Source organism: Sciurus carolinensis, chromosome 12, assembly GCF_902686445.1.
Source record: "Sciurus carolinensis chromosome 12, mSciCar1.2, whole genome shotgun sequence".
In the NCBI taxonomy this organism is placed as follows: domain Eukaryota; kingdom Metazoa; phylum Chordata; class Mammalia; order Rodentia; family Sciuridae; genus Sciurus; species Sciurus carolinensis.
Genome location: NC_062224.1, coordinates 114,481,782 through 114,552,577, shown reverse-complemented (window position 1 = coordinate 114,552,577; position 70,796 = coordinate 114,481,782). Strand labels below are relative to the sequence as shown.

Genomic DNA, 70,796 nt, shown 5'->3' with positions numbered 1-70,796 from the left:
CTTCCTTTTGCCTGGGACTGGGAAGGCCAGGAAGGCTTGGCGCTCTGACGGCTAGATCTGCCATGCAGACACAGAGCACTGTGGCTCTTCTGGGCCATAATGCTTTCAAGTTCAAGAAGCGTTATTTCTGTGTCACTGTACTCTCCCGGCACCCTTCCTCCAGGACACCTCGCTTTCCAGGCACCTGTGGAGGTGGCCTGGGTGACATGCCCTCTGCTTGGGTGCCCTTCCTCCCTCCCAGCACCCTGCTCTGTCCAGAAGGCAGGCAGGAGGCTGTGCCGAGCCAGGGCTTTGCAAGAGGGAGTCGGAGCAGCAGGGCCAGCTTGGCGATGGCGTCCCCTCCCGTTTTGCAATCTCTCTGGGTCTTGAGGTATGACCTTCAGTGGAGGAAGCTGAGACTATTCTTAGTGTGTCCCCAGTTGTGTGTGCTTGATGAGACTGGAACCGTGGCCCCTGCCCTGGGGCACACTGTGTTCTTCCTGGAAGGCTGGGTGCAGGCTGTCTGTGGTTAGCCACCTGCCTGCCAAGGACCAGGGCCCATCTCTTTCCAAACATCACCTGTTCTGTGGGCTCAGTCTGTCTCCTGGTTCCCCTGTGCAGTTTATCAGGGCTCAGGAGTGAAAGTCACAGTCCTCAGAATAGTTCTGAAGTTTTCCTATAGTGTGGGAAGAGTCCCAGCTCCTACTTGGGCCTTTCAAGTAGTGAAGGTCATTATAGGTTATTGAACCTGGGAGAGCAGTGCCTGCTCCATGTCACTCGAGTGCTTTCCAGCTGGCCACCCGCCTTGGGCTGTGTACAGCTGGATGCTAGCCGAAGCCAAAGTCTTCAGCCAAGGACTAAGCGAATGTGGTGGGTCAGATGTTTATCCAACCTGCGGCTTCAGGTTCAGCCTTACTCTGAGCAGACACAGGAGGACTCAGCTCCCTGAGACAGCCCTCAGGAAAGAGGTGGCTCTTTCCTGTAGGCAAGTGCCTCCTGTGTCCCCCACACTCACAACCTACTCACACACAGGCCAGGCCCTTCCCCAGCTCCTCCCAGCGTTCTCTCCCCTTGCCCACTTTTCCTAGCAAACAATGGCTTTCATGAGGAAGGCAGCAGCTTCTCAGAGCCTGACTTTGAGGGACCATGTCTGTTGGGCCTCAGGGAACGGTCAGCTGACCCTCTGCAGGGAGCCTGGAGGCTGGAGGGGCAGCTTGGATCTGAATGGGGGACATTGGGGAATGAAGACACTCTGCTGAGGATCCACGTCCCGGAAGCAGCTTGCCGATGAAGCGCCATGGTGGGAAGAAGGGCTGGGCAAGAGAAGCCACTTTGTTTGAGACCAGGAAACGTGCAGTCACGGCAGGGCCTCTCCCATGTCTACCTCTAGAAACCTCCCTGTTGCTTTTTTTTATTTTCCCTAGCTTTCAGTCTGACCTGAAACAACCCCAAAGAAGCTTCTGGAAGTTTTCATCATCTAAGCAATGATAATGATAGCATGACATTTATTGATCACTTTATTTTATTATAGGCAGTAAAATCTTAAATTTCATTGAAATATCATCATGTAAATTTGAAGAGATTAAGAGCTTAAGTGCATACTTGCAGTTAGTTGCAGAGCAGAATAGATGTTTTGATCTTTTGAATTTCAGGTCAATTCTCCTTTCACTACATTTGGGTTGTTCTCTGTCTTTCTAGATACGGAAGAAATGGTGGCAGCCTTGACAATTCCTCTTGAAGATTTAAGAAGATACTGACTCTTCAAAGAATTGCAAGAGGAGATTTTATACACAAGAGAAGTTGTCATGAGAAAAAGGAGGATTTGGAGGGGGAAATCATCTTCATCACACGCAGTGTGAAAATACACGACATACCTATGCAAAAGACCTCGACTCTTATCTCATACTACATATAAAAGTTAGCTCGATATGGATCACTGGAGGCTTAAATATAAAAACTTAAAATGCAAAACTTTCAGGAGAACATCTTACTGACCTAGGACTGGACCTGCCCACTGAGGCTGCAGCCCAGCAGGGTAGTGAGGAGCTGGATCCGGTGGAGTGGGCAGTGCTGGTTAGGGTCAGGTTGACTTGTGAAGAACATTTCATAAAGTGCTTAACCACTCCCAGAGACAAGTACACAGCTTTGCTGATGACTTGATTTATGTTTTTGAAGGGACACTCTGGCAGTCATTCAGAGAATGAGTTTCAGTGGGTCAAAGTGTAAAGAGGAAGTGAGGTTAGGAGGCCGGGTGCCTCCTCTCCGTGTGGTGCAGGAGAGATGGACAGAGTGGGCGGGTGTCAGCTGAGACCTGCTGCCCTGCTGGATGCGGTGGTGACGGGGAAGGAAGCAGAGCTGGGCGGAGTGGCTGGATTTGGGTGTGGGTCATCCAGTGGGGTGGACTGAGCCCTGAGCCTTCAAGTTCCTGGCTTGCAAAGCCTTGTGGATACCCATCTCTTTGCCTTTTACACAAATGCTTGTGAGCGGATGAAGATACCATTCCTCTTGTGAGTAAGTGAAGTAAGTCAGCCTCCATGGAGGGCAGAGGTCGATTTGGCTCTATTGGCACAGGCAGCAAACAGAAGGGCTGGATGGGGCGGCTGAGTCTTCTCCAAGCAGTGGGTCCATTGTTCCTTTCTGTCCCCACATTGTGTCCCCGGAAGCCAGAAGAAACCCCAGGCCTCCACAGCTGGGGACAGTCACGCACTAACTCTTCCCCGCCACAGCTCTATTTTGAGTTAAAGTACTGACAACTCTGACACTCAGAGAGTCTAACAACTCTTTCAACATCTATTTCTGCTCAAAGAATCGCGGTCCCTATTTTCGGAAGCCAGATGACGCAGAGAATAGGTAATGTGATAGGGAACTTTTTGCCCCTCATAAATCACGGACTCGAATCACAATCAGGTTACCAGGGATCCAAACAAGTGCGGCCTACTGACTTGTGTGAAGACGCGCACACGGCCATGGTCCTCTTCGATGTTCTCAGAGTGTTTGCACAGAATGTTCTCTGAGAAGACAGCATCGGGTGTTGGGCAGACTTCTCTTCCATCACTGTTTGCTTGGGAGTTAAGTGTTCCAAACTTCTAGAAAGTGCCTTGTCTGAATATTTGGCTTCAAGGCTGTCAGGCTGAAGGCCAAGTCCTCTCCAGCCTGACGCTGTTAATTGGTGGGAAGAGTGAAACTGACCCCCTCCTCTCTCCTCCCTGGCATTCGGGGCCACCCAGCACTACCTGTGGGAGGCAGGCTCAGTCCCCCATGGCTGGCTGGCACTTTGGTAAAGGACTCACAATCTGGAAGTGCCACACAGTATGGTTCTCAGACTTCCCTCTGGATCACGCCTACAGCAAGAATCTTTGATCTTCTGCAGGCGTGGCACTCCTTTATTTTCTTTCAGATGACCCTTGTATGCCTTTCCACAAACACTCCATGAACAACTCTGCTGTTGATCGTAAGTGGATGGAAATGAAATTTTACCACTTGTCCTTGTGAAGGAGTTTTCTAATGCCCTGGAGAATTGCAAAACCAGTGACCTATAGGTACCAGATCTGTATTAATACTGTCAGTTGACATCTTTCCCAAGAAGATGGGAGGTCATCAATGCACATTCCTGTGTGAGTTTCGTTGCCAAACATAACCCAGAGCAACGAATAACCTCTGTTCAACAGGGAAGAACTGTCTTGATATTTATAATGGGAAACTGGTTTGGAATCAGACAATATAATTTAAATGTAAAGTACTACCATGTGTAAGTCTCCTCTGAGGATATCAGTGGCCAACCCCAGCCCTGCCACCTGGCTGGGAGCAGGAGGTGGGGCTTTGGGAGTGAGAGCAAGATGGCTCCATGGTGTGATCCTGTGGGTTGCCCAGTTATGAAGTGTGTCTGACTGTGATAAAAGAGGCTCTGGGACAGGAAACCCAGTTCCACGTTGCTTGTGTTTTGTCTACGTGTAAAGAAGGAGCCTTTCTTCTTTCTTGCTCTCGCTTGCTGCCTGATAAATCATATTTCTGTATTTGCACACACAGAGCCTTGCTGAGATGTTTCTTTGAATTAACTGTTAGGAATCATCAGCACCATTCAAAAGATAACACACATGTCTTCTACCCTATGATCTATGTCCTTTGGTTCAGACGTGGGTAAATGACAATTTTGGTAATATGAGGAAAAAATCTGCCAGGGGTGCTACCAGGAAAAGTTAGCTGCCTTAACAATGATACAGAGAGGAAATGGTTCCTTCTCCATCAAATACTTTCCTGTCTGGACCATGTCACATCTGCAACTCATGTGGAATCTTGCTACACCTGGAAACTGGCCTGCAGGCAAAATGACCCACCCCCAAATGGTGGAACAGATAGAGAGCCTGGTTCCTTACTGTCATGGTTGGGCTGTGAAGTCAGCTGGCTGCAGTCACCCTCTCTGAATTCTTTCTTTAAGCAAATCAGGACTTCCTTTTTATTCGAAGTTTTATAGAGGTATAACTGATCATTAAAATTCAGTGTATTTAAGGTATATAACCTGATATTGTGACATATGTATACATCATGAAATGATGAGATCAAGTTAATTAACATTTCCAACACCCACATGAATGTCATTTTCTTTTTTTTCACTTTTGGTAAGAACGCTTAAGATCTATTCTCTTGGCAAATTTCAAGTAGACAATGTGGTGGTAACTATTTTAAGTTTATTGAGGCAAATTTACATATAATTTATAATATATCCTTTTTGCCTGGGGTTCAGTTCCTTTTTGGCAAGTACATTAGAGTTGTCTACTTGTTATGCATTGTGAAAGCATCTTCCTGATTAATTTATTCATTTTATTCAGAAAATATTTATTGTGCATTAGCTGTACCAATTGGGTTCCATGCAGAATGTAAAATGAGGCAGAACTTGGTGCCCTGCCTCAAGGAGAGACTCATTTTATTTCCTAAGGAATATACAAATGAAGGGAGACTCTATGGTAGCCTTACTCTGAAAACCAAATGACAGAATCTTCAGCTTCACGCATTCCTTCACTAATCCTCTCCTTCAATAAACATTTGTTAGAAACCTATTACACATCTGTCTCTGCATGTACACAGATAGATAAAGCCCACCATTTGTCAAAGGGAAAAAAAGTAAATTAGAACTTGCAGTAGAATGAAATTCCTCCTGCTCAGGAGGTTCCTGTAGGCTTTTATCAGCACATTAATTAAGGCATGTGTAGATTTCCACAGTTTTTAATAGGCAGTCTGTGCATACTCTTTTGTTCTTCTGGTTTATGAGACCCTTGAGGAGGTTCATAACCAATGTCCAACTCCTCTAGAATATTCTCTGGAACAAACACTGAAATACGTGTCTATTGAATAAATTAAATATTTGTGAGCAGACAGCCTCTCATGCCACCTGGATCCTCTGACTAATACAATGTGACTAATCAAAAGTCAAAGGCACAAATATTTTTGAAAAAGATTTTAAAACACAAAGTTATTAACAGCTATTTTTATGCTGGCCTTTCTAACCAGCACTTAAAATAAATCAAGTGCTCCATCTCAAACTTGCGGCAGAGACAAATCCGGTGTTCTATCTCACTGATATTTGACCAAACAATGATATAATGATGTTCCACTGGCCTTCCTCTAGTGTGATCCGTCACCTGGGCGGAATCTAGCCTGGTCAGACACTGATATATATTTTTCCATAATTCAGTTTATTTTTAGAACTCTCTTTTGTTCAAGTTATTCAGAATCTCCCTCATTATGCCTCATTATGAGCCTGTCCCATTTTAACGCCTGGTTTTGAGGGGCCTCTTTGTGCTGGGACACAGAATCCGAGGTGGTCCTCACGGGAGTCTCAGGTGTCCAGTGCCCTCGCACAGCTGTTCCAGACGCTGGTGACGTGAAGGAGTGTGCCTTGTCCTCAGGGGTGCTGCTCCCGTGGGCATTTTCCAGGCATTCGAAGGGGAGCAAAGAGATGTGGTCGTTAAGTGGGGAGCTCATTTAAAACTCTGTTCCTAAGCACCTTCGCGGATCACTAGATTCACTTGCTTTAATTGTGCCTTATTGCCCGTGGGGAGCAGGGCCTCCCCTGGGTCCTGCCTGCCCCAAGGAGCCCTGTGGGGGAGTGAGGTAAACTGGCAGTGGGCAGTGGTGGCCCTGGCTGCGCTGCCAGCAGTTCTGAGGGGAAGCGTTCTCACCCTGTGCACCCTGGGCAGCTGTGCGGGGACGTGTCCTCGGGCCCAAGGCCTCTGCTGGCCTGCTAGGCTGTGGCATCACGAAGCCGTGGTGGAAGCACCATGAGGAGGGCTGTGGCTGCCGCTGACTTCTCCAGACTGCACGGAGGACCGCTGGCGCCGTGCACACCTGGCAACGTCCACTCGGGTCACAGGTGTTTCCAGCACTTGGTGACGGGCGTGGCTCAGGCACTGGAGGCAATGGGGACAGACCCGCCTCCAGGATCTTTCAAAACAGGAGCCTTGGGATCACCGAGTGGACGTGGCCAGTGCTGGTCAAGGAGTCCTTGGTCCCCTCCGTAAGTGGAGCAGTGGAGGGCCCTGGTTTCTTCCTAGACATATCAACATGCGGGGTGGCGACGGGCATCAGGGCTGTGGGCTCTCCTCCTGTTTCCGCTCCTGCAAATGTTATCTGGGGGCGAATGCCAAGCAGGGCAGATGGGAGGGTTCGGAGGACTGTGGCTCCTGCCTGCAAGCCGCCCGGCCACCCACCCGCACTGGGCTGAGCACAGGCACCTTCCCGGTGACTTCCGCCAGGTGTCCTCTATGCCCACCTCCACCGGGCTCAGGGTTCCTGTTAGTTTATCATCACGCAATCTCTTCTCACTCTTCTGGCCGTTTTATTGATATCAGTTTCTTGGTATTTTCCAGCACAGTGAGAGGTAAAATGAATTTGATAGGTTGTGCTTATCTGTCAGGTACTGTTATCTGCTTTCCTTTTTGGCACAGGTGGCCAGACCATGAGTCATCTTCCTACAGCCCTGAAGTGGGGCTGAAGTCAAGGAGAAGGCAGGCTTCTCTGTCCAGCATCCTGAATTCCAGGACCCACAGGATCCCTTCCTAAACGGGCTGGTGCAGGCCCAGGCTCTCCGGCCACCCCTTGTATTCCCCCTTTGCCAATAGAAGAGATTCTGAGACTAGAAAAGGGTCACCTAGGGACACAGAAAATGTGGAGAGAGACTCTGTCCTTCCTGTCTACTGGACGGGCTTCCCTCCTTGAATCCAAGGTCTGTGAAAAAGCCTGCCCAAGAATGGCAAGAATTGGGGAATTTGAACATGAAAGGACATTTTTGGCATTTCATTCCTCATCTGGTTTCTGCTTAGCTCTCCGACTATGGCCTGTCGTGTGCCACCCAAATGAGAAAAGCAGAACTGGGGAGGATGCCACATGGGACAGTCTGCCCAGGAAGGACACCCAGATGTGCCCAGAAGCATGGGGAAGTATCCCCTGCACACCCCACTCCCAGCATTCTCTGTGGCGGAGAAAAGAGATTGGGGAGCCTAAATATGCTAATAAGCTTCAGCCGTGGGCGACGAGGCAAGGTGTGTGTCCCCCAGAGGGTTGTGGCATGAGGTCAGATGATGGGCAGGCCAGGCCTTACCAGGAGCACTATGGCTTCAGAGATCCCAGAGCAAGGTCCACCAGCGAGACCCTGCGGCTAGTGCACATCAAGATGCCGCCCAGGCCAGGGCTAGTGTGGAGAACCCACGAGTGGGCAGCAGCTCACATCCTGTCAGGGAGGCGTGAGGCCTAGCCACCGGAGCCACAGGCAGCTCTCAGTAGCACCCAGGTTTGTGAAGGAAGGAGATGACCCTTGAACTGAATTTGAGGTAAAAAATGTATACATAAAAGGAAATAAAGCTTTGAAAGTGGAAATAGGAGTATTCAGAAGAGTTGAGAAGTGAAGGCCCAGGACTGTTAAGGGACCCACTAATTGGCAGGACAGACGAGACGGCACAGTTGAAGGCGTCACTGAAGAGCCAAGTTTCCTGTCTCTGCCCAGTAAACTGTCGCCTCGTCCATCGGTTACAAGTGAACAGATTGACATTGAGAGTCACACTCCAGAATGAACTTCCCGAGGGCAAGCGGCACACTTCCATTCATGCTTCCTCCATCTCCCTGATCACCAGTGAACACCTGGTCGCCAGTAAATACCTCTGGGTCCAAATTCATCCATTCAGTTGGTTTTCCCGAGAGGTTGGTAGATGACCTTTGCCTCTGCAGGTCCACGTGGAAAGGCAGACAGTGATTTCCCTGTCCAGTTAGTGGATGCCATGAGACATCATGGGGTATGTGCGTTCTGCCTTCAGACCCCGCCATAAAGCTCCACCTGACTCTGACCCCGGGGGCCCAGTCCATTTCCAGTGACCACTTAGGGTCTTTAAAAACTAAACTGCCTTGCAATCTGATTTCATTTGTTCCACAAACAGTCCTGAGTGCCTCTGTGCATCTGCATCACGCCGGGAACCAAGAGTGAGCAAGGCACACGCTGACATGGCTTAGTTGACGAGAACTCACAAAGGCCTCTCACCTCATGTGAACAGACAGCAAGTGAGGAAGAGAGGCGTCAGGAGGGCCACCTGGCCTGGTGACGGATCACAGCAGTCCACCGGCAAAGGGGCGCCTGGCCTGGATTGTGTGAGAGCGTTGCTGCTGACATCAGGAACCCCAGGTGCAAATGTCCTCCAGGGAGGGGATGCAGCATCTCTGGGGAGCTTCTCAGTTACCTCGGAGTAAATCAGAGGACCATTGATTCCAGCCTGATTCGACTACATGGGTGAATTACCTGCCCTTTTATGTCCCTCATCCCCATTCCTCAGGGGCAAACCAGGAAGTGGTTTTTACCCACTTGTCCCTGAAAACCATTATTAGGACTCTCCATAGAAACAGAACCAGGCAGATAGGTATTCATATAGGTAGGTAGGTAGACAGGCAGATCGGTGATAGAGATAGATAGATAGATGATAGATAGATTGATAGATAGATAGATAGATAGATAGATAGATAGATAGATAGATAGGAAGGAGATTTATTTGGGGAATTGATTCATGTGATTGTGAAGGTCATGAAGTCCTGTGATCCTCCATCTGCAGGGTGGGGAACCAGAAAGTCAGTCGCGCCTTTGGATGTGAGTCTGAAGGTCTGAGAACCTCTGGCAGGCCTCTGGTGTAAGTGCCCAAGTCTGAAGGCCTGAACCAGGGACTCCAATGCGAGGGTAGTGGCAACATCTGCCCAAAGACTCCCTGGCTTAGTGGAGAGAGACATGGCCCTTCTTCTGCAGGTTTGCTCTCTGGGCCCTGGGTGAGTAGCTGGTGCGCATTCACTCACCCTCATGGTGAGGGTGGTCCTCTTTATGCATCTACTGATTCAGATGCAACTTTCTTAAAGAAACCCCCTGCTGACACGTCCAGAAGAAATGTTTTACCCACTCTGTGGGGGCGTCCTCCAGCCCCGTCAAAGTTGCACATAAAATCAACCATCTCCAAACCTCTTGCAGGTGTTCCAGGAGGTGGTCAAGGTACTGAGCATCGTCAGCAAAACCACACCAGCAGACTCCAGCGGGACAAGAGCTCACAGGAGGGAGGAAGGGAAAGCAGGAGGAGCCTCCCTCCCTGACTGGGCACACTGCACCCGCTCATTGGTCACAGAAGCACCGGACTCTGACATTTGTTGCCAGTAGTTCTTCTGTGAGATTGAGAGATGTGTCCTAAACCACATTCTTATAGAAGTCAGTGGTAAGGTGGCTCCAGGTTCAAGTTCCTGAGAGATATGGAGGTCCAAGGAGCCAAGAAGGCACAACTCTACAGGAAGAACCAGCACATGGTTCTCAGTAAGTCTGCCTGCTTGAGGTCCAGGTTCCTGGAGGGAGGCAGTCATGCTGCAGGATTGTAGCTGCTCATGGGGGCTTTGCAGAAAGAAGGTGTCTGAGGGACCTGGAGCTCCCCGGCCCTTCGCCTCCCTCTCCCTTCACCATAGACGGCTCTACAGTACCTGGCCATGATTTTGAAGGACGCCTTCATCTTTGCCCAGGGCCACTTCCAGGCTGGAGGCCGGGTGTGGTGTGGACCAGTGCCTGCAGAGGACCTTGGAGTTGGCGTTCCTGTGATTCCAGTCAACCTGGCATTGGCTGGTGTCCTTCAGCTGTTAGAAGGTGCACAGGGAGCAAGCACTCTAAATTGGTAGGAGGGACTCGGTATTGAGTCAGGTTTGGTTATTACCAGCAGCCTGACATTTATCTGAACAATTCTTTTCCTTTTATGTTTTCTTTTTCCTTTCTTTCTTTTGTTTTTTTGTTTTTGTTTTTTTTTTTTTTTAGAGAAGTGGTAGGCAAATTTCCCCTGGGCGAACCAGGGTTTTCAGGTCCTGTCCAGGTATGAGGTGTGAATCAGGGTGCTGTCCCCTCCCCAGTGATCTAACGCTGGCACCGATGGTGGCCTTTCTTTGCTGGGTCTTCCTTTTGTGATTTTTTCTCTGGACTAGGTAAGTTTTGGCCATTCTCCCGTTGAAGAAAACTGAGTCTCTGCAACATGAGCTTCCTGCTGCACTGTGTCCCTACAATCTGACGGGGAAGGTAGGGGAACGGTGCAACTCAGTCCCAGGGAAGGGCGCCTCGCCCAGGCCGGTGTCTGTGCTGCTGTGGTGACATGACAGGCACACAGCTGGAGGGACTGGCGGATGCCGCGTAATTGACAGAAAGGCACAAACGTCAATTTGCAATCCGGCTTTACACCATAAAATGCCAAAAATATCGCATCTCTAAACTGACTCATATCAACTACATTTTTTGATACCGCAGGACAATCTGAGATGAAGGAAAAAAATTGAACACAATTTAAAAACAAGAAATAACCCAAGTGGTTTGCATGGGAGGAAATACAAGAAATAGTGTTTAACATGCGTGAACTGAAGCCCAGTGTCCCCAGTACAGGGTGAGCCTACCTCTGGGGCTTGTCTTCAGCTGAAGAGAGCCACCCTACGCAAGGTGGCTGTCCCTTCCCCAGTCAGCCCCCATCCAGGGACCGGCAGGTGGAGAGTAAAGGACTCCCCTTGAGCTCCACTTTGGAGTGGCTCTGGAGGGTCACCGAGTCCAGAGCGCCTCTAAGCAAAATGGAGTGGGTGCACCACCTCCGTGTAGGCCAGGGACCCTGTTGACCTGCAATGCCAATGCTCTGTGGCCTTGGAGGCCTGGTTGGGTCTCATGGGTTCCTCTTCCCTGTTACAGGCTCCGATGAGGTTGGCTTCGGCAGCCCACACTCTGTTTGAATAGAAGATTGTTATTTTAGGATGTAGCTCATTTGATGTCTCCTTATATGGCGTGCCTGCCCGTTTTCAATGCTATTAAGTACACACACAGTTAGAAATTAATCAGGAGGAACAATTAAACTCCTTTTGGAAGAAAGAGCACAGGAAAGCAGAGAGAGAATTCTGTTGCCTAGAAGCTGATTCCACACCTTCGGCAGCCTCCGCTGAATTGAAACAGCACTTGGAGCAGATTCGGAACCTCAGGTCTGATACAGAAGCCTAGAACCTTCCTTGCAGTGTGCACCTTCCGTGTGGGCTTTCCTTCTGCTCAAACTCAAGGGCCTTCATGCTTGAATGGGACCTGTTTTGAACGTCACTCCTTTGGCTCCAGAGTTAGGTGTGGATTGGTGAATGTTGATTGGTCCCTGGTTAAGGTGGGAAAGTCACTTGTGAAAACGGCACACCTAGAGAGATCTGAGAAACAGGTCCAGTCCCTCTCTGTTCCTGGGACTCCAGAGCCTCCTGGGATCCCTGCTGGTAGCCAGCTCCTAATGCTCCCACTACAGGCAGTGGGCAGCAATCCTGGCTCTGGCCACACTGCCCACTGTGACCCAAAGCTTCCTGAAGGACACTGTCCAGCTCTCTCCCACAGAACAGAGGAGGCTGTCGTGTTGGCTGCTGTGAGTTACAGCAAAGTGGAGGTGACAGCCTTTCTCATTTCCTCCTGTGGGTGGGCACTGGCCAGGGTATCCACCTGTATTTTCTCATTTTCCACAAATCCCTAGAGTAGAAATTATTATCCTCCCTTTACAGGTTAGTTCCCCAAAATTCAGAGCTAAATAACTTCTCCAAGGTCACTTAGCTGGCAAATGACAGAGCAGGATTGGGAGGCCCAGGTCCACAGCCTGTGCTCCTGTCCACAATCTGCCTGCTCACTTGTGAGGGGAACCGGTTTCACCATTGCGTTTGCTCCCTCTGTTGAGGCTGAGTGGAGGCTCCTGATGAACGGCAAACCCCAGAGAGGGGACACATGAAGCCCCAAAATCTCGTTCTCTTTAGGAGATGTAACCAGTTGTATCTCTTATGGGTTCTGCACCGCACAGAACATTTATGCAGAGGAATATTTATTTATTTATTTATTTATTTATTTATTTTCAGAACAGGAGCTGGAACCCAGGGGTGCTCTGCACAGTTTAGGAGGCTGGCCTTGAACTCACGATCCTCCTACCTTAAACTCCAGAGTAACAGATAATGTGTTTTTAACAATCAAGATTCAACAGTAGTTTTGAGTTGACAGAACCTTTTTTTTTTTTATAAAATCTATTAGTTCATTTTACTTATACAAAATATTACGACTCATTTTGACATAATTATACAATCATGGAATAAAACTGGCTCCTATTCAATCCCCAGTATCCCCTTCACCCTCTTCTTCTCCCTCCCCCATTCCCTTTTCCCTGCTTTATAGTTTCCTCTATTCTTTATATAATTTTTTAAACTAGAGCTTTATGGATGTGCATAAAGGTGAAATTCCCTGTGGTGCATTCACATGTGCACACAGGGAAATTTGGCTGGATCCCTCCCGCCAGCCCTCCCCTTCCCGTCCCTCTGCCCCACTGCCCTCTCTTCTGCTCACAGAGCCCTTCTTATACAGTGCTGTGCTCCCTCACTGCAGGTCTGCAGAGTCTTCCCGTTTACAAATGGCGGAATGGACAGAATGGAATGGGATGAGGGTGGAGAGGTCACCTCATCCAGGAAGTGGCCAACCAGATGCACCTAGCTCTTCTGACTCCAGAGTCCACTGTCCTGGCACCAGCTCTGCTGATTCCGAGTGATCGTCAGTGGTCTGTAGAGAAAGAAAGAAGAGAGAGAGAGAGGGGGAAGGAAGGAAGGAAGGAAGGAGGGAGGGAGGGAGGGAGGGAGGGAAGGGAGGGAGGGAGGGAGGGAAGGGAGGGAAGGGAGGGAGGGAGGGAGGGAGGGAGGGAGGGAGGGAGGGAGGGAGGGAGGGAGGGAGGGAGGGAAGGGAAGGAAGGAAAGAGAAGAAAGAAGAAAGAAGAAAGAAAGAAAGAAAGAAAGAAAGAAAGAAAGAAAGAAGAAAGAGAAAGAAGAAAGAAAGAAAAGAAAAGAAAGGAAGGAAGGAAGAAAGACAGGAAGGAAGGAAGGAAGGAAGAGAAAGGAAGGAAGGAAGGAAGAAAGAAAGAAAAGAAAGAAGCACCTGCTTCCACCAGTCCCAGTGTCTGACCTGCTCCAAGGTCCAAGTTAGTACCACTGACCTGGGTCAAGCTATGGCAGTGAGGCTACTGGGAAGGGAAGCACTAATTTGCTAATTAGACATTTAAGTTATTGGCATGGATCATGTTTCCTGATTAGATTTCACAACATTCAGCATTGCTCCACAAGTCTTGAAAAGGTTTTTGGATATCTGTGGTCAACAGTGTGGGGAAGAGTGAGGAATGGGGAGGATCTTGGCCTTGGACTTCATCCTCAGATCACTGAGTACAGGTCGCCATTCACCTAGCCATTCTCCCGTCTTCAGCACTCTGAGTCCCTGCCAGCACTGTGGCAGGCATTGTAGACAATACCACAAATGAGCAACGTCTGTCCCCTCTCCACTGGGCACATCTGAAAAGGCTTCCTGAGAAGAAGGAGGTACTGGTAGAGAAGAGAGGGAGCCACCAGCCCCAACAAGTCATGTCAAGCAGAGTGACGTACAAGGTCAAGACTTGAGTCAACCAAAGGCTTGGGGGACTTTGGGGACAGACACGTGTACAGTGCAATCAGAGCACAGTTAGCAGAAGGGAGCACGGTGGGAGGCGGGTGGGTGGACAGCAGGGCCAGATGACCAGGCTCCATGGGGCTGAAGGCTCGGTTCATCCTAGCAGAAAGCCATCGTAGAATCCTAAGCAACACAATTCAATTTTTATTTCAAAAGGGTCACAGTGAAAAGAAGAGACTCAGAAAGCACACATGCACAAATACTCCAGATCAGGAACCACGAGGGCTTGGACCGGGTGAGGGGTGGCAAACCATGGCCGGGGACCAAAGGGGGCTCTTTACAGAAATAGATTTCCAGCGCGTGGCCTGGGAGACTGTCAAGGGATTGGAGCCGGGAGGGTTTCCTGTGGAGGTGACAGGCCTGTTGAAGGTGGGACATGGAGGAGAGGGCAGGTTGACCGGGTCTGGGGCTGAGCCACGGGTGAAAGCCACCCAGCACCCGGGAGGAGGACCGCGGACAGGAGAGCAGCTCCGAGGCAGGAAAGTTAGAGATGCCATTTCCAAGCCTGTGTGAACCAGTCCTGAAGGGAGACCTCACGTTTTAAATCACTTTTGTGCATCAAAGTCGTCATAATGATGAACAAAGTCAGTCCTGCCACGGACGGACGCCATCATTCCCATCTTAGGAGGGAGAAGCCTGCTCCCCACCCTGGCCAGCGAGACGCCCCGCCCGGACCGTCACACGTCCCCAGCAGACACGCCACTGCCACCCACTCACTCAACCGGACTTCGCTCCCCAGCACACAGTTGGCCCACACGCTGGGTCCCTCCCTTTGGCTGCGGGGCTGCTGGCTTCCTGGCTTCCTGGCCTGCACGTTCTCTGCTGACCCCTGGTCTCAGCAACAATGCTTCCCTGGGTCTCTGGGGAGCTCCCTTGGGACAAAGGACAAACTGACTCTGCTCCAACAGCTTCCCCAGCAACCAGCACTCTTCCCGAGCATCCCGGCCTCTCCTCCCCCAGAAAGCCCGGTCCTGGCCTCCAGGAGTGCCCGCGGCCCTGGGCAGACACCCTCCGAGTCCTGCCGCTCTGCCTGCCTCTCCCGCTCACTGCTGGGTGGAGGAAGTGCTCCTCCTACCAGCCCCACTGGCTCCCCTGCTCCTGGTTCCTGGGAACCTCACTCCAGCCATTATGATCAGAACAGAAAACAAGGTGACTGGCAAACAGAAAAAGAAAAAAAGAAAAACTCTGTCTCCACACAGCCCTTGGTCTCTTCATTCCCCTCTCCCTTCCCAACCGAGCTGCTTGAAATGGTGGTTTATATACTGACCCTTTGCATCGTCCCCCAGGCTGTCTGGATCTCTGGCCTAATCCAGCTGCCGAGAGCGCAGATATTCCCGGCTCCATGGAAAGTTGGTTACACTCATTATCTTCTTCGGATCCTGACAGCACGGTGGGAATCATAATGCTCCCCATATCACACAGGAGGAAACTGTCTGAGAAAGTTGAATTTGCCCCTGTCGCTCCTCATACACGGCAGGATCAGACCAGGAACGTCCTCCCTCCCCACAGCACAGCCAGGACAGCCATCCACCTGCCTCAGCAGTCGGAGGTTGGTGGCTTGGCTCAGGACCTAGAAGCTTTGGAACCGAGCGCACACTTCCACTCGACGTTTGGCCACGGCAGCCCGCGGGCTGGCCCACTCGCACTCTGCCGGCTGCATCTTCCTGGTACTGCCTGGAGAAGGCCGTGTGGAGCCTAAAATGTCATCTGGTAAGAAAACAAGGCCGCCTGGGTGGGGTTCCTCATCGCTGGGGAGCCCTCGAGCTGCCGTTCTCGCTGACCCCTCCTCTCTTCCAGCTTCCGACGTCGGCCAACTGGCCACGCGTGTTGCAGCTGAGCTCCGTGAGGAGTCACGGACAAACACACGTATGTGAATGCCACTCACAAACTCCGGCGAGGAGACCCCTGTCAGCACGCGGCCATCCTGCACAGAGACACGCACCGGTCACCTTCTGCCCATCCGCCTGGAGGCTGCAGTCGGGGCAAGGAGGGGTGCGTCTGTCTGGGTGCGTGGGTCCTGCTTATGCTAATTACCTGGATGCAGAGTCCCAGACGTGAGCCCGGAAAAACTTTAAAGGCTCCAGCTTTACCATTGTATAGGTCAAAAAGGCTCAAGGTCACCACGTCAGGTAAAGGGCCACATCTGCACCTGATGTGACTGAGTCCTGTGCGAAGGGACTGGTGGAGACGCGGGAGCGCTGAGACCCAGGCAGGCCTGTCTTGGCTCTGCCCACGTCACTCCTGAGTCAACCGGTGGCTTCCTGCTTCCTCAGTCTCCCCTGGAGTGAGCGGGGCCTGGATTCCACTCAGAGGCTCCTCCTTGATCCTGAGCTTCTCAGCGGAATGCATCCTATTAGCCCTGGGCTGGGGAGAGCAAGGGTGTCAACGGTCCCCGGCCGAGCAGCCACGACCTGAGGAGCCTACCTTGAGGTGGCCTGCTGGGCCAGCCTGGGGCAGCCGCCAAGCTCCCAGCCAGAGTCACTTCAGTCAGTTAATTAGGCCCCTGGCTGAAAAGGGCCATTGATCTCTATAGACTCTGCCGGCCAAGCTCCAGAATCTTTCTTAGTTGAAAATATGCTGACCCACCTGAAAACTTGAGCGGAGGAAAAGACAAGACCCGAAAGGCTGGCTCACGGTGCAGCCTGGCAGGCGCTGCTGGCTGCTGCTCGCTGACTCATGTTGCTGGCTGGAGAGGAGGATGCCAGCTCCGCGCCCTGGAAACCCTGCGCCCCCTGAGAAACCCTCCCGAGAGCAACTGAATTGGGCGCCGGGGGCCGGGGAGAGGGAATGAGGCTTCCACTGTGCTCCTCTTCCGCTTGCTCACACCCCTATCTTCTCTGGCCTCGAGGGCCTAATAAAGACCCCATCAGTCTAAAGGCTGTGGTGGAGAAGGCAGGAGACGGCCCTTTCCATTCCCCTCTCCTCCTCGTCAGCTGCGAGTCCTGAGCGACGCCTGCTAGCCTGCTGGGCCTTGTGTCATTTCCTGCAGCTGCAGCGGCGACTGACCAGCAATGCACTAGCGCAGACAGAGCGTCTGTCCTCACGGTCCTGAGGCCAGAAGTCTGGAGCCGTCATCAGGGCGCTGAGCTGGGGCGGCAGGGCTGAGCTCCCCTCGGGCTCAGGACGGGGCTGGGGCCGAGCCCTGCCTCCTCCAGCTCCTGGTGGCTGTGGGTGTCCTTGGCTGCTGGCTGCGCCCCTGGATCCTCAGGGTCAGCATCTTCCAACCTCTACCCCCTCTTCACTCCAGCTTCTCTTCTGCACATGTGTGTAAAATCTCTGCCTCTCTCTTAAGGACACAGGAGATGGCTCACCTGATTATCCAGGGTAACCCAGCCCGATCCTTGTCTCGAGATCTTCCACCTGACCACACTGGCAGAGACCAACTCCCCGACCCCCCGCAACAGAGGTAATGGACTTCTGGATCTCTGCGTAGAATGGGGGGAAGTTTTCAACATGCTGCAGGCTTCAGATGGTTCACTCATTAACACATTGGCCCTTCGCACTATGCTATTTTCCTCGCTAAGATATATATCAACTACAGAATAGTCCACAGTTAAACCTGCCCTGATAAAAAGCTAACATTTTAGTGTTGGACTTAATCGAGGCAATTCTTATGTACTCTGAATTTCGAGAAAACCAGCATGTTGTGCTACCTGTCATTTGAAAGACTCCATATTAAGTCTCAGGGGCTTGAAATCTTGGTGGAGGAAGAAGTGACAGGAGACCACTTACGTCCTCTACCTCTTTAAGAGTGAATCTCATTCTGAGAACTGGATGAGTCGTTTATCTGGGAATGTAAACGGGTGACCACATTTTAACATTAATACTGTCCGGCCTGGTTCCAACCTTCCTGGGATGTCGGGTGTTTGGTTTTAACGGTGCCAATGTGTGTAAGTGGTAGCTACTCTGGGGAGGCTATGCTGTGGGGGGAGGAGTGAGACAGTGCCCGAGGCACAAAACCCAAGACCACACACACCCCCCTCAGTAATTAAGGGAAATAATATTTCATGTTATAATTTTAAAACTAAAAAATGAATAAAAAACCCATGATGAAAAACATCACATGTTTAAATAACAATAAGAAGAGCAGTCACCAGTCCAAAACGAAGAAACTGGAATGAGTGCTTCTATTTTTAGATTTCAAGCTGGATTTTGCAGTTCCCTGGATTTTCCACTCCAACCGAAAGGTTGGCCAGCAGGAACACTTTGATAGAGGACAGGCCTCTGAAAGTCAATGACGACTGGTGGACATGAGTCATTCTGCTTAATGAATATTTATTAAGTGGCTGCATTCTAGGTGTGGGAATGACAAACATGAAAGTCTCGGGGTAGGTCTCTGCTCCAGACCAAGTCTGGAGTGGACCAAGTGTGGATAATGGCAGGACTCAGCAAGCACACAGTCACGGGGAGGAGCAAGAGCTGCCTTTGCCCAGCCCCTGCAGAGCTCCTGCATGAAGAAGCCCTTTACTCCAGCCAGTGAGCTTACCCAGAGGCCTGTGTGCTATCCTCCACAAACACCACTGTCATGGTTTAGATATTAGGTATCCCCCAAAAGTGCATGTGTGAGACGATGCAAGAAGGTGTAGAGGTGAAATGACTGGTTATGAGAGCCTCAGCCCACAGATGGCTGACTCCATTCCTCAGAACCTGAGATGAGGCAGAACATGATGGCGGAATTGTTCTTGTGGGATCTTTTGGTCACAGCAATGAAAAAACTGACTAAAACACATTTGACTTCAATTGTGTGGATCATATTCTATCTGTTGGTCACTATTTTAAAAAACTGTGGTCTTCATAGTTTCTTGGGGTTTCCTTAGCAGAATCTCAACCTGGGTGAGGGCAGCCGGAGGCTGGACTCCACCCAACCAGGGCAGATCCACACTCAGTTGTAGAGCCTGAGCTTCTGAACAGGAGACCATGTGAAGGGGATCTGTGACCTACAGCATTTGGTAATAACTGGTCTTGGTCTGTGAATCCCAATCTGGCTGCAATGACAGATCCCTGGAGCCTATTATACTGTGTAGATGCCCCACTGTCCCTCACTGCACTCCTGCCCAATATCCAGGGGTTCCACCATGGGGTGCAGCCCTCCATAGGCAACAGACACAGTGAAATGTGGGTACCAGTGCTTTCTATGGCTCTAAATTTTACTGGGTTGTAAATTCCTTGAAAATTTCTGATTTATCTTTGTATGTATCAAAATGCCAGAATACAGCAGGCACTCATTTGAAAGTTTGGATCTTTGAGAGTATCAGTTAGGAAGACTGGTTATGTTGCAGCTATAAAAATAACAGAACGCATGTGCATTCTTAAATCTACGTGCACACTGTGAGACAGCTGTCACTATCAAACACACCATCCTGCCCATCACCACCCCGCTGTGCACCAGAGCTCAGAACTTGTTGACCTTGCCCCTGGAACTTCGTACCTTTGATCAGCGTCTCCCCGTTCCCCACCTCCACCCCAGCAGACACCAGCCCACTCTTGGCTTCCTGTGAGTCTGACTTTTTTAGATTCGACATAGAAGTGAGGTCATCCAGCATTTATCTTTCTGTGTCTGGCTTATGTCACTTAGCAGAAGAACAAAACAAATGCTATTGCTTTGTATCAGCAAGATAAACGTGTCTGTCAGGTAGACAGGGAGCTGTTTCCCGTCTCATCCTGGGATCCAGGCTGATGGAGCAGCCACCACCTCAAATGCTAGTGACCACAACAATGGAAGAAAAAGAGGGTTCTAGAGTGTCACACACTTAAGTGACTATGTCATTTCTGCTCCCAATTTATTGGACTGTACTATGCATACATCCCAATTCAACTCTAAGAAATGAAATCCTTCCACGACTTGGGAACTGGAGTCCAGCAACACCTGGTCGACAGTAGCAATGACCATCACAGGGCACTCTTCCGGTCAGCAGACTTGGGCCACTTTCAGGGGAGAGGCATCCTCCCTTGGAGACCATCCAATAAGGCATGGCATCAAGCTGGCAGCTGGCAGCAGAGGTGCAAGACAGTCTCTGCACAGGTCACGAAGTTCAGTGGCATCCATGCCAGGTCTGGATGTGACTTGTCTTGCTTCTGATGTGGGGGAGTGTGATGACCTGGTGCTTCTGTGGGGGGTGAAGATTCTGAACTTTAATGGGAGTGCACCAACCCAGGGCTTAGGTGAGGGCCACGCAGCCCAGTGCTTCACGAACGGTGAGATGACCTAGTGCTTTTGTGGTGGTTCCTCGTGCTCAGGTGAACGAGCAAGGGTTTTGAAGGTGCAGGTCCTGCATAGTATCATAGGTATCTTCATTACTTGTTCAAGGGCTTTTTATGTTGGGTATTAGTCAGCTTTCTGTTACTGTAACAAAATGTCTGAGGGAATCAACTTATAAAAAAGAAAAGACTTGTTTGAGCTCATGTTTTGGGGGTTCCATCCCATGGTTGGTTGGTCCTATTGTTATTTCATTCTTGGCAAGGTCACACGTCACTGAGAGAACATGAGATGGAACGAAGCAACTTAACTCATGACCAGGGAGAGAAAAAGAGGATGCGGACAACCTCCTTCAAGGGCATGCCCCCGTCACCTGACGTCCTACCACAGGCACCTCTTAAAGGTCCCACCACCTCTCAACAACCCCACAAGCTGGGGGCCACGTCTTTAATACATGGCCTTTTGGGGAACATTTACCCAAACCATAGCATATAACTTCATCACTAAATTTTGCTAATTTATCAGGCCAAATCATTACTTTTTGGACCCATTTAGGAAGCACAAACATTTTCTTTAAAACAGGAGGACAACAGAATAAGTGTTTCATGAGGTCAAGTCCAAACTCATGAGGTCAAGTCCAAAAGTACCGAGCTGAAGGGACGCAGCTGGAGCTGAGGGCTCTTACGTGACCGAGCAGAGGAAAGACAATTGCCGAGGCACTTGTGCACCTCCTAGGGTACCGGGTCCCGAAGTCGTCAGTCATTATGTGGAACCCTGGCGTCTCTACACGCTTTATGTCCCGGGTGAGGACTGAGGCCCCTCCGCCTCCCTGGGCCTGTGTGCCCTCACGGCAGCCTGGAGTCAGGACTCTGGCTTAGCGATCAGGTGAGTCGCTCATCGCCGCCCCGGCTTTGACTGTCTTCTCCCTCAGAGTCTGTTTGTCCCATCTGTTTCCGGTGGATGCCACCACCTCACCCCATTAGTGAAGGTGACCCCGCTGGTTCTCTATTCACCGGCACACCTCATGCATCACAGGGAAATCATGCCCACCACGTTTACCCTCCTGAGACTGTGGGGTTTAAAAGCGCCCCCACCCCAAATTCCACGTGTTGGAAACTTAATTCTCCAATTCATATGTTAAAGCTATTTGAAGGCAGAGCCTTTGGGGGGTGACTACGTTAGTGGAGGTCATGAGGGTGGGCCCTCCACGATGGCATCGGTGGCTTTACGAGACCTGAGCTGACACACTCGCCGTCTTGTTAGGAAGCAACGAGAGGCCTTCACTGGATGCTAGCCCCAGGCTCACAGACTCCCCAGCCTCCAGCACCATGAGCCAATTAACTTTCATTCTTTATGAATTACTTGGTCTCAGGTATTTTGCAATAGCAACAGAGAGTGGATGAATATACTGACCCCAGGTCAGAAGAATATATTCTTTGAGTTTTGTTTCCCTGAACTGAGACACCTATTATCCTGTCGATGCATACATCTGAGAGAGTAGTCTCGGTGAGGGAACAGAGCACAAGGGTCATCAACCCTTGGGGGGATGGAAGACTGTCAGGAGGCTCAGAGGGGGAAGTCTGTCTCCTTTATCAATGCTCCTAACCTGTTCATTGCCATCAACAAAGAAGGGCCAAAATATTATTTTTTAAATGGCTATATTCAAAAAAGTCATTTCATAGTTACAGATTAAAATACAGTCTGAATCCTTAACAAATGTAAGAGAAGGTGATATTTTCCCAAGTAAGACTTAAAGATAGCTGGTGGGGGGCTGGCCCAGTGGCTGAAGGAAACAGAATCGAGTGCCATTCTTTGAACCACTTTTTAGTTAACTCGACTTTGGTGTCTTACTTAGGTACGTGCCAGACGCTGAGTTTGCAATGGTGAACAAGAACGATAAGTCACTGTCCTGCCCCAAGAAGCACAGCCTCTTGGTGAGGAGCCACGTGGGTATTTCTACCTGCGTCTGGTGAGGGCTGAGGTTAGGGGCCTGCAGGCTGGAGCACAGGGAGAACCAGCCACTGGCTCACGTCTCTCCCCTTGCCTGTTGTTGACTTCCAACCTCCAGATTTTGTGAAAATCTTGTTTTCTAGTTCATTTATAAAATGGAGACCCTAAACTGACTTTTCTCATAGGATTTTGGTGAGTACACATTCCCCAGTTTATAACAGTGAACAAGTGAACAAGTGAATAAGCCACTAACTAGCTTTTAAGACCTGGTTCCTCTCACGTATCATTTATCAGGGATACTGTGGGACAGAGTTCTCACTGGCTGAGATACAATCTAGGTGATTTTCAAAGGTGGAATCGAAGATTAATAGAACCCTTGGCTCTTCTAACCCTACATTTGTAGTATTATCATGAAACAGCAGAGCATAATTTCCTGGTGACAAGTTAAAACAAGGCTTGACTCATCTCTTGCGGGCCAGGGTGCAGTGACGGGTCAGGGATGTGCTTTTGCAGGCTGGGGATATTGGTGACTGCCAACCAGAGGGAGGCACGGGGCTTGGAGGCGACCTTCCCAAGCCCTGTGCCCACTGTCCTCTCCCTTGCTGTAGCTGCTATTTATAGAGCCAACCTCTGGAGCGTCTAAGTAAGCTACCTCAAAGGATCTTACCAAAGAAAATCAAGAAGCTATGGGGGAAGCCAGCTTCCCTTATACAATTGTGACTTTGAGTGGAACCCTTTGAAAAGTATGCGTTAAAGACAATGTGTGTCCTGATTAAATTTCTAACTCTCAGACGTGCCAGTCTCCAAAAATGAGAGATGACATTTCTGTGGCACCTCCAGGTCTCCAGAGCTTCATCAAAATGTCTGCACAGTCTCCCTTTGTCCATGAAGTTGAAGTTTCTTAAAAACAACAACAACAACAAAAAAAAAAAAAAACAACAAACAAAAAACAAACACACAAAAAACCACCAGGGCAGTATCTGACTCCATTTAGCAGTTTAGGGTCTTTGCGACATGCAGATCCCTCAGGGTGTCTTCTCCATCCTTTTCTCCCACAGAGAGTACAGACGATGACGGTGCTGCTGCTGATCAACCCCAGAGCAGGGAGAAGGGATGAAGAGACTCCACTGTCCTTTCCTAACCGTCTCCATTGGATCAGGATCTGGGCACCCTCCCTGTTAGAAGGTGTGGACTGGTCAGGTGTGGCTGGAGAGGTGACCAGGCACACACGACAGACCTGTCCACCAGAGCAGCACCTGAGCCGACCTCACTGGGTGCAGCCTAGCCCCTGGTAGTTCCTGTGACAAAGGATCACTGGAAATGAATCTCTGAAAACTTCATGTTTCGTAGCAAGAGTGCCGCGAGGACAGTGCTGGTGGCGGCTCAGAGTGGAATGCAGAGTGGGTCCACTGGGTGTCATTCAGCGCGATAAAACTACTTGTGTAGAATCTATTTCTTTGTGACTTCACAGGTGACATGTGGGGACAAGCAACAGTGAGGCATGGACCCAAAACTCTGAGCCAGGGAAGTGAACTGCCGCCAGACACAACCCTGATATCACAGGGACGTGTTGGTGCAGAGCCCTGTGAGTGTGGCAAGGTCTCACCCGGGTGACCACCCTCAGAGCCCACAGTCTCGGCACTGAGGTTCGTACTTGTTCATGGCGCGTGTCCTTGCAGGCGAGCTGGAGGCCTGCGCTCCTCTTCTCCCCTCGGTGACCCGGGGCGTACCCTGTGGAGCAGTGTCTACGTCGGGCATCGTGGCAGGTCTTGTGCTGACTGTAACTGTTCCTGTCTACAATGGTGGGGCTTGTCACGTGGGCCCACCCTTCTCAAGGAAGCCCGGGGTGCAGTTGATCATTCGCCCAGAAGGGGTCACTGCAGAGGCCCCTCTGCTATCTTAACAGAACATGTTGGGCTCTGGGTCAGTGTGACCTGCAACCATAACCAGATTGGAAAAGTGAGCCCCTCTGAAGAATGTCTCTTGGATGATGCCCGAAGATCATTAGATTTGGTAACAAAAATAGTCCTAGATATTGTCAGGTCCTCTCTGGAAAAGTGGGATTTAAATAGAAGCACATAATTAGATTCCACAGGTAAATGCCTACCGTGGAAATGGAAGCATCGGTTTAGCAAAACCTCCTTCTTCGTTTCCCTTGATCTGACGCTGGTCACCAAGCAAAATCTTGAGAATTAGGCTTTCATGAGGCTTTTCACCAAAGAAAGGCAAGGATGAGCAGGAGGGTGCCAGCATCGAGGCTACTCAGTATGATTTTATTTAAATCAATACAGTAACACTCTGGTTTTACAAATCGCTTCCTGTAAGCTTAATTAATGGGAATTAACTTCTTAAGTTAAACCAACTCCAGGGTGCTGGAGAGGTGGCATTTCTGAGTCTATGCAGCTGAATGAAGGTCAATAGTGAAACAGAGAATTCAGCAAGTTTGTTTTTGGACACATCATCAAAGGAGGTTAGTGGCTTACCCTATTTACAAGTGGCCCCTTTTATGCTGCCAAGATCCCCTTAAATGTAGACTTGGACGTGCACCAGGATCATGTAGGCGGCCCACATATTCCAGGTTGCCTTCATAATCAAGTTAAAAATCATCAAGAATACAAACAACAACAGGTGTTGGTGAGAGTGTGGGGAGAAAGGTACACTCATACATTGCTGGTGGGGCTGCAAATTAGTGCAGCCACTCTGGAAAGCAGTGTGGAGATTCCTTAGAAAACTTGGAATGGAACCACCATTTGACCCAGCTATCCCACTCCTCGGCCTATACCCAAAGGACTTAAAATCAGCATATTACAGAGATACAGCCACATCAATGTTCATAGCTGCTCAGTTCACAATAGCCAGATTGTGGAACCAACCTAGATGTCCTTCAATTGATGAATGGATAAAGAAACTGTGGTATATATATACAATGGAATATTACTCAGCCATAAAGAATGATAAAATTATGGCATTTGCAGGCAAATGGATGAAACTGGAGAATATCATGCTAAGTGAGATAAGCCAATCTCAAAAAACCAAAGGAAGAATGATATCGCTAATAAGTGGATGATGACACATAATGGGGGGTGGGAGGGGTTAGTGTTGGGGTTGGAGTTGGGTTTAGGGAGGGGGGCAGGAATGGAGGAAGGAAGGACTGTATAGAGGGAGGGGAGGGGTGGGAGGGGTGGGGGGGAAGGGAAAAAATGGCAGAATGAATCAAACAACATCATCCTATGTAAACTTATGATTACACAAATGGTATGCCTTTACGCCATGTACAAACAGAGAAACAACATGTATCCCATTTGTTTACAATAAAAAAGAAAAAAAAATCAGAGAGTTAAAGGAATACTCCTAAGTCAAACTACCTTAATAAAAGTATATACAAATGTCAGCTCGGTTCTTTTAGCCTTCCTCACAAAGCAGTGCGAAAATGTCCTAAGACAGACTCATTGCCTACAGTTATTTTCCCCTTACATCCAACATAATTTGAGAAATGTAGACAAGCTCCCTCTGTGGATGTGGAGGTTGTTTTGGGGTTGGGGCGTGAGCCGGGGCTGAGACACATGACGGGAAGCCTCTGGTGCCCTGAAGGGTCTGCTCCAGGGAAACAAGGGGCGACGGGGGAGTCTCGGGGATGTGAGGAACATATTACCTGAAACTGAAAGAAAGAAGCCTTTTTGAGGCTGGCAGAAAACTTGGCGAGGTGTGGCCTACGACTGCTGGAGGGCAAAACTTGTAGATGAGGGTGGATATTTGGCTGAGGAGACTTCCAAGCTAGTGTGGACGGTCCAGTCTGTTTCTCTCTGCCGCTGACAGAAAGCGAGACAGGAAAGAAATAACTAAGGAAGAATAAAAGAAGCAGCCTTGGAGGACTTGAGAGGTTCTCAACCTCTCCAGATTGCCAGGGATGCTAAAATGAGGGAACCCGCTGTTGAGGAGATGTGCTCTGGAGGGAAGGCCAGGGCACGCGGGACGGCTTCCGCGAGGAGCTTGGGCATGTGACTGACGTCCCAGAGGAAGCCAGCGTGACAGGGCTCTCCAGAAGACTCTGTGGAGAGCTGTCTGGACGGATGGCATACACGGGAGGCCCATGACCTCCTGGGACTGTTACACCACAGAGATGTGTGGACTAAGGGATAGCCCGGACCAGATAAGAGATGCTTTCCAGGTTCCCCAAACTCTGTAGGCCGAGAGTGAACCAAGAGAGCCGCTTGTCTGCAATCCCGTGCTGCCCTTCAAGAAAAGGAAGAGTGAGTCAGCCGGAGGAGCTGTGGACCTGGCTGGGTGACCAAGCAGCGGCTGAGGGGAAGGGCCACAGGTTGCAGAGCACCCGGAGGGCAGAGCGTGAGAAGCTAGCCCTGCGGGTGGTGAGCATGCCCAGCCTCACGAGAGACGGAACAGCAGGAGAGACAGAGAAGAAGGCCACGCGAAGATGGAGGCAGGGGTCAGGACGAGGCTGCCCACGCCCAGCAACGCCGGAGCCACCAGGGCTGGAGGAGCTAAGCCAGGGCTCTCCCGAGGGGGTGGGAGTCTTCAGAGTGAGCTGGGCCCTGCTTACACCTTGATCTCTGGCCTCAGAACTGTGAGGGCTTTTCTGTTGTTTTAAGCCATCAAATGTGTGGTAACTTGGACTCATAAACACAAATGAACGGGAATCGCGTGCCTGCCCTTTGTGAAGGGTCCTGTCCAGGTGCCGGGGAAATAACAATGAACGGACAGTGTTCCCCAAACGTGCCACTAAACTAAGGGCAGTGACTACTGCAGAGGGCAGTAAGTCCTAGATGAGGACAGCCCAGCAGGTGGCGAGGAGGTAGCCAGGCTCAGCTTGATGGACACAGGGTGACCAGGGAAAGGTGCCCAGGCTTCCGGCAGTGACATGGTGGGGCTGTTCCCAAGATGGACAGAATCAAGAGGGTTGCCAGGCTGAGGAGAAGGTGACTCCAGGTTTTAATATTTCAAGTTTGAGGTGAAGGTAGAACATGGAAGACCTATGAAAAGCCACGGGAGTTAGGCGTGTGGATTGGGGGCAAGGCAGGGTGATTTCTGCAGAGAGGAGGTGGTGGGGTGTCTGTAAGTGGAAGTCGAGTAAATGGAGACAATTGTTTCAGGAAGTTCAACTGTGAAAAGGAAGCAGAGAGAAACAGACTGGACCCTCCACGCTGGCTTGCGGGAGTCACTCGAGGGAAATGTCAATAGGGGGTGGCTTTTGTATGGGAGGGTTTCCAATGACCATTTGTTGCTGTGGCAACTGAAACAGAGGGAGATGCTGAGGACTCAGGACAGAGGTGTAGCTGAGGGGTGAGCCAGGGCTCTGAAGAGCCAGGAGATGGGTCTGGTATCCGGGGCCCTTGACTAGTGGCACATCTGTTCTGTGAGACCAGAGTGAAGACAGAGGATGGGTCGAGATGCCGCAACCGCGGAGATGGAGTGATGCAGAGAAAGAGGCCCACTGTATTAGGGACTTGTTGTAGGTGACAAATGGCCTTAAACCTGGCAGCTTAAAGCCACCGCTGTGTATTACCTTGCGGAGTCTGTGCATCAGGAACTGGGGTGGCTGAGCCTGGTGCCACCGGCTCAGGTCTCTCCTAAGATAGCAGTCGACTGTCCATCAGGGCTGCCGTCACCTCAGACTTCAGCAAGGGGGGACCAGCGCTCCTGTGGGGATTTTACACTCAGCCTGGCGTCCTCCTGGCGGGCAGCGGCTCCCCAGGGCCCAGATTCCAGGGGAGGAAGCGAGGCAGTGCCTGGAAGAGAGGCACGCAGCCTTCCCACACCCTGCTGCTCAGGAGCAACGCGTTCTCTCTTCTGTCACCTGTCATTCACTAGACCCGAGTCCCATCCACACACAAGGGAAGGGTCATTACTCTCCCTTCCTGGAAAGGAAGCGTAAGCACTGTTTTCTGGACATGTCTTTTTAAGTTACCATACCCACATCATCTGCTGAAATGAGAACATACCAAAAATGCTGAAGTATTGGGCTGTCATGTGATATTTTTCTCTGACCCATAACGAAGGTAGTCATTGTCAAGACACACTTTTATCCAGACTATCTGTGTATAGACGAACAGAATTTGCCAGAATTTACCTTTGCACTGTCTGCTAAATATTCAGAGAGATGAGAAAAGTCTAGTGTGCATGGATGTGACATCAGGAATCCTTTGTTCTGGGTTTCCTGTGGTTCCATTAGCATCCTCATGGAATCCAGGAAGATCCGAAACTCGACTGTTCAGGTGAAAGTAGAGACGAGCTGGGGGAACGTGCTCCTGTTCCCTGGTCCAATACATCACCTGATGAACTCCAGGAGGGTGGCCGTTGACCAGATCTGACAGAGTCAACTGCACACTGTGGGAGGCTCGTGTATCTCTTACCAACACTTTCTTTTTACATGGCTGCCAGGCATTTATTTGTGACCTCTGAGTGTTAAAATGTAACTTTCTTTGATTCGTAGGGAGATCAGGAGAAAGACGTTAACACGTGTTTACTCGTGTGACCCGCCCAAACCAATCCCACGGCCGCTGTTTTCAACTAAGCCTTGGCTTCCATGGAGGGGACAAACTTTGATTGACTCGGAAGTGCTGCTGTCCTCCTCCTGGATGTGGAGACCACCTTGTGGGTCTTTCTTCCACCGAGGTTGCCTTCCCATCTCGCCAACCCCAATTCTTTTCTCCAGACTGCGTGGCAGACTGTTTTGAGTCTGCACCTCTCTGATCCATCTCTCTGTGAACAGCAGGGCCCTGCAGCCTTTTGCTAGAGCTGCCCAAGTCCTGCTGTGGCGGCTGTCACGCCTTTCCTATGTTCACGATCCGAACTCATAGGAAACACGGTCTTAATAGTGCAGGGTTAAGAACTGAGCCAGCACGCTCTAAGTGCAAAGCACTGTGGTTGCTCCACAGGCAAAAACCAGACTGTGACATTAGTAATGACGACACGCTTAGCTGCACATTTAAGTCTTGTCACTTGGCATCATGTGGCAATGAATCAATCACCATTGCAAACTTTGAGTTTGGGCTGCTAAAATCAGTGGTCGTGGAGAGAAACCAAACCTGAGCGCCATTACGGAAGCAGATAATCCGTGCCACGCTCATTTCACACTAAAACTATTGCTGCTCTCAGGCTCTGAATTTTGGGTCACTGTACGTATTTTGTGCTTTTCCCCTAATTTTCTCTCTGTACTGCCCTGGGGACTTTCTGAGTTCCATGGAAAGATTCTGGAGAGGTGAAATTCTCAGTGATAAAATGAGGACGACCCCAGGTGAGCAGAAATGGCTGGTCTTCTTATGTTAAAAAGAGACCCCATATTTAAAAAGAATTGACACCTCTACCTGGCAGGTGAGTCCATCTTGTGGGGCACCCCTCTGCCCATTCCAACTTTGGCATGACCGTCTCTGCCCACCAAACCTGCAGTGGGTCTCCTAAGAAATACGTCCTCCCCTCCTTCCTCCCTGGACCCGCCCCACCTCACGACTCCCACAGCACACAGGCTGCCCTCCCTTTGAAGAGGAAAGTCAAGGCTCCTGTTTGACCGCGAGCCGCAGGGCAGAAGGGAAGAGTGGAGGCAGGTCCCGGAAGCTTGTCACAGCTGTGCAGTGACTCCAGGTGGAAATGTGCGTGGGCCCCGATGGGCTGGTCACTGTCCTCGTGTCTGTGGCTGGGTGCTAAGGAGGCTGTCCTCCCGAGCCTGACGGCACTGTGAGATGCTCCATGGAGGCCACCAGGAAGAAGGAAGGCTCTGCTGGCCAGCTGTCCCCCACTGAAGAGTCTCTACCGGGAAGCGGCCCTGCTGGGTCCCTGGGAGTCGCCTTGCTGCTTCTCTTCCTGCATCTCCTACTTCTCAGCAGCCTGGCGACCACTGCTCCTCGACACTGGTCTCCAGAAATGAGCTTCCCTTTCCTTCCTCACTGACCAGTTCCCATCCTCTCCCTGCTCGGTGCCAGAGTCAGAATGCAGCGTGGCCCCTGGGTGGCTTGCTAAACTTGGGGGTGTGGTTTGTCTACACTGTGGTCACACCCATTTACTGTCCCCTCTGCCCCCTTGCCTTGTTCGTTGTATGGAACATTGCTGAAGTGAACCAAACAACTTCCATTTTGCTTTCTGACCCCATTTTGTGAAACTTATAAGAAACATGTTGCTTGCTGTGATAGATCAAAACAAAATGTGTGTGTAGTGTTAAGATAAGTAAAGTGACGAGCGGTGACGCACATAGTGACTGTGCAGCCGCTGAGGAAAAACATTTGGCAGTTTGTTTACACCAAATTTACATTAGTTTTAATGGTAAAACTGGTAAAAATATTTACTAGATGAATTTGCAGAATCCAGGACTTGAAAAACAAATTAGGTAATGTGTGAACTTGTTTTGATGTGACTATATAAACTGCAGACTGATCAGGAGCGAGCGGGCACTACTCCACCGACAGAGTCTGTCACTATGTCCCGCTGACAAGTGACAAGATAGTGCTCCCCAGCTCGAGGCCCCTGGTCACTGCATGCTGTTACTCCGATGACTGATTGCCGTTTGCTGTGAACCGAGCATCAATAAAACCTCATCTGAGGACCAACAACCGGCTACGTGAGTGTTACCTTATCCCTACCCGGTTCCCGATCCAGTACAGGCCGCAAGTGTTGCGACGTGCTCGTGACATTCGTCCTCGTGGTGATGACCCGCCTTCTCACCGTTGGCCTCCTCGTCGCCCAGGTGTGCCGCCCACAGGAGGCCTTGGACGCTGCTGCCCTTTATTCAGCTGAGCAGAGGCTGAATCCTGCCCCAAAGCCCATTTTCCTGGAGCCACGCTGACTGAGAGGCCTGGCCGGCAGAAAAGTCAACCAAAGCCGAGGACCTCCGAGGAGGCAGAGCTCACTGAGCGCGTTAGGAATGCCCTGTCTCATCTGCTCCTATCTTGTCTTGGAAGAGAAGACCTGGCCTTCATGACCTGCTGCCTGAAAGTCCCCATTTCTCTGTGACGATCATTGATAAAGGTGCCCACTAGCACCCTCGAGAGCTTCCTGCACAGTTTTAAAGGAAAGCAAACCAAAACAAGAACGAGAAGCAGCCGTGCTTTTCTGAATACTATTTCTGCGGCACTGAATTGTTCCATGAACTGTGGACACATTTCAGGAGCTCGGAAGAATCTCCAGGAATGAGAAACCGAGTCTGGGTCAAGGGAAAGGAAAGGTACGGTCAGCAAGCCTGGCCCTGTGGCCTCCCGTCCCTCAGTCCCATGGCTGCCCAGCTAGCACAACCCGCTCCCGGCTCTGAGGGAGGGGAGGCTGCACGGTTTCCCCTTGACACTGAAGACTTTCGGTTTAGTGGTGAGAACAGAGCAGAAGTATTCAGAGCTGCCAGCTGGACCTGGCGCCATGTTTTGGAGACGTTGGGATTGTTAAAACCGTCTTTTACCCAGCTGTCTCCAGAGGTGACCAGAGCTCACAAAGCCCAGCGGGGCGTCTTGCGGTGCTCCCTGGGATCCCAGCCCTGGCTTTGCCGGAGTGCTGGAGAAAGCCAGTTCCTTGGCTGCCAGGAATGTTCTCGGTACCAGGCTGGGATCCTGGCTCCCTCCTTTCTCCAAGTATTTAATTTGCTTAGTGATGGTTTGCAAGCCACGTTCCTACAGAGCAGTTTCATGCGTTTAGTGCTGAGGAGTGCCACCGTTCAACTAGAGAAGGGGTTAGGTCCCAACACAGAAACCAGAGCACAGAACAGGACGGTACCTGAGTTTAGCTGTTGCTGCCATAAACCTTCTAAAACCCTTCAACACCCCAGGGAGCAATTAGTTCACAAAAATAAAAAGAGCACGAAATATTTATTAAAGTGATTGAAAAGATGCCTTTTAGAATCCCAACTCTACCGCTCAGGCGTACAATTAGATCACTGCCCTCCAGCTTCAGTTTTATCATCTGTAAAACAGTCAAGCAAAAATACTTAGCTCATTGGGTAGTTGTATTAAGTTAGATAATAAAAGTTGAGACCTTAGTATAGTAACTTGCATCTTACACCCTTAAAAAATGCTCCGCTACAGAGAGTTGAAATAGTGAAATGTAATCCTCCAGTAAAATATTTTGGACCCAATACATAAATTGACTTTCAGATATTTTCATATGTAGTGAGGAAACAATGTACGCATTGGTCCTGACCTTAAGCACTTCATAGTTTAGTCATGGAGAAGACATAGGTACAAAAACAGTAAATATCAAAAATTTCAGGACAATGTAGACTGATAGCCAATAATTGAGGCCACTGTTGTGTGAATTCAGACACAATCCAGGCAGAAAGTGGGGGTGCTGAGCTCCAGAAGCAGGAGGAACTGACTCCTGATAAGGGACCCCAGCCCTGGGGAGGCGTGGACATCCAGAGACGGAATCAGGAGAAAGCTTGTCCCTTGATGGGACCACTCCTGAGTGGAGGCCAGAAAAGAATGACCAAGTAACCAAAGAGAAACAGAAGGGCAGAATCCAACTGTCAGGTCTCAGCCCAGGTCGCCCATCTGCCTGGAAAAGGTGGACGTGCTGGTGGCTGTGAAATGAAGCGTTTCAAGTCAATGTGACCCCAAGACTGGAATAAGACCTCCCTAACTGCTTCGATGGACAGGCTGGTCCAGAGGAGGTGGCCCTGGAGTGACACTGAACTCAATAAACACTCGTGCATATGATTCCGTGGCATAAATTAGGAAAACATTGCACCCACCCAACGATTTGTCTCTGTAGGTCAAAAATTTCAATTGACCCCTACGGGTCAAATTCAAGCTTCCTTTTATTTTTCTTAGTAGTTTTATGTTTTACTTCTGAGAAAGTCATTGTGAGTCTCTCTCTGAGAAGAATGTATTTATATGAACTTGTCATTTCTCTAAAGTGATGGCTTCATCTTCTGTTCTCCAGTTCCAGGGAGGTCGCAGAGAGAGCGGATGAACTTTAGCACACCACGTGGCGGATATCCACAGTTCCTGACTCGAGCCGTTGGCTATTTGGAAATCACTGGCCACCATTCTGCCCAGACGGAGCTACCTATTTTGTGGTGCATAGTGTGTTCTGGTTCCACCACTTGCTCTGATTGGTGGGCTGCCTATAAAGACGGTCAGCACCTCCTGGGTCTCCAGCAGCCTCTGCTTCACCGTAACATCACATTTTCCTTTTCTGCCACCTCTTGGCATGCACCTTCCCAACCCACGGTACCACCAGAAGAGACGGGCAGTGCAGGGCCTGGAGAGAAGCAGGCACCATTTGTTGGACTTGAATTTACCCAAATTCATGTGGCCTGATCAATTGGAAAATGTCCCTTTTAATTTCCTCTTACTGCATAGATCAGAATAATTTCTTGATAACTGATATGTTTTGACTTTGGGGTTTAGTAGGTTTAGGACAACTCTCTAGAGACAAATTATTCAATTAATCTGAAATTTTTTTCCTGGTTTTCTTTTCTAAAATAGATTTACATATGACCCATGACCTTGATTAGGGCAGATTGCTTGCCATTGAAGTTATAGTATTGTCCTTCAGCAAGGATATTTGTCTTGGCAATTATACCACATGGCCAGACTTAGAAGTCAGGTCAAGGTGGACGGCAGGAACAGGTGGGCCTGTGGTGTAGCCCAACAGGGTCCCACAGTCTGAAGGCAAATAAGAGGCTGATGTCCCTATGCTGCACCTGGGAGGTCTCTCTTGCTCTGATACTTCAAAGCTCTCCTCATGAAAGGTACTGTGAGGAAGGGAACCTCAGTCCCTGCTGTCTCAGGATTCACCCCAGGGGGAAAAAGAATGACCACCGAGCGTTGGATGCAAGCTGGAAATTCACCTCAAACATCTCCAAAGGGCTGTGAATATTCTCTTCACAGAGAATCGAATGACAAGCCTAAGGTGCACTTGGAGTCAGGGGGACGTGGAGAATCCTATGGACATTCAATGTGTGTGAGGCTCAGGTAATAACAAAATAATACACTCGGGAATTTAGTAAAAATTAAGAAATAACAATAGCAAGTTGTGTGACAAAAGAAGCCAGAAGAGACTAATGAATATTTTTGAGTCATCTAACTAAATTTTAGTAGAACCTCTGGTGGACGAAATGCAGTTTAATGAGGATGCGACGTCGTCCATGAACAGGGATCTGGCACATCGAACACGGAACACCGAAGGATGAGGTAACATGGAGCTTGGCCAAGACTTGGCTTTGCTTTCTTCTTAAGTAGTCTAATGCGCTTAAAGCCTCTGATTCGATAAGCCCTGTTGTTTGTCTCTTCATTCCTGGAAAAGGCGGCCTGAAGAACAATTTGGTTGTGGAGGCTGAGTTTCGGCAAGGCCATGGTGCCGACCGAGGCAGCCCAGTGGGGATGGTGCTTTTCACACTGGAAGACACACGTGCACCTCCCGGTCCATGGCACCTGCCCGCGTCCGCTGCAGCAGGAAATGTGGAAGGACTAATGATATTTGGCAAACCTGGGCACCTACCTCTTGCCTGTGCTGGAAGGAGCCTGGGGACTTGGTTTCCGAAGCTGGGTTTGAGTCTTAGTCCTGCTCAGACAGCTATGCAGACCCTCTCCAGGGGCCCGATTCCTCCTTCACAGGACGGGAGCAGGATCTCAGGCCGTGCAGGTCTGCAGAGAAACCCAGGCGTGCTGCAGCTGTGCACACTGGTAGCAGTCACGCCCTGGACACATCCCCCAGGCTCGGCCCTGGGAGGCTGAGGTAAATTTGCACCAGACAGAGCATATTTGGTAGACAAATGAAGTGAAGAGGGAAGGAAGCGTGTTTTCTCTCAAATTCTGTAAAAACCATCTATCCATCCGTTTTCAACTATCCAAATCCTTTCCCAAGTTCCACTTCCCCATGAAGCTTTTGTCTCATCAGATCTGCAGTGGTTAATTTCTGAGTTCTCTATTTATAGATTCCTTTATTGCACTTGGATGTCTCTTTGCTCCACCTACATAAATTGTGAGCTTCTTGAGTATCAGTAATCTGCTATTTCATTGTTTCCTACTGCAAGCAATGTGGTGCTGTCCCCACAAGATGGTTTTAATAAGCCCTCACTGACCAGTAGACTGAAACCTTGCTTGCTGGTCTGAAGCATCATTTGGTGGCTAATGTGCTGGAATACACAATTGGATGCTATGTATCACATCGATGAATGCCATGGTGCTAATGTTATGTATCATTCATTTTGAAAATGCATATTGAAAAACTCCTACTTTAAGGACTTAGCCACATTTTATGAAGATTATTTGCATTTTCACTTTCTAATCATCTTTTATGATATCATCACATTTTGATTGGTACCAAAGAGCATTCATAAAATACTGTCTTCAGTTGAAAACCTTTAATGAGGAATGAAAGTCCCCTAACATTCTGGAATACATGGAGCTTGAAGCCTGTGAACAGGCTTGATCTTTATCTGAAAGTTTGTTTTCCTTTGCAATGCTTGGTGGTTGTGTTGGTTGTTGTTTTTTGCAAACCCATGATTGTGTCTATTGTTAGCTCCTACTAATTCAGTACCTATTAAGAAGCACCTACTGTGGACCCAAAATTGTTACTTGAGGGGTCCTCAAGATGCTTACTCTCTGGCCATGGGATGGAATTTTAAATAGTTGCCATAAAAATGAGGTGAAGGTAGTGTTGTTCCTGTGCAGGGTGTTGTGGGGTTCCCCTGAAGTCCTCAGAGCCCAGCCTGGGAGGGGAAATGGAGGCAGGGGTAGAGGATCCGATGCAGAGGACTCTGCTCCATGGAAGGAGTGGACGCCTTGTTAAGAATCTGAACTTGGATCTGAGCGCTGTGGAGCTCATGGAAAGTGCGGTCACTGGCGTCAAAGCCTTCCGTGTTGGCTCCCTCTAGCCGCAAAGTGTGAGTGTGAGTCCAAGGAGACGAGCAAGCTGGAGACGGGAGACCAGGTGGAAAGACGTAGCCATCACCTGGGGAGCAGCGATGGCTTCTGCTCGCAGTTGCTTTCCTTGGAACTGCAGACGCTTGGGCATGCGAAGGCCCTGCGTTCATTCTTTAAGTAGTCACACAGTTAGTGAGCACCTGTGACCTTCTGGGCCTGGAGCCAAAGGGACAGAGGGAACATCTAACTCCTGTCAAGGCAGGACACAGTGTGGCCAGCACTGTGTGGCGGGTGTGACCTGGAGTGTGGCACACCAGTGAGGGATTGTGAATCCACCCTGGGGCCTGGAAAGGGTCCAAGAGCCAGGCCGGAAGGGCAGGCGGGGCACAGAGGCATCGGGCAGGGGGACCAGTCCACGTCCCTGCAGAGACGTGAGGGGCCTGGTCTGCGTGGGGAGACTCGCGGGTCTGCATGGCTGGAGTGTGGTGGGGAGGGACCCTGTACGGAGCGCTACGTAGTGGAGAGCGATGTGTGCTGCCTGGAAAATAACCAGGAATCACAAAGGCTTTTAAACCGGGATACCTCCCACTGAATCTGTTTGGGAAGTTCTTCCCCCAGCAGATGGATGAATTTCCGGAAGAAAAGACTGGGGCTGGGGAGACCTGGAAGCCACGAGATGGTCTGGTAAGGGAGGTAATAGGAGATCACGTAGAAGAGCTCAAGTCCAAGAATCAGGACGGGTGAAGGTGGCAGGGAGTGACCCTTGGTGCTCGGCGGAGGCGCAGGCACGTGGCCTCCTCTCCACTGGACTGCAGGGAAGAAGGTGAGCACGGGGCGGAGCCTGGGTCTCTGCAAAGACGGAAGTTGAATGCTTTCGTTTGTCCTTCGAGCTGTGGGGTTGAAATCCTAAGGCGCGCACAGTGAAATGCTGGGGATGAGTGGTGGGGAGCACAGCTAGCGGGCGTGAGCCGAAGAAAAGGAGTGAAGAGTGTGGGAAAGACGGAGGGCGAGCCCTTCCTTCCATCTACCTACCCACCCACCTACCCACCTGCCTATGGGGAGATGGGTGTGTGTTGGGGATCCACGCCAGGCCTCGTGCAGGCTAGGCAGCTCTGCACTGAGTTTCATCCCCAGACCCTCGGGAAGATCTACCGAGCACACACGATGTGCCAGGTACTCTGCTGTGTGGTGGGGATAGGGACCATGTGGGCCAGGGAAGGACCGACTGGCCCTGGGGTTTCTCATGAGCTTTGAAGGTGAGTTGGCTTGATGCACGTGATGGTGGAGCCCTGGTTGTGGGAGAAGGGGTGACAGTAGCAGTGCACAGGTGGCCTAAGGAAGGCAGCGTGGCGGCAGCGTGGCACAGTCTACACGCGAGTCTCAGGATAGCAGAGTACAGCAGGATGCGCGTGCCGTCGCCAGGCCAGGCTCAGTCCCAACGCCGCTGCCGTGTGTAGGGAGGAAAGCCCTGAGGAAGCAGCTCAGTTGCTGTCAGTTTCCTCACTTGGGAAATGAGGGTAAGGAGAGCCACCTTTGAAGTCTACTACTAGAATTCAAATGAGGAGCATGTGAATTTCCAAGTCAAAGGCTTGGCTCAGAATATGTGAAAAAATAATCAATTCTTGTCATCACGATTATTTGATATATATATTTAGAGCCATAGGAGAATCAAAGATTTAGAAACCCGGATGATGGACACCTGCTCTGAATTCACTGACACCACTGTGGACCAAAGCTGTACACACTGTCAGAAAGAGTAAACAGCCACAGAGATTGACTTGTGGAAGACCTCAGGGTTTCCATTACTGTCAATTTCCTTACTTTTAACTTTTATTTTAGTGAGTTCTGCATAATGTCTAATAGAGCAGGCCCACATTATATAACTTCCTTACATGAGGTGTCCCAGTTCCTAGACTGAAAACTGAAGCTCAGGAAAATTAATTTATATGTCCAGAATATATTACCACTACCAAATTCCAGGGGTCAGCTTGGTTTGTGATTCAGGTTACCTGCACAGCTCTAAGGTGCATGCAGATGCATCTACCGTAACACTGCAGGTGCGTCTAAGATGCTGTAAGACAACACTGAAACAGAGCATCGTGAAACCAGGCCCAGAGGGCTAGAGCTTTGCCATCTGCCCGCTGCTCTGCCAGTGGACTGGGCATCCTGGGGCTTAATCGCCTGAAGAGAACATGGTGCTTATGAATGTGCTGGGTCTCCAGGCAGGAAGCTCCCCAGAGCTCACGGCAAAGGTAAGCAAGGCAGGGGCTCTGGGAAGAGCCAGAGCAATTGCGGGGCTGGGGGGCCAAGCAAGGGCGATTTTGTCCCAGTTGTCAGGGTAACTCTGCCTATTCAGGTTAGATAGTGTGTGGAATCGAGGGCTTGAAGCTTGGGGATCATTTTAGAAGTCAAACAAGGAGAGTATTATAACTGCAGGAGATGTCGAACCTGACTTACTGTGATGGGTGATGGGAAAAAGTGAAGTTGCAGCATTATGACCTTTGGACCACGCCTCTGGTTTCTAAACCTCCAAAGCATCCTCCAGATGGCCTTACATGCCCTCTCTCCAGGGACAATATTTAAAATATTGGAATAAGTCTGAGCGTCAGTCCTTCCTGTTGTGCAACATGTATCTATGGAGCTATAAAAACCAGAGTGTGAAATCCCTCTCTCCTCACTCCCAGGGGGATCTCTGACTCCGAGTGGGCAGAGCAGAGGCAGCTGGGCTTTCAAAGCAGCTCGATCTGAGTTCAGGGTCCACTCCACCAGGGGCGTGGCTGGGACAGGTTACCTACCATTTCAGGAATCTTTGGCCCCGTCTGTCAGATGATGGCAAGCACACGGGTCGGTCCAGAGGGGTGGAAGCCCCTCAGACACGGTGCATGTTCTCGCCTCTCCCTGACCTCAGTCAACCACCAGCGGGAACCTGGCAGAGAGCATCACCAAGCTAAGATCCGGGACACGACAGTTCCGTATCCATCCTGTCAATTCTGCATCTGTCCCTGTCCCTCGTGGGGTGTTTTGAGAAAACCACTGGCCTTGCTGAAGGCTGGAGTGGGGGCCGCGAGGGCCCCTGAGCTCCCAGGGCAGCACCACCCTCAGGGGTCTGCTGGGGTCTCTGCCACAGAAGGGACTCCTTCCTGCTTCCCCACCCCGGTGCCTTCTGCTCACCAGCCTGTGCTGACCCTCCTGCTTCTGAGGCAGCCTGAGATTTCCTGGCGAATCCCTCACTGCACTTGCTGTGAGCTGCCTTCTTGTATTCATCGACTTTTCCCTAGAACGACAACATCTCTGAGGGAAGGTGAGCTTTAGGCTTCTTGGCCTCTTTCCATTTGAACCAGGATGGAAGTTGGGATTCCTAGCCCTTGCTGAAGCGACAGTGTTTTGTACAGAGCAGCCAGGGGACACTGTCAGGAGGGCGAGCAGAGGTGCCTTTGTGGGAAGGCCGAGCCTCAGATCTCCTGTGCACCGTGTCTCTACTTTTTCTGCCCCTCTGCAGAGACCTGTGGATTTTCTTGGGACTTACCTTTTTAAGGGGAGAATTTCTCTGTAAATTTTTGTGAAGTCCTTCTCCAAAACAGGCTGTGTTCTTGGACACCATGAGAGGTTTTCAGTTCCTTCCTTTTGGAAGGCTCCAGGCAGAACCAATCCGCGTGACATGTGCTCCCGTGGTGGGGGTGGCAGGTGTGACTCAGAGCATGTTCGTCTTCCAAGAACATCTTTCCATGGGGTAATGGCTAATGAGCTCACCTTGGAGTCTGCCAACAGAAGGGCCCGCAGAGACGGAAGTTCATAGATGGATTAATGTGCCTCTTGTCCAGGGATGGCAGCCACATCCACAAAGCACATCCCAGATGTGAGGTGCAGGAAAGCCAGGCCGTGGGACACTCGTAGTTTTGAGTCCGGGATCTCTCAGCCCTCCCTAGCCAAGCTCCTCTTTCCTGATGCGGGAAACAGAGACAAGAGCACCTGCCCTGGAGATTATCGGGCTTAGATAAGTCAGCGTACACGATGGCTGGAACTGCGTCCGGCACGGGCAAGGCATGAACGCTGGAGTGTGCTGCTAATGGCCGCCCTGGGGAAGTCCTTCCTGTTCTCCATGGACAGGAATCCTCCTTGGCTCTGCAGGAGCCGCCGCCCCAGCCTCTGCAGGAATCCTCCCGGATCTTCTCGGGCTCCACGACGCTTCGCTCATGCCTCTGTGGCCTGCTTCCTGACCCCACCCCACCCCATGATTGCTTTTGGAGGTTTTGCTTTGTGCATCACCAATGCTACCGGCCGGAGCCCCTCCGCCTCGTGGCCCCTGTCCCGTGTATTCAGGGCTAGTCAGCAAGGCTTTGCCATCTCCCCTGAGAGCCCAGAATGATGTGAGCAGCTCAGCTCATTTCAACACAGTCCATAGCTGATAAAAACACCTCGATGGCGTGTGTCACCAGAGTGGGGACACTTTCTGAGTGACGGTGACTGGATGGTGCTTTCCAGCTTACCCTCACTGGCAAGCAAACTGGGAGGATGACATTGTCATTCCCGAGTGATGCTGGAGAAAGAGCAAGAGGTGGCTCTTGTAGAACGTCATAGTTTTCAAGGTGTTTTCACATATATTTTCACTTATTGCTTGCGTAGAGCTCTGAGAGAGCTTCTCAATCAAAACTGGAAGCCAACAAAAACTCTAGGGTCATTTAACAGCATATGTCTTGGATGCCCACTCTGTGTAACGTACCTCATAGGCCCCAGAGACCTATCAGAGAGGAAGGGAGGAAGGGAGGCAGGACTCCAGCCCTCCGGAGCTGGAGAGCAGAGAGAACCAGGGAGGACCAGGAGGGGTGGGACGTGTCCCCACGCAGGGGCGCAGTTGGCCCCAAGTAGGACTTGGGTGGGGGTGGGGAGATTTCTAGCTACTGTCTTACATGTCGGTTTCTCATTGGTCTTACGACAGGCCAAACATCTGTCCCTGCCGTCTCTGGGGTTGGTGAGAGTCATTGGAAAGAGCAGGTAATTCCGCATATTAAATTACAAACCACTGGGCGGCTGGTAGATGAAAGGGCCTGGTTTTATGATCTCATTCTTTCCATGCAGTAACCATATGGTCGCCTTTCAGCTGAAACACCGTCCTAGGGTGAGCTGCTTGGCAGCTGGTGACTGTTTTTGTTCCATACGATCAAGAGTGCTTTTCTCTTTTGATTATAAACAAAATCAATATTAAATTTTTTATATAAGTCGAGGAAGTCAGAAAAGTAAGAAGAAGAACAAAGAAACCCCACAATGCTGTAGCCCAGGGAGCGCCATCATCTGCCTTCCCCAATGTCCCCACTCAGCATTTTCCCCTGATGTGGTCATTCATTCACACTGATAACCGGGCCCTCGTGGACGCTCAGGCCAGCCCAGGGCAAGAGAGGAAGCAGGTCACAGTGGTGGATTCAAGTGCTCAGCACGGTGGCACCTCACAGATGCGTTTTAAGTTGAACAGGTTGGTTTTAAGTTTAAGTTGGTTGGTTTTAGGTTTTCAGGTGATCCGCCATTCAGGGAGAAGTTGTAAGCCGTAGGAAAATCTGAGCCATGTGTGAATATTTTACTATTATTCCCTATAGTGACCTTGGAGGCAGGTGCGTCTCCTTGTTCCTGCTTTGCAAGGGAATAAACTGAATAACAGAACCAGCCAGATGCCAGGCACTGATCACTCATGCATGGCACGGGCACCATTCTATCAAGGTCACACTCACCTGACCTCCCACTTGGGATCCCAGGTGGTACACAGGTTTGGGCTCCTTATCAACGTGCCATCGTCCAGGAGACCCAAACAGAAGTGGTTTAGTTAGATGCGATGAGACTTTGTGAGGAGAGGGCTGGCTATGGACCACGTGGTGTGCACGCTGCTGGTGTGCGCACTGCACGGAGAAGATCCTCCCTGGCTCACAGGAGTAGACGCAGGAGGAGTGCAGCTGGATACAGGACCAGCGCAAGAGAGGATTCACCCAGGATTTCAGGGTGAATAGGAAAATACACCCTGGAAGATGGAAATGGAAGATGGAAGATGTCTTGGATGGAAGACATCCAAGAAGGAAGATGGAAATGTCTTGGATTTTGGGGGTTTTGGGGGTTCTGTCTTGTTTTTGCATGTGTGCATCCACTCCTGATTTTGTGGGACTCATTCTTCTGAAGACTTCTAAGCCAAGTAGCCCCGGGCTACAGCTGAGTTCCAGATACAAAGACAGTGGCTTGTCTCCCAGTGCTAATGTGAGCTGCCCTTCCCCCTTAGGGCTGGGTGGGGTGTCCCAGGCCCTGGGGGCTCTCAGGACCTATCCTTAGGCCCCGGAGTCTTCCCTGCCTGTCCTTATGCTGCTTGCTCTGTTGGCCACGTGCTCATCCTAGCCCTGGCCTGCTGGGCTGCCCTGCTGGACTCACCACACTGCACTGTGCTGGTTTGGTGGTTTGTCTGTCTCTCTACTCTGTAATCCTCTGAAATGCAGGAACCAGGCCTAGTTTAGAGGTTGGTAAATAACATACAGTTAATTTGCTGAATCAGTGACAGAGCAAGTGATAAATGAATGAATGAGAGCTGAACTTAAGTCACGGCTATTTTATGAACTTTTCCTTATCACTGGACTATATTAAAATCCGGCTCACCAGGACTTGATTCTAATCTGTACAATTCTGTTTGCCTTCTCTTACTGTATTTTTTGGGTACCAATTATGTGCAGGACATTCTGATCTCATTTATTTCTTACAACAACCCCATGAGGTCATTTCTATAGGTAAGGAAATGAGTCAGCATGGCCAAGATCCTGCAGGGCACTGGGAAGTGGCGGGTGGGGTGTGTGCCCAGGTAGCGGGAGTCCAGAGTTCGCAGCGGGTCCCCGCCCTTGCAAGTCCTGCAGGCCGTGGGGCGGGAGCTCCTTTCTCTCTTTCCACGGCTCTTCTCATGCGGCCACTTCCTGAGGGGTTGTAGGGAAAGGGATTCTTTTCCTGGCCGGGCAGACCAGGAGACCGTGTCCGGGCGCTTGTCTGCTATCACACAGCCACGGTCTGCCAGAGCTAGGGGCAGGGCCGCTTCCTCAAATGCGGGCCAGGCTCCTTCCCGGGGAGACGGCGCCCTAGCCACCCTCTTATCAACAATTCGGGGCAGAGGGTGGAGCTCATGGCACCCTAGAATTGCAGGAAAGTGCATGGTTACCTAGATCAAGGTCCTCCTTTTAGACAGTAGACCTAGAAAAGCAGGGTGACTTCCCCAAGACTGTGGAGAAGCTAGGTGAAAGACTGGAGCAGAGACGACAGGAAGGACTTGGGTCCAGTCCTCACTCTGGCACTTGGTTTCTGCTGACTAATATAATATAATATGAGGTGTAAATTATTCACATCCCAATCAAGGCTTTCCTGCCTTTGTCCTTGGCCTATAGTAAAAGAAGTTTTTCTCTTTGTAAAAACTCCGTTTATTCTGTCTGGCCCGGGCTCCTCTATTGGGCTGCCATGGACTTCTCTCTTGAGCTGTGTTTCTGGTGGTCTCCTGAGGGACCCTCCCAGCTCACCGCCGCCCTGTCCTCTGACCAGCCCTCCGTTTCCGTCTTGGAGGCAAAGTCAGCTTCTCTGCCTTCCCGCCGAGCTCCACCAGCGGCTCGGCCCCTTGCTGGTTGTCATCCTGAACCAGCCTGCCAGCACTAAAATATTCATGGCTCCCTTTGTGAAAAATAACACTGGGAAGCTTCTCATTGTAAATTAAAATTGTCAGGGAGGCAGAAACAGCGAGAGAGGAAATAAAGCCAAACCAAGTTTGCCAAGGTATTTCACTGGTTATGACCAAGGAGGGTGCCCTTAGCTCCATTCTGCCATGGTGACGGGGGTTCAGTGGGAGATGCAGTCACCCTCACTGAGGACTGAGAGTCGCCATCTTGACCACCTCCACGGGTGGAGTTTTTGCTGTGTACTGGTTCCTGGTACATAGTAAATATTTGCTAAATAAACGAATGACCTTGGAAGAGTCACTAATCTGTTTCCTGGCCTATGAAAGAATGAAAGTCACCATATGACAAATGCCAGGTGTAGAATCATTAAAGATATTTTGTTTTTTTCCTCCTCCTCTTCCTCTTTTTTCTTCTTTCTCCCCAAGATTGAGTCAATCCTAGGTTTCCCTTTGAGTAGACTTCTTGTGGTCCATCCCAGAGTAAATCTAGAACCCCTGGGGATCTTCAGACCAAAATAGTCCTTTCAATGTGGGTGTGTGGCAAGGTGCATCCCTGGGGTTTTGCCTGGACCCTCCATTCCTGGGAGAGAGATGAAGGAAGGGCAGCACAGATCAGAAAAGGCAAGTTGCTTGGTTCAAGGAAGTAGGGGCTTCCTGTGGTTCAATTGCCTGTGACACCTTGGGGTGTGGGTGGCGGACGGCAGCCTCAGTGAGGGAAGACCCGGCGAGGCTCAGAGGCAGAGAAATACCCTCCCACCACTGTGGGGTCCTCGGTGGAGTGAGCTCTTAGCACTTTCTGTTTCAACTATCTGATCCCCGACTCGGCCACCATCGTCTTTGCATTCCAGGGTCCTGGGCAAATCACAGGGCTGAGCTGGATTTGCAGAATGAATGAATGAATAATCAGAAAGGGGAGGGGTAGGAGCAAAAATGGACCCTCGACATATGCAGCATGGTTATGTTAAGAGTTTTATTCCTTTTATGAGGAAGAGAATACAAAGGGCCAGGGACATCACAGGAGGAAGAGACAGTGGCACCTCAGCAGAAGACACCCCATGCTAACCTAGACAGGAAATGGATCCTCCAGGCTGCCTTTCCCACCCAGACAACCAGGCCCAGTGTGGGAGGGTTGGCCAGCGGCCCCTGGGCTGCAGACGTGTACCAGCCCTCCCGGGAGTCGTGGGCAAGCCTCTGGCTGCCGGTGACCCCACACTCCTTCCCACTCCCCAGAGCAACCCGGCCACGCTCGTCTCGCCAAGCTGGCGTCTGAGTCCCATTCTCTGACCTTTCTCTGACCACAGCCCCCGCGTGCATCCTCAGCGCTGGGTATACAGACATTGCCTTTGAGTTGAGGAGATTCAGCTCGGCCCTCAAACCCTGCGGCCCCCCTTTCACCTGCTGGTCCCCTCGCCCCGAGCACAGAGCTCGGCAGACTCCTGGGGGTCATGTCTCTTCAAGGCAGAGGCCTGTCTTGTGAGGACCCTGGTGTCATTTCAGCAGACTTAGCTGTAGAGAACCCGGGCGCCACCCCTCCAAGCTCTGCCCACCCTCCCACTCTCCGTCCCTCCCTCCAAGTTCACTGTGCTGAACTTAAAGCTCATTTTATGGTAAAAGCAGCAGCAAGGCGAGTCAGGGTCCCAGAGGCGACCAAAGCAGCACACTGGGTATGTGCCATGCAAGGAGCTGTCGCCAGGCGTGGAGACAGTTGCTTTGGAATATGTTGAAGCGAGAAATGTGGCTTAATTGTGGATGTAATTATAAAAGTAATGCTAGTCAGAGAGGCCCAGGCAGCCAGCATGGCTGTTCCCACATCGGGGAGGAGAAAGGGCGGCAGAAACAGCCCCGGGAGTTCCAGCCGCCATTAACACGTGCGACTCCAGGCCTCCTTTCCTTCACCCAGGTCCGGCAGGTGGCGGATCTAAGCATTTGCGAACTCACAGTCGTAGTCTGTCATGCGGCACATTATGAACTTCCACTGGCGATCCCTGTGGGGAGGTCCGGAAAGGGATGTCAGCGAGGAGAGCCACCCACCGGGAGAGTCCCTGAGTCGCCCAGCAGAGGAAGAACCCCTGCTGGGGAACAGGATGGATCTAGGAGCTCAAGGGACGCCTAACCTCCCTGTGTTTGCAGAAGACTTGTCCATGAAGTCTCTAGAGAACCCACAGATCTGCAGGAGGCCAGGCTGCTGGTGGTCAGCTCCAGAGCATCCCCCAGGGCACCTGGAGGACTGGAGGCCCGTGGTGTGGAGTGAAAGCTGTTGTTCGACACCCTCCGCTCCCCAGCGTGGAGCACCTTCCTTGTCCCTTCTTTCTTCACTGAGGGCTCCCTGTGCCAGCCTGGCCTGCATGTCTCTTAAGAAAGCACGATGCAGAGAAATGAAGGGAGGGGAGCACTCTGGACCCCCCTGAGGTGAGAGGACATGCCTGCCATTCTGGAACACTGGAAATAGAATTGCCCGATCGTTCACGTGGGGGAGGGGTACAGGGGACATAGAATCGCTCAACTTGGAGAAGGACATGGTCTGGCGACACGTCAAGGAAGGGTCCCTGCTAAGGGCAAAGCCCTGCTCTTCATTCAACCACTTAACTGCCTCTCAGGCGTCCACCCTGCCCGACTCTCCTGCCGTCCTGTACCATTTAACAGCAACCATGGTGACTGAGCTGTGAGCACGGAGCCCCTCCAACACACGTCTCTCCACCTCTCACACGGGCCTGCTGAGGTGAGGAAGCAGGCTGGGAGGGTGACTTCCTCTCAGGGAATACAAGTAACAGGCAATGGGGTCAGATTCCAGGTCTGCGGGAAACAAATCTTGGCCTTTTTCTTACACCACACTGTCTCTCAGCAAGCTGTCCCTAATCCCACCAGAGGATGCAGCTCCCATACCCCTTGCTCAGTCCTAATGAAGGGCAAAAATAGCTTCTCTGTATTCGATTATTCAAACCCTTCCAAAGCACAGCGGGATCCTTTAACTCAGAATCATCCTTCTGAATGGGAAGTGGGATGCCCACTTGTTCTGGAAGACGATGTACCCTGCTGGAGCCGTCCAAGGCAGGCTTCACAGTGCCAACTGCTGCTCTAGGTATCTCTTTAGGGCAGCTGGGAGTAGACTCCCTAGCTGAGTCTTTGAGGCCCTGGGTGATCAGCTATTCATTGGTATTTGTTCCTACAATTGTCAGCAGAGGACATGGTTTGTTCTAGATATTTAGCAAATTGGTGGCAAGTCTTGTTTAACCTGTGTACCAAGAAACAGAGATAAATGAGACTTAATGGCCAACTGTTCATACTGCTTTTAAGAAGCAGTTAATTTAACCTGAGAGAATTTGGTCCTTTATAAGCTGTTCCACCAGGTTCAAACTCCGGTTTCCTTCCAGGATGGTGGTTTTCAGCCAGGGGCAAATTTGCTCCTTAGGGTATATTTGGCAATGTCTGCAAACAGGTTTGCTTATCACCACTGGGGATGAGACACTAGTGCCATCTAACGCATAGGCCACACATCTAGAATCACAGGACACACCTCTGTTTCCAGATGTCCACAGTGATAATGCAAGTTGAGAAGTTCTTCCCCAGGAGGGAGCCACCATGATTGGCATATGAAGGGAGGGCAGGTGCCCAGCGAGCCCTCACTGACAGTACCATCCAACCTGGGCCTGGGCATCTTCAGAAAGGCCAGGAGAACCTACTCTTAGATCCCTAAGCCACTGATATTAGTGATAGCAGCAAAATTGCATGGGTGAAGTCATTCTATTTTGGGGGGTTATTCATTTTTATACAATGTTATGATGCTTACCTTAGTTTTCTATGATTCTGGGTTTTCCACATAACTGAAAATTTCCAGACCATCAGGAATTGAGCATTTGAATTGCCAAAATATATTTATTTTGTAAAATTTTGGATGTCCTCTCTCTGTACTGTATCTTTCCTTCCTTCTTATTCAGGAAATGGAGAATACATTTCTTTCTGACTTGCAGACATTGTTAGGAGCACTGTGCCCGTTGCATTATGGGAACACCTCCCTGCCGGATGGCACTAGCTTCCCAAATTTGCTGAGTTCTCCGGTCTTTCTTTTCCTTAAGTATTTTTGTTGTGCATCACATCATTCAGCTATTTCTTCTCACTGACGAAATGCATTTTATTCTAAGTAATATTCTCTAAGTTGCTCCTTCTAGAAAATAGGTAAGTGAGTTAAAAATGTGTCTCAAGAAAAAATAAGTAAGGTGTGAGAACTGTGGGGTTCTTCTGTGGGTGTTTTGTTCTTGTTCATGGAGCCTGCAACCCGTACTGTGCTTTTCCAGAACTATTTAATAGCTTTCTTAAAGGAATTCTATGCCATCTTAAATAAGTTATCTTCAGTTAAATGAGGTATAATTTCATTTGAAAACATAAATATACACAAAAGATAAGTCACACTTGACTTCAGCATAGGCTGTTATCTAATGAACTAATGTAAGTTTTATTTGGTTTGCAAAACATGCTTTGGTAATTTTCCAGGAATTCATTTCTGTATAAAGTGACCACCAGCTTACTAAAAGTAGGCAAAATCCATCTTCTACCCCTGAATTAACCTGCACCTCTTTCTAGATCATAGTGGAGCTAGGGATGAACCCCATGCAGGGAGTATATCTGCAGGACTTTTGATTCCTGTTTTCTTTTTATTACTCTGTCTTGATATATTCCAGAGAGGGCTGTGGAGCTGACCATGAGAGAGGAAATTTGAAAAGTCTGTGTTTGTTTCTTTTTTCTTAGGTTAAAGTTTCCTCTTTCATTTAAAAAAAAGTCCAGCTTTGTCAAGGATGGAGGTATTCCTCTTCCATTTCTAAATGTTTAGTGGGTGCAGCAGACTAGTGCCCCCAGTTCATAGGCTGGAACCTGACACCCAGTGTACCAGCGGCGTTAAGAGGTGGGGCCTCTCAGGAGGTGACCAAGTCCTGAAGGCTCTGCCCTCACCCATGGGATTAGAACCCTAATAAGGAGGCTGAGAGGAGCTGCCTTGTCCCATCTGCCTATGAGGACACAGTGAGAAAGTGCCACACGTGCAGCAGAGAGCAGCCCTTACCAGACATGCAATCTGCCGACACCTTGATCTTGGGCTTCTTAACCTCCAGGTGAGCAATAACTTTCTGTTGTTTATAAATTACCCAGCCTAAGGTTTTATGTTATAGCCACCCAAACCCACTAAGAGCGTAGGCTATTGTATTCCTCTCTCCCTTCCCCCTCCCCTCCTCTCTTCCTTCCTGCAACCCAAGGTTGGGGTCGTATAGGTCAGGGGGACAGAGTCCAGTGTGACAAAGGCGCTCTGCAACCATTTTCGCCCTCTGCCTTTGATGTTTGGTGAGAAAAGTGCTCTTTGCAGTTGCATATGGAGAAGAAGAGTCTGGGACCTCAGGGGACACCAGGCTTAGGACTCTGCTGGGGTCAGGCGGAATCCACCCTCATCTCCAAGGGGGAGCTGCCCTGGGAGGGGAGCTCCTGGCCCCAGCTCACTTCTCCTTGCCGCCTGCACTCCAGCCAACTCCTCAGCTAACCCTTGACTGAGCAGGAAACTAAAGTAGGGAACACTCAGCAGGGGCTGGTCCCGCCCCAGGGAAGGGACCCTTCTCACCTTTCCACGGCAGAGAAAGTGGTGGTTGCTCCTCGAATGTAGTAGTCGTAGTTGTAGGAAATCATGTCCATCTCCTCCCCATAGTGGCCTGGGTATTCTGTCGTCAGCCTGTGGGGAGCACAGAGGGGTGGAGGAGAAGGTCAAGCTCGCCACGGTGGCAGGGGCAAGCAGCAGGCAGCACGGAGAGGGACGAGGGATGGACGCCTTGGGTTACAGCCCTCCAAGCCCCTCCGGGCCCCAGGGCAGCGCCCTCCTGCCACCCCGTCCCCCTTTCCTGCCTGCACAATGAAGAGGCACAGACTCCCTGGACTTGGAAGCAGCATCCAGTGGATCACTCTGTTCAAGGCGGCGGGGATAATATACAAACTGCGGAGTAGGCTCATTATTACATCATAAAATCAACTGATTTGGCCATGACCAGCTTTAAACAGGAAGAAATAAAATAGAACAGAAGATATCAGAGAATGCGTTGCAAGCAATGAAGATAAGTTTGCATGTGGGGGCAAATTTTTTTGTTTCAAATATTCATGTATGTATATCAATGTGATGTACATATTGTGTGATAGCTTAATATATATTTCTTATGTGTCATAATTAAACAAGTGTTCAAAAATATTTAACTAAAATGTAAGCTCCCCAGGTGGAGTTTTTGCTGTGTACTGGTTCCTGGTGCATAGTAAATATTTGCTAAATAAACGAATGGCCTTGGGGGAGTCACTAATCTGTTTCCTGGTCTATGAAAGAATGAAAGCCACCATATGATAAATGCCAGGTGTAGGATCATTAAAGATATTTTGTTTTTCCTCCTCCTCTTCCTCTTTTTTCTTCTTTCTCCCCAAGATTGAGTCAGTCCTAGGTTTCCCTTTGAGTAGACTTCTTGTGGTCCATCCCAGAGTAAATCTAGAACCCCTGGGGATTTCAGACCAAAATAGTCCTTTCAATGTGAAATGGGTTCTCCAAGTCTATCTGCATCCCCAAGACCACCCGGGAAACAGCTGGTGAGTGCCAGTAATTCCATTTGGTTTAGGTTTATCATACTGATGACAGAAAGATCTTGCCCTTTGTAGACTAATGATCTTCCTCCTAAGATTATAAGGGTGGTCATGAAATCTGGAGAAGACTGAGTTTTAAGCTACAGGGGTCCTTGGAGGATTCTGGTGTACAGACGCGGCAGGACAGTGGTCAGCCCAGGAGTTCTGGGCATGAGTGGGACCCAAGGCCAATCCTGGCTCATGGTCATGGCTTTGTCCACATTGCTCCCCTCCCTGCCTCCTGGGATCTTTCTCCATCAAATGCCAAGCTCAGCCCATAGTGGGCTGTGTGTGTCTGCTTGATGTGCAGATGAAGGAAAGTCAGGCTGTTAGTTTAGGTGCCCATTTTGTGCTTCTGAGGAGACCTGGAAGCAGGACTTCCTAATTCTAATGGAAACGCCAGTTAAACATCTCATAAGTGGACCTAGTAGGGCCTTGTTTGAATCCCACTGGTTTGTGCCCTGGAGATTCTACTAGGACTGTGTTAATGTTTTACCCACCCCCCAAAAAAGGGGATTATTGAGAACATGAATAATGTTCAGTGGGTTTTTTGGGATGGAAGTACTTTTATTTCAGGGAACATAAAATACTCTCCAGCACAGAACTGTTTGTATATGAGGTATAAAGGTTAATAATCAATCACGTTTTTATCTCTGCCAAGGCAGTGTTCTATGTTTGGCAATAGTGTGTTAGGCTGAATTCAATTGCCAAAACTATTTGGAAATAATCAGGCTAGATTTTTGCATCTTAAGTTTATATTGGCCACTCCAATCTGCCCTCTGATTACTTGGATAGTTAAGTACATTTGGAATTAAGTGGGGGAAAAAAAACTGCATTTTTTGATAAACAACAAGAAGCTTTGAGCCCCAAAGGGGGAAAAGATGATCCAACGCTTTCAGTAACTAGGATTCTCCATGACTTCATGTTTGGTAACAGACACGAGGTGGCCTACCGGAGGGGACAGTGCATCTGGGAAGCCTGCTGTGGATAGGGCTGGTGCCCAGTGAGTTTCTAGAATGTTCTGGAGAAGATACAGCACATGCTCACTGATCCCAGCTGGATTCGGTTTTGTTTGATGTTTGGAAGTTTCTTTGTTTTGTATCATAAAACCATGAGATCAAGTTAAGAATATCTTACAAAACTCCGGATAAGGGGGATAGAGAAATCACCCTGACTTTATGAAAATAAAAATATGGAGGGAGACCTGGCCCAATCATTGGTAGAAAGAAAACCTCCCAAATATCACCCATAGCAAGAACGTGTGTTTCAGCACTGCACAGGAGTCTGTATTTTTGAACCAGATGGATGTGTCTCCATTTAGTTGTTGATGATATTTACCTGCATCCTAATCAGTGAAAGCCCCTGCAATGGCTCCTCAGAGAGAAGAAAGGATTTGAACTTTCAGAGGTAGACCCTAGTGAGACAGGGCGCGAGGACTAGCTGGGAAGTTCAAGAGGCTCCAAGGAAGCACAATGATCAGGGGACTGTGGACTGTGGCCTTGGCCTTCCTCAGGACAGGTGTGGCTCCGACTTCCTCGTGAATTACTAGGTCACTGTAGGACAGTTTTGGCAAAGCCACTTCAAACCGAGCCTTGCCACACATTTCTAGACCGATTAAAACAGTCAAAGAAGCCTCCAGCTTGGCACCATGGAGGGAGGGCAGGTCAGGAAGGTGGCTTTGCTTAATTTCTTGACCTGATTACTACCTAATTCAAAGTGTCCTGTTCTAATGCCCCACAGCAGGCCAACCCCACATATTCAGCATTTGATTAAAATAATGCAACTGCATCTGGCATCTTGCTTCATGACGATGGCATACAGTGAGCTCCCAGGAGCCCACGCAGATGTGGGCACCGAGAAGCCCACCCTGTAGGCTTGCTGTTGGGTTGGCTTACAGGCTACATTCAACCAACGAGAAGAGACCCCCTCCTGACAGGCACACCATGGGGGACTTCCTGAAGTCAACCCAGCCTGCTCAGGATCCATCCTCGTACAGGGCGGTTCCAGCAAGCAGTCAGGCATGAGAACCTGTCACACAAGGCTGCTTTGTCTGCGTCGGCAATGCCCTGGCCCCTCCAACAGGTGTTGCATCTGAACCAGTTCAAATTATTTTTGCAAATACAGGAAAAACAAAATCCAATGCAACCATGTGTAAAGAAAAGTGCCCACGAAGGAATAAATACCCCAGCTTACCTCCAGAGGGCTGGGGCTTGGCCAAGTGGGACTGATGGACCAAGACCTCTGTAGGGCCCTTCTCTGCAAAGACAGCCTGCACCCTGGAGCTGGGGTTGAGAATGAGAGTCAGACGGCTGCACTCTCGTGGCTCTTGGGGGTTCGTATTTCATCAGTTCAGTGTGTATCACAAGACACGGGGAACACAGTTCCAGGGATATCTGTGGCTTAAATTGGAAGAGGAGCATCCCTGAACATTTTTCAAACTGCTCTCTGGATCTGAGTTTCCAGCTCTCCGTCCAAGCCCAGGCCTGGGCGGCAAGCACCTGTGTTTTGACTCAGTTGACTTTCATCAGTCACATGATGCCACCGCCCTTCTGGGCCTGCACACCAGGAGGGACGACTTCACCCCAACTTCCCCTCCACTGAAGTGACCACTTCCCTGGCTTCGCCGCCAGCTGCCTCTCGTGCTATTGCCTACGGCTTCGTTCCCGGAGGTCTTCTTTCCTCACTAAGGTGGGACGTGGCTCAGAGCTGTGCAAAGAGCAGGGGTCTTGGAGCAGATGGTCCTGCGTGGCTCAAGTGTGGCCCTTTGAAGAAAGTCACAACTTCTGGCCCTCAGTTCGTGCTCTGTGGCGCAGTCCTGCAGCTTCTGGGTGTGAGGATTACCTGAGCTTACACAGGAGCACAGGCTCGACTTCAGCACCTAAGAGCTGTCCTCGTCATCGTCACCGGGAACTTGGCTATGAATTCTACCGGGACCCCAGGCTATGAATTCTACCTATATCCACTCACACTCACCCGCTGACTGGTTGCTTGAGTTGCTGTGTGGAGAACAGACACGTGGCCTCCAGGACCCAGGAGGGAGGTGCAGCAGAGGAGGCACAGTGAAGACACAGATCCGGCCTGCGATCCCGAGGCTCGTGTTCTAAGCAGCGAGGAGGCCCAGACTTGGGTGAACCAACACTGAGGCCCCCAGACACATTGGAAATTCCTGCTTCTGAGGTTTGGGTACGGGAGGGAGGCCCTGCCCGTCCATGTACAGCAGCAAGGACAGGTCTGAATTACGAAGGTGGCTCCCTAATGGCACAGCCACCCCAGCTGAGGAAATGCATGACCCATTCCACCCAGGGGCTGCTTGGGCAGGGTGAGCACCTGGTGCCCCGCGCAGCACAGATGAGGTTGCTCGCGGGCCGGGGTGTGCTGAGCCTAGCGGAGCGGCTTTAAATTCTCAGAGCCTGGGGGTTCCCATCTCCATACCAACGCTTCCAGCTCTTTGGGAGGAATCCACATAGAAGCTGTCCTCTCACCAGGCCTCTGGGAAATGGGCTACCAGAGGTCACCCTCCAGGGGCAGCGGCAACAGACAGCACGGTGGAGGGACCTGTGAGTCATCCCTGTCCCTGACACAGCAGGACGAGGAGAGGCTCGCACACACACCCCATCTTGCCCTGAAACATGGGCGATGAGGCCCAGAGCTGAGCAGGAGCTTCGAGCGGGTGCTTTGGAGGGGAGGAAGCAACAGGCGACTTTGCGGATTTTGTTGTTAACCAGGGCTGTCCAGGACTTTGGAAAAACCACACTCTGGCTTGTGACTTGGGAACGGAGAGAGGGGTGCTAGGCCGCAGGGAATGTGAAGTCGGAGAGTTATAGAGTCCCTGGGCTGAAGGAAGAGGCAAAGGTCAGGCAAGTCGATGACTTATATATTTTCCAGTGAACCCACTGAAATACCACTGACCGTTTAGAAAAGGCAACAACTGCTTGTGCAGGCCCTTGGCTCCGGGGACACACTTGGTCTCTGCCTGGCCGGGAGACAGTCTGGTGTGCGTCAGGCAGCAGCTGGACCTACTCAGAGAGTGAGCTGTAGCACAGCGCTCGCCGAAGGGGGGCTCCTCCAGGGACATGTGTTGGTGGCTTGCGGACACTGGACAGGCACTTTAAATTCTCCGTTACAAATAAATACATGCATATTTACATGCTGTCCAATCCAGAGGGGACCGTTTGGAAACCATGTCTGCATCCATCAGGAATGCGCTTTCTTGCCAGGGTTAATGAGGCGATGCTGTCCGGCGAGAAACGGCACAGCCCACATCGGAGCAGCACCTTGGTTCCCACCAAACAAATAAACCCTGTGCTCATTTGGGAATTGGCTGATGATCTGTTTTTTCCAGCTCAGAGTGGTGATATGTCCAAATCCCTAAATGTTCTCAGCACAGAGATGCTAGACATTCAGCTAGTTCAAAACAGTACCCGGCATCTTTCCAAGGGGAAGGGAAAGAGCGTGGTCCCCACCATTGAAGCGGAGCTCCCTGGGGGGTGGAACACCAGTCACGGTGAAGTAAGGGGCGGTTTCGCATCAGAGGGTCATCAGGTGGGAACGCAGTTCTGACTTCACTCTGCAGGGACCTTAAAAGGATCCAGTAAAATAAGGCACAGAAAAGATGTCTTTGTCAACCAGAAGGCTCCATCGCAGCCACCCAGTCCTGGCCACCAGGTCCCTAGGCCCAGCGACATGCAGTTATTCATTTCACGGATTTATTAAGGGTCTACTTTGTGCCAGGCCATATGCTGAGATGCTGGAGAAATAAGACCCATTTATGCCCTAGAGGGTTCATCCAAGACACCATAGACGCCGTGACTCAGGCAACTTAACTTTGCCCCTGAAACGTCTAGACGCCTGTGTGGTAGTGAGTCACGCTGTGTGCCGTGGTGCTCACTAGACACTCATTCTGCTGCTTCTCTGAGGTTTCCTTTGAACAGGTGCCATTTCCTTTGGCCACGGTAGCTCTCAGTTCCAACACCATACCAGATACAGAGCCCACCCCGTGGAAGCCCCCTTAGCGGGACTCACTTCACAGTCAGTTTGCCTGCCTTTCTGCGGAATTCTCTCCTCTCCCCTGCACCATGACTGTCTGATAACAGCAATGTGTGTGTTGTTGGGGAGGGTGAGGGGTTCTAGGCTGGGAGGGGTGGACCAAGGCGAGACCCGAATGTCTTCAGCAACTCGAGAAGAGTTGCTCACCCTGTTGGTCATCAGTAGACTTAGTCTCAGGTGTGTATCTCCATGCCCATCAAATTCTCACCATCTTCATTTGTGAGTTACATTTAAGGGAGATTTTTTTTTTTTTTTTGGTACCAGGGACTGAACCAGGGGTTCTTAACAACTAAGCCACATCCCCAGCCCTATTTTATTTTTTATTTTGATACAAGGTCTCACTAATATATTTAAAGGCTCTGGAAATTGCTGAGGCTGGCTTTGAAACAGTGGTCCTCCTGCCTCAGACTCCCAGGTGGATGGGATCACAGGCTTGCACCACCACAACCACGAGACTGGAGATTTCTAAATACATAGAGGAAGGACATCTAGCATTTGTGAGGAAGCAGGGGCAGCTCGAAACCAGCCTTTGGATAACATTGGAGTCTGAGCTTCATAGAACAGTAGTGGAATTTGAGGCTCAAAGACCTATCTTTTTAGGTCTCAGCTTTCAAGAAAACAGGACAAGCTCCCAGCAGCCACGCTCAGAGTGTTGACACAGACTGCAGAAATCCTCAGCGCGCAGGAATTCTAGGAGGTAGGGTTGCTTCCCCTTTACCCCAGGGTGCGGAGCAGTCTGTGCCTGCTCCGAGGGACTCCAGGATGTGTAGAGCAGTGGTTTCCGGCTGAGCCCGGCCTGAGTTACTCCACTTTGTAAAGCAGAAGTTTGTCACAAGCTACTCCATTTGTAATCTCAGTGCTGAGGTGAAATAACTCCACACCTTGTTTGTACAAGTAAATAACCACCAGCCGCCTGGCACAACCCTAAGACACCGACTGATAAAGGAATCATGTTAAAATCATGACCATCCGTGGACTTACAAGATTAATCAGAGGCACGCGGGTGCCTGAGCGTATCTAACTCAGCGGAAAAACCAGGTGCACAAGTTGATGGAGGACAGCAGACCACTGGATGAGGCAGCCCCTCAGCAGAGGCCCAAGAGGAGAGGAGCACCCTGACTCCATCGCCTGGCCACTGCCCAGGAGCCTGGCCAGGGGAAGTCGGAGAGTCGCCACAGCGATTGCTAATGCAGTCAACAACCAGCTGTGCTGGCCATCAAGGCTCTGACGGCCAGAGAGAGGCTGTTTCCATCCTGAGATATGCAGATGGGGCAGGGGACCCCGCAGAAGGCTGCTCCTAGGTCCTGGCTGGCTCCCACCCGCTCTCCTCTCCTCTTGGGAACCTTTGTTCTCTTTGAAGACAGTCCTGGCATCTGGTTGTCCTCTGCTGTCACCTCTGGAACTGAGGCGTCCGAGGCTCAGAAGCCCTCAAAACACCTGGGTTCCCAGCTGCGATCCGGGGTCCTGGCAGCATGTCGGGGGACGGCCTCCAGGGAGACTCCGGGCGTGGGCGAACTTCTGCATAAACATGCTGAAGAGCAATTCCCCCGAAGTCAGGGCCTAGCTTTTCATCAGATTTTCAAAACTCTGGGGAAAACAGCCGTAGTTTTAAGTGATGCACTGAGGCTGTTCAGAGAAGGAAAGAGACTGCGCAGTGGGGCGGGGAGGAGGGGCGGGAGGAGAGGTTGCAGGAGGCAGCCCGAGACTGGACCCCAGGTCCTGTGGCCTGCGACCCTCCTTCCACCTACTCCCGGGCCAGGCCTTTGACTCGGGACTCACGGTGGTGGTGCCACCAACCCTGGCCATGCCTGCTCACCTGGCGGTGCAGGAGAACGGCTTTGAGGAAGCGGGCTGGCGGGAGGCCTGAGTTCACTCTCAGTGCTTCAGGCTGAGCTTTCGGGACTGCCTCTCCCCAGGGACACTGCGAGCCTCTGGGGCCTCTGTGGAGTAACCCTGCCTGATGGCAGAGGCGATGTGACCTGCCGGACTGTCCTTCCAAGCATCAGGCTGCAGAGAGCTGCGTCACTCGCCTGAGCCAGCCTTCAGATCATGTTGACATTTGGGTCCCTTTGTGCAAGGCAGAAACGCCTGGCTTGTCAGAACTTGGGACAAAGTTATCTGGGTAAATAAACACACCCATTCTCCTGGGCCCCTGGAAGCCTAGGTCAGTGGACACTGGGCATCTGACTGAGGGGAGGGGAAGAACAAAATCTCAGACTGTGGTTACAAATTGATCCAGAAAAGAGCAGCGCCTTTGTCTATGACTATACCCTAGACTCTAACCCCAGTAGGGCTGCTTTCCTCCAGAGGGACTTGGGCATCCAGGCCCCGAGTGGGTCCTGTGGCCTGGGATGTGACAGGAAGTCAGCATGGTGGAGGGAAGAAGCACAGGCATAGGGTCAGCTGGCTCCAGCTCAAGGGTCAGCCCCGCTGTGGGAAGTGGCTAGGCCATGCGGGGTCAGCCATGGCCTTGCTCCAAATTGTGTCCCTTTCTGCCCAGAGAAGGACATGGGAGCTCTGGGTGGCTGCAAGGCCCTTGCCATGTGACTGTTCTACCGTGATCACGCATCTTCATCATGCTGTGCTGCTCTGCATGCCTCTCTGTGACGGTGCAGCCTTACCTGCGGCCAGAAGCGGGGACCAGAGTGCCCCCAGGCTCCCCAACAGCCCCAGGAGTTGGGGGACCGGGTTTGGCTCCCAGACTCACCAGCAGGAGTACGGGCACCTCTTGCTGTAGCGGCAGCAGTAAAATTGCCACTCCCGGTCCAGCACTGACTCGAAGTAGCGGCTCTGGAAGCCCGCCACCAGCCCGTTGTTGGAGCATGTCTGGTACCTGAGGAGAGAGCAGACCCGGAGCCTCAGGCGCTGACAGACCCTTCCCCAGCCCCGGCTCTGCCCCACGCTCCTTCCCTGGTCTGGCTCCTAACAATGTATTCCACTTTTTAAACAGATGACAGACGTGGTGTGGAGATGGCAAAGCTCACCGATGGTATTCACATGACCCAGAGTCTTTCAGCTGGAGGGAGCTGGAACACTGCTCCTGAGAGCCTCTATGAGCATACGTGGTCAGGTGGAGGAATACGTGAATGGTGGTCATGACTTTTACAAATGCAGGACTGTATATTTTTTCCTGCCTTGTAAAATATCATCACTTTGCCTGAACCTAAGCAGTGGACACACGGAGCTGCAGGGAGCAAGGGACTCCAGACCCAGTCTGTTCTCTCCTAACAGCACCCAAGCCCAGAGGTGTGCAAGCCCTGGTCCAGAGCTCCTGGTGGACAGCCAGGACTGCCACCCGGTTCTCAGGGCTGTAAGGAGCCTTGCTATCGCTCCTGGCGCCACAGGGTCCCCAGCTGCCCAGACCTGCAGCCACCGGCCGAGGCTGGAGCATCCTCACAGGGGAGCAGCAGGTCACAGGAAGTCAGCTTCCTGCAGGTCCCTCTGCTGCCCAGCACCAAGCCCTGCTCCAACCCAGCGGCTCCGCCTGCCACAGTCCAGAAAGGTCTCCCGGTTCCCAGCCCAGCCGCTGCTGCTCCTAGAACCGCCCCTGTGTCTGCCGGCCCCTTCCTCACCCAGGGCTGGCTAGCGGCAGTGCAGGCTCTCTGTCCCCTCTAGTGCTGGCTTCTCTCCCTCCCCACCCACAGCACCCTAGGTTTTGCCCCTTTCTGGGATGATGAGGGCGCTGCTCTTCTCTCCCTGGACGCAGAGGGTTCTCACCTTCACCAACTGCCCTGGTCTGTGTCCTGTTGCCATGCAGGATACCTGACTCGGTGCTTTATAGAGAGTAGAGGTTTATTTAGTTCAGTTCTGGTGGCTGGAAGTCTAATAGTGTGGTTCAGGGCTCTGCTGAGGGTTTCTTGTTGCATCTTAACGTGGCTGAGGGCACCACAGGCCAGACAGAGCAAGCAGACTGACTTGGGCCTCTGTCCCCTTCTTACAAAGCCAACGGTGCCACTGTGGGCCCCATCCACATGACCTCCTCTATTCCCAGTCACCTCTCAGTGGCTCCACCTCCAAATACCATCTACTTATGAATTTGGGGATCCGATTTCCATTATGTGCACTTTGGAGGACACATTCAAACCGCAGCACAAACCCTTACAAAACAGGTCTTCAGCTGCCTCTGTCTTGGCATTTCCTACTCATCCTGGTGCTGACAACCCCTTTCAAGAGTGGGCCCAGCAGGTGGTGTGTCATACAGGCCCATGGCTGCTGGAACACAGCCCTGCTTCTCCAGGAAAGGTAAGTCCCCAGAAAGCACAACAGGTAAGGCAGAGTCAGCGCCCTGGGCTGCCTGTGAGGGAGGCCCTGCTGCGGCATCGTAAGCAGCTGGATCATTCTCTTCTTTCTTGTTGCCGGGAACGAACATGCAGGCCTGAGGACACTAGGCCTCAGCTGTGCGTGTGTCTGGGGGGAAGGCGGCCGCCCTCTGCATTCGGGCAGCCTTCCTCTACCCGCCGTGCGCACGTGGACTGCGGGGTAGCACGGTGGGAAGGTAGCTCTGGGGCTGACCTTCCAGCATGCTCTCTGCCGCCTAACTCCTAGCAACGTGGGAGAGCTCTGAGAGTCAAAGCGGAGCTCCTGCGTGTGCCAGGAGAGAAGGAGCAGCAGGCTGGGGCTCGGGTCTGCCCCTCTCCATTGCCGGGCTGCTACCCTCAGGACGGGGCTGGTTGTGGCCTCCCTGGAGCCACAGTTCCACGGGGTTCCACGGAGTTCCACGGGGTTCCACGGGGCTGGTTGTCCTGTGCACTCAGCCCGCCAAGGCAGTCAGTTCCCTGAAGTAGAAATGCACGTAGGGAGATAAGCCGACCGGTCTCCCCGAGTGGAGTGCTAAAGACAATCCAAGTTCCAGGAATTCCCCGCTGGCTGTCAGCCAGGCTGGTGGCTGAGGGCCCCCTGTGGGAGGTGTGCTGTGTCACCTTCTCACATACCACCTCAGATAACGCTGCCTAGAGAAGACTGATTGGACCCCACAGGCGCCAGGCCTGGGAGCACGCGGAGAACCGTCAAGCTGTCCCCAGCTTCGGTTAGACTGCCTTTTGGTGGAGTTAACCATGCTCAGGAGTTTGGTAGTGAGAATCACTCCTTCCAGGATGGGGTCTTGGAGTGGAGCATTTCCGTAGTGTGCGTAGCAGAGAGGCTCGGAGCATGGGCCCTGCTGCCACTGTGAGTCCTGACACCTAGCACCTTGCTTCCTGCCCCAGGGACCTCAGTGTCCTCATCTGTCAAGTGGACATAATAATTGCACATATTATCAAGTCATTGTACAGATGACATAAGAGAGTGCACATAAGGTTCCTAGGAGTTTGTCCTTTCTATGGTTAATAAATCACTCATAGCTGTCGTGGTTATTATTACTATTATCATGTTTGGTACTGGGGACCGAACCGAGGGGTGCTTAACCACTGAGCTACGCCTCCAGCCCTTTTTATTTAGAGACAGGGTCTTGCTAAGTTGCGTAGGTCCTTGCTAAGTTGCTGAGGCTGGCTTTGAACTTGCGATCCTCCTGCCTCAGCCTCCCTGGTCACTGGGATTACAGACATGCCCACTGCAGCGAGCTCGTGGCTGCCATTGTATTCCATCCCATCTGCACAGTCGCTGGGCGTGCACTCAGCAGAGGCTGCTCCCCTCGAGTGACGGGTGGCCTCGTCGCTCTCCCTAGCTGGTGACAGGTGGCCTCCCGCTCTCCCTAGCAGCTGCTTCCCTAAGGCAGAGCTCACTGCTGTGGGAGTCTGGCCACTGCATTGTAGCACACCCCTCCTCCCCGCCCAGGAGGACGCAGGCTCCTGTGGGAAGCAGCCATTTAATCTTCCGTTTGCATCCCTCACAGGCCCTGACCCTGGTCCAGCAGTGTTAATGGAAGAATGAATGAACAGTGACCGAGCAGCCATTTCCGTGGGTCAGAGGCTGACATGACTGAGCCCCTCACTAGAGTCTGTGCAGGGCCTGAAACTCCCTCCAAGCAGCTTCCGCGGCGCCGGGAGCCCTCCGCCTGGCTTCTTCCCCAGTGGCCCGCTGGAGGGCGGGTGCAGCAGCTCCAGCTCCGCACGTCCTTCCCCTCCCGCTGCTCTCGCTCGACGTCATCTTTTAAAAAAAGTGTCCTGTGTAGTGAGACTCACCTGAGCACTGACCTCAGCTGTGGGATTGCCGCACAGGGGCCGGGCAGGTGAGAGGGAATGGGGGGCACCCGGGAGGGGCTGGAGGGCCTGCATGGCTGCCTTACCCCGACTCTGGTCCAGAAGAAACTGTTAGTGGTGCAAAGACCTGTCGGGGCTCTGATCCCCTCCGCAGCACCCACTCGCCGCTCCTGAACAGCCGGGGCTGCCAGCTCTCCTGGCCGGCTGGACGGGACCCAGCAGAGGCTCCACCCTGCTTCACTCACCGTCCCCTGAAGCCTGAGAGTCAATTTCCATTTCACAGACTGCAGCAGTATGAGCCCTGCTCCACCTGATACTAGAAACTTTCTGGAAGGAAATCACAAGGCAATTCCTCCTCCTCTGACAAGAGCATTTTCAGACGGTTCTGAGAAAATGACCCTTCTGAAAACAGTTGCTCTCAAGGCCATCGCTCTGAAAGCAAAGGCAGAAGATGGCTTCTGTCTCTGCGATTATGAGACAGAGGCAACAGGACGCAGGGAAGGAGGCCCCTGGAGGAGGCAGCAGACGGAGCGCTGGGCCCACTCTGACCTCAACGTGCTCTGTGGAGCCCCCCCTAAGTCACTGAGAGGACTCCATGAAACAACCCGAGGCAGTGACTGGAAGATCCGGGATCCAAGTTCAGATTTATTTTAGGCCAAAGCTCATGCTCCTGAGCTTTTGGGGAACATGAAAATTAAGTCTACCTTGTCCTCTGCTTCTGGTCACTCTGGCCAGGTTTTCTCCTGTTGTCTGGATTTTTCATCAAGTCCAGGCCACTGGGCAGGAAGGACACAGAAGCCAGACCAGGAGGTGTGTGAGCCTGTGGTTGTTTGTGAACCGCAGCAGGGAGTTCAGTCCCTCCTTCCCTGCTGGTCCTGGGTCAAGCTTAGAGAGTCTGACCTCTTGGCGAGCTGTGGTCGGGTTGGGTGGGGTCTGAGCAGGGTAAAGGGCCCCGGGACCACTGTGCTCAGGAGCTCTCCAGAGCTGGTCGTGCTGGTCTTTTTCTTCCCAGCTCCACAAGCATACTGATGTTTCCAGGGCTGCTGTCCTATCTCCAACCCCACTGTGGAGATGGGCCAGGGTCAGTGCTAACTGTAATCCAGACCAGTGTCTGGCTCCTGTGGGGGGGGGCCGTGTGGTCTGGCCTCCTAACTCCCTCAAATTTCTTCCCATTTATTGAAACTGGATGAGGTTTTCAATTGCACCAGGAGGGTTTCCTTCTTTTAAAGAGTCAACTTTTGCTAATTCTGTTTTCCCCAGAATAATTCTTTAAGTTGCTCTCGGGCTCTTTAAACCTGGTCCACAGAACTGTGAAACGTTCATTAAGCCTTTCAACAAATGTTCACAGGAACCTGCTCTGTGGATGGGCTGTACTCGGTCTGGAATTCTTCCTGGAGGTCTGGTACTGACAAGCAGACCCCACGATGATGGACATCAGAGCCAAGAAGCAGATGGGGACCAAAGACAGCAGAGCAGAGAAGTGGGGCCTGGGTGGGGACCACGGGGCAGGGAGCGGCAGGGCCAGAGGTGTACCCAGCTGGGAGGCAAGTCCTACAGTCAGAGGAGCTTTCAACGTTCTGGATTTGTCCCCTGTACCTGAAGTGACTCCATGATCCTTCTCACCCCTTCTGCTGACACGTGTACCGTCTCTGGGAAACGACAGGACCAGAAGAGAAGGAGGGGCTCTAGGTCAGCTGCTGGCACAGCTGATAACAGGCAGGAGAAGAGCTAGTTATTATTACCACAATCGTAAGTATTTAGAACTTAATAGAATGAGAGGCTGCTTGCTAATTTCCAAACACCACTTTCTGTAAGTTTGGGGCCACAGTTCAGAGCTGTCGGGGTGGAATGCTGGTTTAGTCAGCTTTCTCCTGCTGTGACTAAGTGATCTGACCAGCACAATCACAGAGGCGGACAGGTTTATTTGAGGGCTCGCGGTTTCAGAGGACTTCGTCATAGAAGGTCGCTCCGTTCCTTGGGGCTCGAGATGAAGCTGAACACCACGGCAGAGTGTGTGGCAGAGGGAAGGAGCTGGCATCATCGGGAAGCAGAGGGAGACTCCACTCTCCAGATACAAATATATACCCCCAGGCCCACCCCAATTCCGATCTCCAGCCCCGCCCCACCCCGCCACGTCAGTGACCACTGCGATTAATCCCATCAAGGGTTAATCCACTGACTGGGTTAAGACTCTCACAGCCCAATCATTTCTCCTCTGAACCTTCCTGCGTTGTCTCGCATGTGAGCTTTTGGGGAACGCCTCACATCCAAACCACAGCAAGTGCCTCCAGGGGACAATGAGACCAGCCTCAGAGAGTAGATCCCCACCTCCCCAGCTCAAGACGTCCTCCTTCCTTGAAAGTCCAGCTCACACTGCTGTCCTCTCCTGTGACCTGTCCATATACTTGTCATATAGCATGTCCTGTCAATGAACGGCCTGTGGTGCGATGTGAGCTTTTGGAAGATAAACACCCACCACCTATTACCCACCCTCCTGCCAAGGCCATAGGGCCTGAGCAAAGCTTTTCCTGCCTGCAACTGGGTACCAGTCCTGCTGTCCACGCTCACGTTCAGGTTGGCTGTCTGTCACCAGGCATCAAGACATGGAGCAGAAATGACCTGCTGACCAGTTTCTCTGGAAAGAAGGACCTAGCACAGGATAGAGGGCAAATACCTCCCCAAGACACAGAGTTCTGCCCATTTTGGAAAAATACAGGTTGCAGAGACTACCACAAAGTCCCTAAGAAAATCCAGACTGTCTTATGAGAGGTGTTAGGGTCCTAAAAGCAATTCCAGGCCATTCAGGCTCGACACAGGGACTCATGAACATCAGCTATGACAATATTTGTCAACCAAAAGGCCCAATGCTACCTCAGTGTGTATTAAGTTGTAACAAGATACTAATAATGTCTATTTAATATTTGGAAATTATAATTTAATTAGGTGCTTCAAAAGCAAATTGGTCAGAATCAGACAATCTAACCCAGCAGTTTGGAATTCTGCTCTGACTACTGAAGTTATCAGCCGTGTGATGTTTATCCCAGGAGCCTTGATTTCTGCAGAGCAGTCACAGAGTCGCCGTGAAGAACGGTTGCTGGGTGCTTTTCAGGTCTGGGCCTTGTGCTGAGATTGCACACGCATTAGTAACCAAATGCCATGACACTAGATCAAGTAATCAGCCCCTCCGTCACTGTCTTATATACAAGGAAATGCAGGTTTAGAAAGGTTAGGTAATCTCCTTAAGGACACACAGCCAGTAAAATACATACGTTACCTCATTTAACTCCCACAACAATTGTGGGCATTGTTTTCGTAGATGTAGAAACAGGTTTGAGGTTGGCCTGGCCATGCAAAGGCTTTAGTAGGACTGCATTTGGGGAATTGTCTGTCTGGGTCCCGAGTCTTCCAACGCTCAGAAACATACACGCTGGTCCCAACTCTGGAAGTCTCTTACGGATGGAGGATCTCAGGAGCCCAGGGAGAGGCAATCTCTGAAGGGAAGAGATGAATTTTGCCTTCCTTACAAGAAGAGCCGAGAGCCCTTTCTCCCAGATAATTGGGTCCCAGTACTGAGAGTGGCTTGGAGGGAGGGATCGTTGGCAGAAAGCCCAGGTCTGCCAGACCCTGCTCTGCCACACAGCCACCTTGCCTCAGAAGTCCTGGTAACGGGGATGTGAGACCTTCTTTGGCTCAGCACTCACCACGGCTTTACCTGAGGAAAACAGCATCAAGGCCTCATGCCTGACCCTGGCACCGGGCATCAGGTTGGCTCCCCTGCCGTTCCTTAGCAACAAGCAGCAGGTCTCCTTCAGAGTCGCGGTCTCCCCGAGTTTTAGACAGATGCAGCGAGTATACCCGTTTTCTAGTGCCGCCACAGGGCTATACCAGGAGCTCCTCCAGGGCATAGACCCTGTGTGATCGACCCTCAGATTCCTTCAGTCTGGCAAGTGCATGACGTAGCATTGGAGGGCAAGTTAAGGGAGGACTGGATCACGAGCCACATGTCGCCACGTGCCTGAGCTAGGGCCATACCATCTGCACTGAACCTAACGGACTCACTGGCTTTTCAACTGCTGCACTCTTGTGGCTTCAGCTCCTGACCTGCGAAGACTATTCCGGGTACAAGGCACCAGGGCCTTCCAGGCCTGGGACTCTTGGATTTGGCTGTGGTCAGTTGCCTTTTAAATCCCATTTTTACACGCTTGTTTAGCCTTTCCATCTTGAGTGACTTCGCACCGACCTAACAGCTGTGAAGACGGCACACAGGATTCATGTGGGCCCCCCATGGCCCCCCAGGGCCTCCCCATGGCTACTTTTCAGAACCTGGGTGTGTTCGTGAACCGGGAGACACCAACAACCCCACACTCCAGTCTTCGTTGGAATTTCACCAGCTTTTCTACGAATGGCCTTTCTCTGTTCCGGGATCCAAACCCGATGATGCCACGCGACATTTAGCCTTCACGGCTTTTGAAATGAAGAGTTTACTATCTACTTTTTAAGTGGATGGAGACGTTAAGATCATGGGAGATGCAGGCTGGATGAGGAGCGCCTCCCGCGGTCACAGGGACCCCCTGGCATCCCCTTGGCGTGCTTTCGAGATGCTCGGGAAGTTTTAAAAGACCGGACTGCATGTTGGCACCGGTAAAAACCAAAAGGAGGCGTCAACAAGAAGCTGAGCCCCTGCTGGGAATTAAGGACAGCAAAGTGGACCCTCGCAGGGACCGCTGCAGCTTCTCGTTGCAGGGAAAGGGACCTTGGCTGGATCTGGAGGGCTCCGCACTCGGGAGACTCATCACTCACTACGTGTGCTGGGCCAAGGACGCCCGCACCACGCCAGGCCACCGGTCACGTTTATACTTTGTGAGGGACTCAAACCTTGAACCAGACAGCCGGGAGCACGGGAGCAGGGCAGTAAGGAAGCTGTCGGAGCTGGGCGAGGCCGGCCGGGGAGGCCGCGCGAGCTCCCACTCAGCGCAGGAAGCTGGCGGGCCTGGGCTGCGCGAAGCCCCGTCCTCATTACAGTCACGCGTGGACGTGTCCAACTTCAGGCTTCCCTGATGCCAACAGGGCTGTGGGACAGCGGCATTTCTCCTCTTCCTGTGTGAACGGCCACTGGTGAATTCAGCTCTAGCAGATGGCGCCAGCATAGAGCCCTTCCCCCAAATGCAGCTCCCTGCGGACCTGCCGGGCAGAAACGAGCCTCCCCGAGCTCCGGGTTCACAGATGCTTCTGAACTGCCACCGAGGGAGGTCCTGTGCCAGGCGGGGTCCTGCTGTAGACTTGCTTCGGAGCGCCCGGCCTTCTCCGTAAGCATCCCGTGACCCCTCCACCTGCCTGTGAGGTGGGGTCGCGCCTTTCTTTTCTTCTCCCTCCCGCCTTCTCCTCTCCTCCGCCTCTCTCTTCCTGTGCCAGAGTAAGAAACTGAATGCCCAAGGCCGCAGAGCTACAGGGTGAGGCCTCAGGAACCGGGAACCCTGGTTCCCCGACTCCCAGCCCAGCGCTCCTCCCACCACACGGCCGCCCTGCTTCCCGAGAGCCTCCCGCTTGGTCTTGCTCCTCGCAGGACCCACAGCCCACGCCAGCCTGAGTCAGAGAACATTCCCTGGGAACAGCCCAGGCCAACGCACACTCCTGGCCGTCACCGGCGGTGGAGGTGGGCGTCTGTGCTTCAGAGTCCAGCACTCTGAGTTGTGGTTTTCAGCAGAGAAACGGGATTTACAGGCCACGGGGCTCCGACGTCCCTTAGAGATGGTGCGCCATGGGCAAGCTTCTTCGGCAGATCCTAAACACCATTGTCAAGTTTGCGTTTCAGACTCTCCCCCTCTTAAAATAAACCTGAACGCTCACTTGCTTGTCCAAGGTGACCAAGTCGTACAAAGCCAGGGACTCTCACCGCGAAGGGATCAGAGCTGGAAGCCTTTGGGAAGATGGAATCGCTCCCCAGCCTGCGAGCCATGTCTTTCCTTTCAAATCTTTCACCAAGACTGGAGTCTGAGCTCAAAGTCATAATCAGCTGAAAAGTACCTGGGGCTTAACTGGCAACAGTCCTGGGGCAGCTGAGTCCTGCCGGGAAGGAGCTGTCTTGCATGTTCCAGCCCGGTGACTAGAGGAGGGGGAGACGGGTAGGAGCAGGTGGGAGCGAGAAGGGAAGGCGCACAGGACCCCGCCCACCAGAATGCAGAGGGGAGGCGGGGAGAGCTCTCGCCCGCCAGCCTGTCTCTAGACTCTCAGGGGCCAAACAAAACCCTGTCTCGTCACCTTCTTCCTCTTTTGCTTGGGAGTTCTTGACAAACCAGCCACCAATTGGCAAGTTTAAAACCCGACATCATTTGGCTTCCCTCTCTGGCAGGGATGTCAAAAGAATCCCCAGACAGCCAGAAGAGCGAGGTACTTCCCGGCGCCGCCCCTCCACGGGCCGCAGAGGTGGCCTAGGCTGAGTGCCCATTTTCCAATGAGCCGGGAGCCTGGAGAGCTGAGCCCTGGGCCAAGGTCACATTGCACATTGTCACTAGCACCAGGATCCACTCCCAGGCCTCCCGGCTCAGAGTGCAGGGCTGTCCCTGCTGGATGGAGGAGCATGGCTGAGTGCTCCTGTCCTGTGGCTCCGCAGAGGGTGCTGGAAGGAGGCCCTGCCCACGTGAGGGTGCCCTGAGACGGGGCGGGGAGCGACAGTTGTACCTCGGTCACTCCATGCTGCTGCTTGGCGGGAGCCCGGCTGTGGGAGACCTGGACTCTGTCCTCCAGGAAGGCCTGATCTCTGCGCCAACCACTGTCCGAGGGCTTGGGATCATGCGCTCTGCTTGCCAGAGGCAGCGGAATGGGCGCAGTTGGCCAGCCAGGCTGTGCAGGCAGCCCCTGAGCCTCGCTCCCTCCCTGCCCCAGCTGCCCCTCCCCACCCTCCCCCGGCTGGCGGGCCCTCGCTCAGCTGCAGGAACCAGGCCGGCCTTCAGGCTGGCCTGTGCTGGCAGATCCGCCTCTCCCAGAATGAAGGACCAGCCTGGGTCTGGTTCCGTGGTCCAGGCTCTCCTGGTGGGGGTGAGCTCTGGGGCCAGGAACCACGCTGGGGGTCGGTGGTGGCTCTAGGGGCCTGTCACTGTGGCTAAGCACATCATCTTTGGAGCCTTAGCTCCTTCTAGAGCCAAATCTCAGCGCCCCAGCTAAGGAAAAGCACCAGTGTAAGACCATAGTCTGTCCGCCTATGGAATGATTGGTAGATTTGTTTTGAGCATGAAATGAGATAATCCATACAGAGGTGCAGCAGGGTGCCTGCTCAGGGTCAGCCCTCAATGCCCAGCAGCTGTTTTGGTCAGAGACCCCTCTCTCACCTGGCTCCTCCACCCACTGGTGTCTTTTCCTCTTGGATGGTGGTTGTGTGGCCCCTGCCTTATGATGGACCTGCCTGTCCCCACTCCACGCCGTGCCCACTGAAGCCCCTCACAGGGCTGCCTGGCTCTCTCCACAGACAGCAGACTGGCAGCAGCCGGCTGGGCTTCCTTCTCCTGAGCCTGCCTCCCCAGGGCCGGCCTCCACCTCTCCCCCAGACCCCAAAGTCCAATCTCCACCCAGGCGTGGTGAGAAACTGGCTGCGGGGATGGGCTTCTGACCAAGTACCTCCGGGGCTGGACCAGGCTGGGACAGTCACCTCAAGGGGAAGGGCAAGCTGGGACCCCTTCCATGCCCTCAGGGGAGGACAGGACCTCTCTCTTAAGGCCTGAGTAACTGTGCTCCAGCAGCAGAACACACTCTGGGTTCAGGCGGAGAGAATGTTCTCGACACTGACAAGAGGGAGAACTGGGGATCCCCGCAGGGAGAGCCGCCTCCCCTCGCCTCCCTTTGCCTGGGTTCCACCGTCCTCTTCCCTTCCCTTTCTCTAAATCAGTGTTTCTCAAACGCTCTGTGCTGAGGGTCCAACGGTTTATTTTCCCTCAGCAACTGTTTTGAAAAATAGTAAAATATCAATCAATAAATGACAAAATGGAAACGGGATTCCAATGCCACACGGTGTTAAAGAGTCTCTTGAGCAGTTTGAATTCATAGCACGTGGCTATGTTGCGGACCCACGCCAGCCCCTGGACCCCGTCCAGACGAGCTTCCACCCCTGGAAGCTCAACGCCTCAGGGAGCCCACCTGCCCCAACACTCGCCGCCTGGGTTTGTGTCCTGGTGCCCCAGAGCAGCCCTGCCCGCTGGGGCAGCCCTGGAGCCCTGGAGCACGCCAGGGGAAGGCAGGGCACAGGCCGTGCCAAGCTGGGGCGCCTCTCCTCCCCGAGAGTCCAGCGCCTCAGGCACGAGCAGAGACGCTGCCCTTACCATTCCATGCCGGCCCGGTTGATCTCCTCCCACCAGCACTCGGAGGGCTCGCCCAGGCTCTGGGGCGTGGGCATGCAGGCGTAGTTCCACTGTCTGTCAGAACCTTCCTTCTTGCTGAAGATGCTCCTCACGGCCACCACGACCTGCCCCTGGGGACACTGGAAGCTGAAGCCCTGCCGGTTCAGGTTCACCCACCCGTCATCGCTGTAGTCGTGGTACTGCTGGTACGGGTACCCGTAGTCACCATACTGACCCCAGGCCACGGTGACCAGTGGCAGGAGCAGCCACAGGAGAGTGAGGTCCATGCTGCCTGGCGTTTGGCAAAAGAATGTCACCCTAGGTTTGCTGGGCTGACTTTTATACAGCTGCCGCCAACATGTGGCTTCCAGATGTGGGTGAACGGGATCCAAGTGCAGTGTGTCATTGCTCAGGCAAAACTTTTCCACGCTGAGAACTTGGCACGAAGTATATTCAGCCTGTTTTAAGGTGGAATTCTAGGAATATGCGGGGAACATGTAAGTTGGAGAAACTCCCTGGAGAAAGGATGACTTTATAGACAGATGACGAGAGCCAGATGGTTCACTGCCCCTTGAACACTCTCCTGGAAAAGACGGGTCCCCAGTGTGTGTCCCTCACCTCTCATACTCCACTCCGCGGCCCGCTGCACTGCCACCTCACTGGCAAACCCCTGGACTTGTGCCCAACCCAGCCCCCATCTGAGGTGTCCGGAGTGCTGTCTCAAAATGCAACACTAGGAGGAAGGACAGCTCCACTCAGACCCCTGCCGACCTGGGTGCCTGGTCTTAGCCCAACACTGCTGGACCCTGGGTCCAGTGTGGGTGTGCTGGTGGGGGGTGACTCTCCGGAGGCCTGAGCTGCATTGGACATACTGTGGACCCGGAGCAAGATAAGCGGGGCGTGATTTCCACGTGGAGCATCTGCCTAAGCGCCTGAAGTCGGACCCGCCCACATCTAGAATCTGCTCTGCTCCCAGTTCCACGAAGGGTGAAATCTGAATACAGCCCTTCCGCCCCTCCCTGTGTTTTCCTTCACACTGAGTTGTC

The 70,796-nt window shown here is 51.7% G+C and overlaps 1 protein-coding gene across 1 annotated transcript; it reads right to left on the bottom strand.

Moving 5' to 3' along the window:
• Window positions 1-44,561: 44,561 nt before the first annotated feature.
• Dpt (dermatopontin) lies at window positions 44,562-70,070 on the bottom strand. Its single transcript, XM_047521456.1, has 4 exons — window positions 69,733-70,070; window positions 57,994-58,119; window positions 49,210-49,317; window positions 44,562-45,595 (listed from the first exon to the last, which is right to left on the bottom strand). Exons 1-4 carry the CDS (start codon window positions 70,035-70,037, stop codon window positions 45,529-45,531), a joined length of 606 nt encoding a protein of 201 aa, XP_047377412.1. The 5' UTR covers window positions 70,038-70,070; the 3' UTR covers window positions 44,562-45,528.
• Window positions 70,071-70,796: the final 726 nt, after the last annotated feature.

Coding starts and splice junctions, on each gene's coding strand:
- Dpt (XM_047521456.1), bottom strand. CDS start 70,037: ATGGACCTCACTCTCCTGTGGCTGCTCCTGCCACTGGTCACCGTGGCC. Junction 49,318..57,993: donor AGGTGCCCGTACTCCTGCTG/GTGAGTCTGGGA, acceptor TGCTCCCCACAG/GCTGACGACAGAATACCCAG. Junction 45,596..49,209: donor ACTTTCTCTGCCGTGGAAAG/GTGAGAAGGGTC, acceptor ACCTCCCCACAG/GGATCGCCAGTGGAAGTTCA.